We start from the raw sequence: 72,089 nt of genomic DNA on the forward strand, positions 1-72,089 counted from the left end.
CTTATGCTATGTTCTCAGTTATCCTCCAATACAGCACTTGAGGGCAATAAGTGCTACAGTATTTTATACACCCGAAACAAATCATATCCAACATGAAGTTCCATCATTAACTTGTGAGAGAGTAAATCAATATTTTCAAACACCTTAAATTTAGCATTATGACCATCACAGGTGTTAGCAAATGAGTTCAATCCATTTGTGAAAAACTATAAAAAAGGGATTGAATGTGCTATAGAGCTCATCTATATATATAAAACCCTAATATGCAAATAGACTGAATGGCCAAACAATCGAACAAACGGTTGCTATGATGTGCACTGACCACCAGGGGGTGCCCGCAGAATAGGGCAGCATAGGCAGCAGGAGGCAGAGTGCGGAACATGGTGGGCATTGGCCATGGCGGGATGGTGGAGCAAGTGAGCGGGGCCCCAAACCAAGGTGGGGCACTCGTCGCTGACATCAGGGCAAGCCTCTGGTGGTTACTGAAATTTCTTTGGTCCCGCCAACGCTCGCACCCACTGCTGGCACTAGAGCTGCCGCTTGTACCTGCTGCCGGCACCCGGCACTGGTCCCAATCGCTCGGCACTGTCAGCAGGTGCAAGTGGCAGCTGCTGGCCCTGATTGCCCCTCAGGGCTTCTCCACCTCCCCCTGCTCCTGAGGGGTGATTGGGGTCGGCAGCCTCCTCTTGCACCTGCTGCCAGTGATGGCCCCGTTCTCACCTGCTGCTGGCACCAGCCCAATCGCTCCGCGCCATCAGCAGGTGCGAGCAAGGCCGGTGCCATCAGTGCATTGGAGCAGAGGCAGTGGCAGTGGCTGCCTGCAGACAGGACCTGGGCCTGCAGCAGGAGGGGCCAGGCAGGGGCGTGGAGGATGGGCCTAGACCCTCCCCTGTGCCCACCGCAGCCTAGCGGCCCACAGTTCCTTTCAGGGTGTTTTAAATAAAAATATACCACTTTACTTGTAACAATGTTAAAAATATCAGTTTTCTTTACATCCACCAGAGTTTTAATAAGAGCATCATTCATGGCAGATATGGATACTAAAAAGAAATCCATTATTCATTTACAATATAGTTATTTATTAAATGGGAAAGGCTTATTCTTCTATTACCTCATGCCAATAGTAACCTTACTCTGTATATTCTGCTTGCCTATAGAGAAAAAGAACAAAGGAATTAATAAAGAACTCTCAGCTCATATTGCTCAAGGAAACCTTCAATCATGACAAGAGAACCTAGTGAAGTTTCAATTGATATGTAATTATATGCAATTATAAATCTATTATTTTAACCAATTACTCTTTGCTTTGCAATAAATGCACTTCCACTTATAACTATTGGATAGATGACTGAACTTTTCAAAAGCAAAAGTTATTCTTAGCATTTTAGTGCTTTGGCACAACCAAAGCTGACTTCCAAGCACTTCTTGGTTACAAAAAAAATTGTGCAATGTCTGAAAGACCTTCATGCAGAATGACTATATTTGCTTGCTCTCATGTTTACCTTAATTAGATGAGAGGTTGTACAAGGTGGGGAGGGTACTGCCAGACAAAGTATATTAGAGTCTTTTAAGAAAGAATCACTGAGACCAATTGTGAAGAACAGGAGAATCATTACATTTTGACTTAGTTTTGATTTAGAGGTAGAATAAAATTCTGATAAAATAGCCAAAGGCCAAAATAAAACTATAAGAAATCTCTGGAAGTTGAGAAGAGAGGGAGAGGGGAAGAAAATGAGAGAAAGAGGGAGACAGAGAGAGAGAGAAAGAGAAGAGAATATATGCATAAATACAATCTAGCAAAACAAAATTTTTTTAGAGGAGAGGGAGGAAATAAAAGGGAAAAAAATAAAATTACTTATATAATGTTTAACTAACTGTACATATATTTTGGTAGGCTCAATAATTTGTGCTTGTGGAACAATTTTAAATGGTATACTAGAATATTTAATGACACGCTTAAAGGATTTACAAACTCAAAATTACATTACACAAGTCAGCCATAATTCCAATCTTAATATCTCTACATCATAAAAATATCTCACAATGTCTATAAATATGTTCATATCTATCACAGGCTCACCCTTTGGTTATATGTTGTTATCTTTGAATCGTTATAGTTCTTTTAAAATGATTACAAGGTAAATGTCTCACATGTTACAGTTAAAGTCTAACATTGTTTTAGTGTAATCTTGCTTTTAGGCCATGTCCCTTCCCTTCCAGAGCAACTAGGACATCCTGCTCCACCTTGAGCTCCATAACCTGCTCTACAGAACAGTTCAATTGCAAATATTATTGCATTGTATGGCTTCTTAGTTTCAGGAGAAATAATAAATGGTGTACATTAGTCAAAATGTAGTGGCACATTTATAGTAGTTCTGGGATCTATGGAAACTCATCAAGAACTAATATTCTAGTTCATGTTAAAACAAAGATTAAATTAATCAACAACCCATTGAGGAAGTATTATTTTAAACATTTTTACAGATGAGGGAAATGAGTTTTAGAGGAGCTAAGTCAAATATCTTGGGAGGTAAGAAACAAGATGGTGGAAGGCTTAGGTTTTATTTCGTCTTTTTCTCTATCAAGAAATTAGGAAAACAAATTAGAAACACACACTACATCTAGAGATTCAAACAAACTGAAAAGTGAACATATATAAGACTCAATCTGAGGAGAGTTAAATACATAATTTTCCCTTCCAGAAACATTTCAAAGCTTTACAGGAGAGGGAAATACTTCTGTCCCTTTTCCTTACTTATAGAAATTAACAGGTTTAATTTCAACATGAAACATTTTCCCTCCAATATACCATGATGTAGTTTAATAATTTCCAAGCATGACATGGAAGCATTACTAGTAAAGTAGTTGGTCTCATATGGCTATCCCAGGGAGCGTAAAATGAAATACATATTCATATATCCTCTATTTACTAATTTATAAGACAGGCATTGAATATTTAATACCTGTATGAATTAATAGAAAAGCTATAATGCCAACAAAATGGATAGGCTATGCTCGAACTACTCTTATGTGCCTATCTGTCTCACAGTTATCTATCTGTAACAAATGTAATAGATAAGGACTGGGATTTTAAAAGGCTTCATATTTTGTTTAGCTCAGGAGCCTCTAATAAAAAGTGTCTGTCTAGTCGCCAAGATTTCCATCACATAGCATTTTCCAAAATGTTGGGTTACTTGCTAGGGAAACATTTAAAGAGATGATGCCATATTTTAAAATCATATGCCATCTAATTTCAACCTAAAAGAAATTCTAATATAAAGTTCAGGTGGTTCTCCCAAATTTAATTAGAGCACCCCTTTACAGTAAATCTCTAATTTTGCCTGCTGGACTGACAAATGATATGGGCACATTCATGAGGAGTTCAGCTTGCAAAAAGTGGGAAACAACCTTGGTTAAAGTTGTAAAGGACAACAAGTAGAAAACAGAAACCATATGCTTGATACACTTTTTTTTTTTCGTAAATAGCAAAGATTTAAACCAAAATGGGAAGACTGCAGCTGAATATTTCACTGTGTGCCTCTGAGTGTGGCATCTGTGTGCCTAAGGCTTCCACTCCAGACCACAGATTTATTTGCCATGTTTGAATCTCTAAAGATTCCTCTCTGTGATTCATTTCCCTCTCCACCACTCTGAAGAAAACTAAATTCTCTTCCATTTGCTGCAGAAAGTTTTTATCAACAATAATGCCCTGGCATAGAGATTATTGCTTTCAGCTGCAGGGGCAGATGTAGGCACACTCATGTCTAACTTGCTAATTGAATAGATCCATAAATTATCTGGGAGTCACAAATAGACATCCTGCAAAAGAAGTAAATGGTGTGCTTGAATTAGCTTTCTTATTCTCCTCAGTCTCTTACATCTTTAAACGTTTCTTCACATCCTAACAGTACATCATGTTGCTATTACTTCTGCTTTTTTTAAATTTTTCTCCCTTCAGTTATTTATTTACTACAAGTTCAATTTTAAAGTTGAAGCTACTCTATTTTTCTTTACTTTACTAGTAAAATCAGTGTCACAGAAAATATTTACTGAATATGTGCTGCATTTGAATTCTGTATTGGTCATTTGATTATTATTTGTAAGTATCCATAACATATTTGGGAAGGCAAAATACCTTGCCCTCGTGGAAACTCAATTTATATTTTTACTTTTATTTAGTCAATTCTCCTTTGATGTTTTGAGATCCTTACTTAGATAAATCCCAACATTGTTTGAAATTTGGGAAGCCTTATTTAAATTTTACCTCTGAGAAACGTAGGCACAGAGATTGATTTAGGCTTCAATCTCTTTGCATTTATATGTTTTCATAGAAATCCATGAACCTATCGCCTGTGGGGCATAGATAGAAGGTTTAAAAAAAGCTGGTGGTGTAGGAAGGGTTGATTGGTTCACTTGTCTGCTACCAAACTCCAATCTTCATTCTTTGCATTATGGAATTTTATCATTTAAGATCTAATATCCTTACATTCTCCTTCCTTGTCTTATTTAGGAAAAATAATAGTTTATGTAGAGAAGTAAGATTATTGCAGTTAGAAAATTTATATTTGAGACACACATTTATTCAATTATTGCCAAGCAAGTTTAATAAGTTACTTACCTTCCCTGAGCTTAACTTTTTGTGTCTATAAAAAAGCACTAATAATGGCCAGTGCCTAGTTCAGTTCCTAGGACTTAGAGGGCATTTTAGAAATATTTTCTCACTTTTTTTTTTTTTTTTTTTTTTCAAAGAATCATTGTAGATTAAGGTTGTGGCACTTCTAAGGTATGTGATAGGCACATTTTTTCAAAGAATCATTATGTAGATTAATGTTGTGGCACTTCTAAGGTATGTACGTGAATTCATTTTAGAAAATGTATTAACTTCTGATACCTTACCATAATATTTGGCAATTAAAATAGAATAGGATTTTTTAAAATATATATTTTTATTGATTTCAGAGAGGGAGGGAGAGATAGAAACATCAATGATGAGCAAGAATCATTGATCAGCTGTCTCCTGCACACCCCACACTGGAGATCAAGCCCACAACCCAGGCATGTGCCCTGACTGCGAATTGAACCATAACCTCCTGGTTCATAGGTCGGTGGATGCTCAACCACTGAGCCACGCCAGCCAGGTTAGAATAGAATTATTTTGATGGAGTAAGGCTTAAGAGGCACCTGGCTGTTTTTCGTACAATATCTCAATATAATCCTCCAATATCCTTTAGTGTATAAATTGTTTTCTACATTTTAGAAGTGACAAAAACAAAGCTCACTTAAGGACGGTTGCATAGTTATAGAACAATCACAAATTTAGATTTAAAATACATGTCTTTGGTAATGCATATATGCATAACCCAAGGACACAGGCAATAAGGTGCTGAAGGCCTGGGTCATGGTGGGCTGAAAGAGGTCAATGGGGGAGAAAAGGGGACATATGTAATACTTCCAACTATAAAAAATTATTTTTAAAAATTAAGTTAAAATAATTATATCTAATAACCTAAAATAGCTTTCTGAAATGAATGCATTTTAAAGTTATTTGTGTGCCTTAAAAATAAAGGCCCAGGAAAAATAAAGGCCCAGGAAAAAAAAAAGTTTGAGAACTGCTAGCAGGGTCGCCTAGGACCATCGGAAAACACAGATATTTACATTACGATTCATAACAGTAGCAAAATTACAGTTATGAAGTAGCAACGAAAATAATTTTATGGTTGGGGGTCACCACAACACGAGGAACTGTATTAAAGGGTCGCGGCATTAGAAAGGTTGAGAAGCACTGTTCTAGTGGCTTAAAAAAATCAAGGTATAGTTCTCATTTGTACTTCACGTTCATTATTGGCAACATTGAAATGGAGGACTCGTGATTCCTCCAGATGTTAAGAGATGTGATAGTGTTTGGTGGCATGAAGTCAAGAGGACTTGAATTAATGAGGACTTCAAGATGCTTCAGCCAAGGCCATAGATGTAGCAGAGAAACAGGAGGAGAGAGAGACGGAGAGACGGGGATAAATGAGTTGGAGGAAGAAGAGGAGAAAAGGAGAAAAGAGCTTGACTCTGATTAAAGAAGACCCAAATTCACAGCAGCGATTGTCCTCAGCCTCTTCATTACTTCGCCAATCCAAACAAAAGCCATTATTTGTTTCTTGTTATGATTATAACATTAACATGATTTATATAGCATGACTGTGGCTAATTATGATGCTGAAGGTTTTTAGAGTTTTTAAAAGTTTTTTTTTTCATAGGAAGTCAGTACAACCAGTTGGAGAAGTGTAAAATACACAGAAATATATACTATAGGGATCGGCTTAGGACAAATGCAGATTTTATTCAAATAGAGCTTTCAAAGTTCAAAGCCATAAAAATTATTATAAGTATTGAGGATAAAAGTGAGGTGAAGCCATAAATGGGAGATAGATAATGAGAGCAGAAATCATAGAGGTAAGTAGAGGGGTTTTGCCAAGAAGCCCAGGAATGAATAAATGAGTGTCTAAGGTATGGCTAATGTGTTCGCCTTATATAAAGTAGACAGAAATTATGAAGGACCTGATGTCAGGCACAAAAGCCCTCTGGAGCTCTGAACAAGTTTCCCAGGGATGGGCAGGAAGAGATTTGGGACATTTTACATGGGAGCCAGTGTCCAGAGTGATAGCTCATTCTAATAATAGACCAGACACTAGAGTAATCTATGTAGTCCTTGATATTCCATACACTATAACCTTAGTAAAGGACAGTGGTCAGCAAACTGCGGCTCACGAGCCACATGCGGCTCTTTGGCCCCTTCCTTGAGTGTGGCTCTTCCACAAAATACCACGGCCTGGGCGAGTCTATTTTGAAGAAGTGGTGTTAGAAGAAGTTTAAGTTTAAAAAATTTGGCTCTCAAAAGAAATTTCAATCATTGTACTGTTGATATTTGGCTCTGTTGACTAATGAGTTTGCCGACCACTGGTATAGGTCATTGACTATTGCCACCAATTGCTTTGATGATGCTATAAAAGTCCAAACCAAGCCCTAGCTGGTTTGGTTCTGCGGATAGAGCATTGGCCTGAAGATTTAAGGATTCCAGGTTCAATTCTGGCCAAGGGCACATGCCTGGGTTGTGGGCTCGATCCCCAGAAGGGGGCATGCAGGAGGCAGCCAATCAATGATTCTCTCTCATCATTGATGTTTCTATCTCTCTCCCTCTCCCTTCCTCTCTAAAATCAATAAAATATATTTTTTAAAAAGTCCAAACCAAGCTAAGTAGGCATCACATTATGTTCATGTGTGTCCTCCAGAAATCAGATGCCAGCATGGAATTAGAAATATAAGAAATATCTGAAATAATGCCTATATGAGACAGAGAATGGAAATAGGAGTAGGTAGTGTAAATATTCAGATTGCAATGCTGGTCTGACATATGAGGATGGAGAGGGGGATAGAAAGAGGATTGAGTAGGAAGATTTACTCTCTGGTGCAGCTGAGAAAGTCCCCTCCAGACCAACAGGGATCTCAGGTATGAAGATTGCCTATAGAGGAGTTGTGCTTTCAGCAGAAATGGCCAGGACCCCATACTTTACCAAATTCATTCATTAGCCAAACTGAACAAGAACCTGGGCTCTGCTCAAATTCTGCAGTGGGTCCCAAAGTTGCTTCAGTTGGAGCTGTCAATGTAATTCACTTCTCACAGATGATTGGCAGGATCTCTCCTTAAAGGAGAGCCAAGTGACAAACTTGCCTGGCATACACATATGCCCATAGTGTTCTGTAGTGCTAGGTCCAATTCTGAACACTACATTTTACATGAAGTATAAGAAATTAAAGTAGCTATATAGAACTGGAATAAAGGCAGAGAAAGGGAAAGAGAAATAAATGCTATTTAATCAAGATAAGAGAAGAATTAAGAAATGTTTGATAGTGCCCTGAAATATAAGAAGTATGATAGGCAGGAGAAAAAAATATTATCATAGACTAGAGGTCTGGTGCATGAAATTCGTGCAGTGGGGTGGGGGGGGTGTGTCCCTCAGCCCAGCCTGCACCCTCTCCAATCTGGGACCCCTCGAGGGATGTCCGACTGCCCATTTAGGCCCAATCCCAGTAGGACATCCCTCTCACAATCCAGGACTGCTGGCTCCCAACTGCTCACCTGCCTGCCTTCTTGATTGCCCCTAACCACTTCTGCCTGCCAGCCTGATCACCCTCTAACCACTCCCCTGCCATCCTGATTGATGTCTAATTGCTCCCCTGCCATCCTGTTTGCCCCTAACTGCCCTCCCCTGCTGGCCTGGTGCCTCCCAACTGCTCTCCCCTGCAGGCCCAGTTCCCCCACAACTGCCCTTCCCTGCAGGCCTGGTCCCTCCCAACTGCCCTCACCTGCTGGCCATCTTGTGGTGGCCATCTTGTGTCCACATGGGGCAGCCATCTTGTGTGTTGGAGTGATGGTCAATTTGCATATTACTCTTTTATTATGTAGGATTGAGCCATCAATGTAAGCAATATCCAGTGTCTAGCAATGACAGTCTTTACAAGTAGTGGGGTCCTCATCCCTAGAAATACTTAGAGGTTCCTTTACTACCTAAGGAGATGTTGATATGGGATAGCTGCACCAAGAGAAGCTGGCCTAGGTGCCTTCTGCTCTAAACATGCAATGTTGTTCTATGGGTTTTCTAGACTTAGCTACTGCACAGTTCAGAGAAAAGCTCATCATTTTCCCCACACTATTATTCTCTTTCGGAGAAGTAGACAACTACCCAGCAGAAAAGCTTTTTGTGAATTGTCACTGAGCACCTAAAGCTACAGCGCAATGCCACATTATACAGTCATGAATTATACCTCATGAGATTAATAGGAGAAATAATTGATGTCATTCTCTGTGCTCCAAGAGCATTTTGCATGTGATCTCACTAGTCCTCAGGGCATTCCTGTAAGGTAAGTTGGAAGGCAGCATCCTTATCCTCATTTTGAAGACAGCAAAATGAGCAGGTAGAGGATATGACTGGCTCAGAGCTCTCTGTAATTGAGGGTACAGAGAGAAATTGAAATCAGGATTTCTGTCCCAATGTATTAAGAACGGACAGTTCTAAAGCTGTTCCTCACAATCAGTAACTTAAAAACACTAATAAACACAATTGGAGAATATGAGAAAGAAGCAGTACTCACCCTGTGGGCCCTAGCCTACTCTCAGCATGAACTTTCATTAGCCTCTTTGTGAAGTGTAACTGCATGGAGACTGGTGTTGTGATGTGGCTCCAGGGTTTTAATAGAAATGCACACTGGGTCCCAGAATGTAAAGCAATAAAATTATAGTCTCTCCTTTGAGTCAGGATGTTAGAATAAATTAAATGGTGAGCCAGATAAATAACTTGCCCTATAACTTGACCTGACAAATCTCAGATGCTATTATTATCACTAATTAACATATGATCACCCACCGTGTATTAGGTGTTACTTTGTTCAACTAAATAGAAAAGAACTGAATGATAAAAGACAGCAAAAGAAAAATAATACAGGGATAAAGCACTTAATTGGAAGTGGGAAGACCTGGATTTTTGTTGTGGTTTTTCTAATTTTCCCTGAAATTTAGAGAAGTTTATTTAATATCGTTACATAAAAGTTTCCTATTTTCTAAAATAAATTGTGCATTCATAAATGATTTTGAATCCCATTCATTTCTAAGATTCTATTAATAGTATCTGTGTTTTTATATGTTTTATTTTAAAGACTCAAGTCTTGAACTACTTCACCTTGACTGACAGACTGCAGAGGATGTAATTTATAATATTACCTCGATTTAAGCTACCTCCATTGTACACAGCTCTTGTATTTTAGTTAACAAAGAGGATCCTTTAATTTCAGTACAAAACAAAGAGACTTTTAGAAGTATACTTTGGTATAGGTTGTTCTTGTTTAACAGATGTTACTAACATGATGCAACATATAAAGAGACTAATGAAAAATCAGGCATTGAGCAAACATTGAGCCAGGTAAAAACAAGTTGAGATTGAAGGATGAACTCATTTATCTTTCAAAAATAAGTTTCAGAAATGGAAAGTCAGAATCATAACCATATTCTAGTGTAGTACACAGAAATATAACTGTGATATTTATAATAGTAAATAATACATAACTCAACAGTTATGTATTATTATGGAAAACACAGTATGTCAGAAAAATGGGTTTTGGTCCTAGAACTTTAACTTACTTATGAGGCACTAAACAATTTTTTATTCATACTTTCATGCATGCTAAAAAATTATTACATACCTCAAATAAGTTTTAGAGAATGAGATATGAATAAACAACAATAAAAAAGAAAAAGAAAGTAAAGGCTTTGATTAATGTTTAGAACACAAGTGGGTCTTGGGTCTCTTTGCCTTTTAAAAGTAAAGTCCACTCTGATTTTCTCTTTGACATATAGAGAACTTGGAAGTTGTCACTTGCATCCTAACAGTAAGAATAATGCTGAATAAACTAAAAAACAACAACTTTCATTAGAGCCACCAGAGAACTGAGGTCATAGGGCAAATCACAAACAACAGCAAAAACTAGAGACAGAGATGAACACAGAGAATCAAAACTTACTTGGAGCCCAGGACCAGAAACCTGCTGCTGGAGCCAGTGCCAGCAAGAACACTTAAACCAAAAATAACAAATTACTGAGACTTCTGGTCAAGATGGCAGTAATTGCATCCTCCCACAATCACATCAAAATTACAGAACAACCATCATTCAGAACCACCTGAAACCTAGATGAATAGAAGTTCTACAACAAGGAATATAAAGAAGAAGCCACATCAAGACAGGCAGGAGGGGGCAGCTATGCAGAATGGGCTGGTCACACATGGGGGATAAAAACTGGGAGAGATATTCAGCTGTGGAGGTTTCCCATGAGGAGAGAGAAGTTCCAGCCCCACCAGCCCAGGGTTCTAGCAACAGGAAGAGATGTCCCCAAAACTTATGGCTGTAAAAACCAGTAGGGTTTGTGACTGAGATGGAAGACACTGGAGTCCCAGGCGGTTTCTCTTAAAAGGCTAGTACACAGACTTACTCAGACTCACTCCCTCTGAGCTTTAGTGCTAGGGCAGAGCTCAAAAGGGAAGAACCAAGTGGTATGGCATCAGGGCGAGAGCTGGGGGGACAGCTTTCTTCCAGACAAAAGTGCTGACAGAGGCCATTGTTCCTTTGAGCCCTCCTCAAACAAAGCAAGCAGGTGGGTGCCATATCTGACTATCAACCTGGCTCACATTGTTTGTCCCACCTTAAAAATTCCCTCTATCCAACTTGTTTCCAGTGGCTTTCCAAAGGAATGGCTTGTCTTAGCTCATACTTTAGACTTTCCTAAAATCTCTCAAATACACAGCATCTGGCATCGGTATATTCAGTGCTACGCATTAAGTGACCCCAGTTCTGGCACTAGCAGCAGCCGGCCTTGGTTTGCAGCTTGACCTCACCTGGGCACCTCCCAGCTCTGCACATGCAGCAGCCATCTAAAGATCACTTTGCAGCTCATCCAGGGTGGCTCCAGGTAGCACATAGGTGGTGGCTGACCTTGGCCTTCAGCTCCTGGGACAGTGGTCGGCAAACTGCGGCTCGTGAGCCACGGTTTGCTGCTCTGTTGACTAATGAGTTTGCCGCTCACTGTCCTGGGAGGCTCCACAGCCAGCACATCGGGTGGACAGCTTCAGACCATGTCAAAGCAATTCAAGGGGCAAACTAAGCAAACCTAAGAGATCCTATGAGGTAAATCCTTCTCTGTGGGCAGCGTCCTGCACAACTGATCATGGTGGTAAATTGTCACAGCCAGTCCTAACAGTCTATCAGCCTGGTGAACCCCTCCCATGGATGTGCAAACAGCAGTCAAGGCTCCCCTACAACAGGAGGGTGTACGCAACCCACACAGGGGGATGCACCTGTAAATGCACTACTTGGATAATTGGTGAGGCTGGGTCATTTTTCCCTACAAGCACGCCTACTACATAAGTCCACTTTACCAACCCAGGCAACATAGCAGTTCTACCTAATTCATAGAAACAAGCACAGGGAGGCTGCCAAAATGAGAAGGCAAAGAAAGAGAACCAAATAAAATGGAGACAAGCAATTACTAGATGCAGAATTTAAAACTCTGGTTATAAGGTTGTTCGATGAACTTAGTGAGAACCTAAACAGTATTTAAAAGGACATGAAAACATTAAAAGAGAACCAGCCAGAAATGAAGGCTACCCCAATTGAAATAAGGAATAATTTACAGGGAATCAATAGTAGAGTCAATAAAGCTGAGAATCAAATCAGTAATTCGAAATATACGTATATAGAAGCAAAAAACATCCACTCAGAACAGCAAAAAGAAAAAGCAATTTCGTGTAAGGAGTGTAAAAAAATAGTGTAAGGAGTCTCTGGGACAACTTCAAGCATACTAACATTCATATCGTGAGGGTGCTGGAAGGAGAAGAGAGAGAGCAAGAAATTGAAAACCTATTTGAAAATATAATGACAGTAAACTTCCCTACCTAGTGAAGGGAATAGACATAAAAGTCCAGGAAGCACAAAGAATCCCACACCAATACACATTATCATTAAAATGTAAAAGAAAAAGAGATAATTTTTAAAAATATTTTTATTGGTTTTAGAGAGGAAGGGCAAGGGAGAGAGAGAAACATCAATGATAAGAGAGAATCATTGATCAGCTGCCTGCTGCACACTGAGGATCAAGCCCACAACTCGAACATATGCCCTGACTGGGAATCGAACCATGATCTCCTGGTTCATAGGTTGATGCTCTACCACTGAACCATGCTGGCTGGACAAGACAATGAGAGAATCTTAAAAGCAACAAGAGAAAAGCAATTAGTTACCTAAGAGGGAGCTCCTATAAGACTTTCAGCTGATTTCTCAACAGAAACTTTTCAGGCCAGAAATGATTAGCAAGACATATCCAAAGTGATGAAAAGCAAGGGCCTTCAATGAAGATTATTCTATCCAGCAAAGTTATCATCTATAATCAAAGGAAATATAAAGAGCTTTCCTAAAAGAAAAAGCTAAAGGAACTCATCTCCACTACCAAAGAGTATTATATGAAATGTTAAAGGGTTTCCTTTAAGAAGAAGATTTAAAATGTTAACAATAAAATGGCAATAAATACATATCAATCAATGATTAAATCTATAATAAATGAACAAGCAGAATAGAATTAGAGTCATAGCTACATTTTGATGGCCATAAGATGGGAGGGTATGAGGGGATAAGTGAAAAAGGTGAAGGATTTAAGAAGTACAAATTTATTGTTACAGCATAGAGAATATAGTCAATAATATTGTAATAACTATGTATGATTTCAGATGGGTGTGAGATTTATTGGGATGATCACTTAGTAAGTTATATACTGTCTAATCACTGGGTTTACACCTGAAACTAATATAATATTGTATATCCGTAACTGAAAAATAAAAAATAATTTAAATAAAGAAAAATTACTGAAGGCTCAGTGTTGACTAGCTTGAGAGTTAAAAAATGTCACTGTAATGATTAATGTTTTACTGTTAAAAGAGAGTAGTGAGTGGGGATTCAAGGTGATGGTGGCATAAGTTACCCCTCAGTCTTATCTTCCCCATCTCAAAAACAAAAATTAGGCATCCATTTGCAAGCAAAATGCCTCTATTGGGATTGTGGGGTCCAGCCTCATGGACAAGGAACCTAACTCATCTACGTACCCGGTAATAGGAAGACGGACATTTGTACTATCTGTGAACTCTGTCGTAAACTCTGAATAATTATAGACCCTCTCAGCTCTGGTCCAGATGTACCTGGAGAACACTAACCTGGTCAGTCACCCATAGACAAGAAAGCCCTGTGGAAATCTGGATTTACAGAAGAGAAGTCCAATCAAAACATAAAAGTCTGAATGCTTTAGAACAGATAAGAGGAATAGTTTGACTTTGCCTTTGTCACCCATCCCCCAAGGCTGAACAGCTTAGAGCTATGGCAGACCTTGTGGACTGTAATTTCTTCCACAGGAAAGAGGAAATGAGGTGAGTACATGCCTGGCCTCCCCACTGTACCAGATGCTGCCAAAGAGATTTATTTTTCTCTCAAAGCATGTAGACTCGCAGGCGTCCTCAAACTATGGCCCGCGGGCCACATGCGGCCCGCCGAGGACATTTATCCGGCCCGCCGGGTGCCGCTGCCTATCCTGCTTAGCAACCGACTTGTCCCGGGCCCACAGTGCGCATAGGAATTTGTTCATAGTTTTTTTTTTTAAACTATAGTCCGGCCCTCCAACGGTCTGAGGGACAGTGAACTGGCCCCCTGTTTAAAAAGTCTGAGGACCCCTGATGTAGAGTATTAAATTAGGAGCTCCATGAGTGGAAGGAGTGGGGAGACTAAGAGAGCAGCAGATAAGATTTTCTCTGGGCATTTAGGGGATATGCATACTGCATTGTGGACTCCATCAGGAAGCCCACACACAAGCCTCTGGTAAAGAGTGGTAAGAGTGAGTCTCAGTACATAGCTAGGCAGCATTCACAGAATGCAGGTCAGGGTCTGTGGGTCAGGAAAAATCCATGAGCTTGAGCTGTAATACCACCTTCAGGAAAATGAAAGACAGGCAATCAGCAGTGGTCTGGTGTGATGGATTTGTGAGATTTGCTAGCTTAAGAATTCTGCCACAAGAGGGAGTAAGGAATGTGGAGCAGGTGTATCCATACAAGTTCCCAGAATGCCTCAGAATCTGACTGACAGGACTGACAGAAGATGTGTCTCTCCTAAAGGCAATTAATAAAGATTTCAGGAGGTGACTGCTACTTCAAATGTAAAGACAGCAATGCAAAACTCAAATAAAAATCCTAAACATATATATATATATAATTTAAAAAAAGAAATTCTGGAGCTAGAGAATTCAGTAAAAGAAATTTTAAAAATGCAAAAGAGAAAATCAACAACAGAATAGATCAAATAGAAGAAAGATTCTGTTAGAAGATAAGCACTTTGAAAATATCCAGTCAATGGAGAACAAAAAGAGTAAAAAACTGAAGAAACCTAGATGATCTATCGGATACCTTGCAAATTAATATGCCAATTAATAGAGTTCCAGAAGGAGAAGAAAGGGAGGCAGGGGTTGGGCAAGGAGGAAGGGGGCACAAAGCTTAAAGAAATAATGCAAAAATAAAAATTAAAAGAAAGAAAAAGAATATTGAATAAGAGTCCCTGACTAGGAGATAGTTGCTGTTTTTTTTTCCTAATGATTTTGTGCTGAAAAAAAAGGATACAAGAAGTATGAAAAATCTATTAGAAAAATTACAGAATTTCATCGATATGCATTGTAACATAAAATTATGATAATTATGGTTTAAATTATAACATCCTATCTAATATAAGAGAAACATGCAAATTGACCATACCTCCACTACGACCACAAGCCATGCTCACCAGCCAATCAGGAGTGAGTATGCAAATTAACCCAACAAATAAGGTGGTGGTCACAGAGCTGGAGAGAGCAGGAGGCTTGGGTTGCCCCTGGCGATGGAGGAAGCCAAGCTTTCTGCCTGCCCTGGCCTGCGCTCAAGGCTACAAAGTTTCAATTATAGAAGATAAATAAATCCCAGATACTAAGGCCTCTGCTTGGGTCGCCAGGGGGCGGGCCGGCCTGCAAACCACCACAGACCCCTTGCCCAGGCCGCCCCACGCCCCAAGGGAACCCCCACCCTGATCCGGGACACCCTTCAGGGCAAACCAGCCGGCCCCCATCCGTGCACCAGGCCTCTATCCTATCTGAAAAAAGAGTAATATGTAAATTGACCATCACTCCAACACACACGATGGCTGCCCCCATGTTGACACAAGATGGCCACCACAAGATGGCCAGCAGGGGAGGGCAGTTGGGAGGGACCAGGCCTGCAAGGGAGGACAGTTGTGGGCGATAAGGCCAGGAGGGGAGAGCAGTTGGGGGGCACCAGGCCTGCAGGGGAGGATAGTTAGGGGTGACCAGGCCTGCAGAGGAGGGCAGTTAGGGACAATCAGGCTGGCAGGGGAGTGGTTAGGGGGTGATTAAGCTGGCAGGCGGAAGAGGTTAGGGGCAATCAGGAAGGCAGGCAGGCAAGCAGTTGGGAGCCAGCAGTCCTGGATTGTGAGAGGGATGTCCGACTGCCCATTTAGGCCCAATCCCTCGAGGGGTCCCAGATTGGAGAGGGTGCAGGCTGGGCTGAGGGACATCCCCACTCCCCACCCCCGTGCATGAATTTCATGCACTGAGCCTTTAGTAGTATTATAATTAAAATAAAATACCTATAGAAAAGAAGTAAAAAGTATTAAAAAAAAGAAGAAATAATGGCTGAACCTGGCCAGTGTGCTCAGTGGTTAGAGTGTCAGCTCCCAGACTGAAGGGTCTTTGGCTCAATTTCTGGTCAAGGGCATGTACCTGGGTTGTGGATTCACTCCCTGCCCCATCAGGAAGCAACCAACAGATGTGGCTCTCTCACATTGATGTGTTTCTCTCTCTTTCATACTCTGCTCTTTTTGGAAAAGAAACTGACTTGAAAGTTTTCTTCTGTGTGTGTGTTGTTTTTTTCAGGTCATTTTGCCTACCACTTTGATTAATGAAAGCTATTGGCAGGAGATTGGAGGGAGAAAGAAAGCAGCCTACATTTTTCTTCCCCTCCTTCAATCACCACTTTTGATAAATAGCAGTGGTTACTTCTTTCCATGGCTGAGCTCCTGCAAGTGGGATTTTCCATGGTTCCAGTTTCTGGGGAGTGGCTTTGGTTCCTAGGTCATGATAGCAGTCTTTTTATTTGGTCACTCCTGAACCTAGCATTGAGAACAACCTCACGTATTTATTAATTTCATTTACCTCCTACCTCCTGATTGCTTTTACAGCTTTTCTAACAGTTTCATTACTGATTTACATATTAAATTATTTCTATTTAGTTTCCTGGTATGAGTTTTGTTCTTCTGGCTGGATACCGAACTGCTATACCAGTTTCTAGCAGTGACATATGTAAAATTGAAATATACGATAAATCTATGAACTAGATGATATCCCAGGCCACTATAATTTTATTAAATGTCTCATTATAAAGTTCAAGTAATAACTTCATTTCAAAGGTTGAGTAGACAAGCTAAAAGTAGTGTATTACATGTTTTCAGTTGTAGAAGAAACCAAAACTTAAGATGGCTTAAATAATATAATTCAACTACTTTTATAATTGAAAATACAAGGGCAGTGGGAGTACCAGATACAGTAGTATTAGGGACACTGTTCCACTCCTCTGTTTCTACTCCCCATTCCTCCATACAAAGTCTTCATCTGAAGTTTGGATTTAAAGTTGCAATCTGATCATCAGAGGCAGTTAGGTCTAAACTAAATGTTTCCTTGTTTATATTTCTTTTTTTGCCCATTTTTTTTACTAAGGTATTATATGTTTACATATTTTACCATTGCCCCCCCACCCTACTCCCATACCTGCCCTCACCCCCCCAGTGTTTTGTGTCCATCGGTTATGCTTATATGCATGCATATAAGTCCTTCGGTTGATCTCTTTTCTTCCCCACCTCTCCCTAAGCTTCCCGCTGTAATTTGACAGTCTGTTTGATGCTTTACTGCCTCTGTATCTATCTTTTTGTTCATCAGTTTATAATGTTCGTTATTATCCACAAATGAGTGAGATAATGTGGTATTTTTCTTTCATTGACTGGCTTATTTCACTTAGCATAATGCTCTCCAGTTCCATCCAGGTTGCTGAAAATGGTAAGAATTCCTTCTTTTTTATGGCAGTATAGTATTCCATTGTGTAGATGTACCATAGTTTTCTGATCCAGTCATCTGCTGACAGGCACCTAGGCTGTTTCAAATCTTAGCTATTGTAAATTGTACTGCTATGAACATAAGGATGCATATATCCTTTCTGATTGGTGTTTCTAGTTTCTTGGGATATATACCTAGGAGTGGGATTACTGGGTCAAATGGGAGTTCCATTTTCAGTTTTTTGAGGAAACTCCATACTGTTCTCCACAGTGGCTGCACCAGTCTGCATTCCCACCAGCAGTGCATGAGAGTTCCTTTTTCTCCGCATCCTCACCAACACTTGTCATTTGTTGATTTGTTGATGATAGCCATTCTGACAGGTGTGAGATGGTACCACATTGTCGTTTTGATTTGAATCTCTTGAATAATTAGTGACTTTGAGCATATTTTCATGTGTCTCTTGGCCTTCCTTCTGTCTTCTTTCGAAAAGATTCCATTTAGGTTCGTTGTCCATTTTTTTTATTGGATCATTTATCTTCCTTTTATTAAGTTGTATAAGTTGCCTGTAGATGTTGGAGATTAAACCTTTATCAGTGATAACATTGGCAAATATGTTCTCCCATACAGTGGGCTTTCTTGTTGTTTTGTTGATGGTTTCTTTTGCTGTGAAAAAGCTTTTTTATTTTGATGTAGTCCCATTTGTTTATTTTCTCTTTAGTTTCCATTGCCCTAGGAGCAGTATCAGTGAAGAAGTTCTTTCGGCATATGTCTGAGATTTTGCTGCCTGTGGATTCCTCTAGTATTTTTATGGTGTCTCGTCTTATGTTTAAGTCCTTTATCCATTTTGAGTTTATGTTTGTGTATGGTGTAAGTTGGTGGTCTAGTTTCATTTTCTTGCATGTATCTGTCCAATTTTCCCAACACCATTTATTGAAGAGACTGTCTTGACTCCATTGTATGTTCATTCCTCCTTTGTCAAATATTAATTGAGCATAGTGGTTTGGTTCAATATCTGGATTCTCTATTCTATTCCATTGGTCTATATGTCTATTCTTGTGCCAGTACCAGGCTGTTTTGAGAAGAGTGGCTTTGTAATACAGCTTGAAATCTGGTATTGAGATCCCACCTACTTTATTCTTCTTTCTCAGGATTACTGTGGCTATTCGGGGTCTTTTTTTATTCCAGATGAATTTTTGGAGAGTTCTTTCTAGGTCTGTGAAATATGCTGTTGGTATTTTAATGGGGAGTGCATTGAATCTATAGATTGCTTTGGGTAGTATGGACATTTTAATGATGTTGATTCTCCCAATCCATGAACATGGTATGTTCTTCCATCTGTTTACATCTTCCTCTATCTCTTTTTTCAGTGTCCTGTAGTTTTCCGCGTATAGGTCTTTTACCTCCTTAAGTTTATTCCTAGGTATCTTATTGTTTTTGGTGTGATGGTAAATGTGATTGCTTTTTTAGTCTCTCTTTCTGTAAGTTCACTTTTGGTGAACATAGATTTCTTGGCATTAATTTTGTATCCTGCTACATTGCCGAATTCATTTATTAAGTCTATTAGTTTTTTGATGGAGTCTTTCAGGTTTTTTATGTACAATACCATGTCATCTGCAAATAAGGACAGTTTTACTTCTTCTTTTCCAATTTGGATGCCTTTTATTTCTTCTTCTTGTCTAATTGCAATGGCTAATACTTCCAGTATTATGTCGAACAGAAGTGGTGAGAGTGGGCATCCCTGTCTTATTCCTGTTCTTAGGGGAAATGGTTTTAGTTTTTGCCCATTGAGTATGATGTTAGCTGTGGGTTTATCATATACAGCTTTTATTATGTTGAGGTATGATCCTTCTATTCCCACTTTGCTGAGAGTTCTTATCAAGAAAGGATGTTGGATTTTGTCAAATGCTTTTTCTGCATCAATTGATATGACTGTGATTTTTATCTCTCAATTTGTTTATGTGATATATCACATTTATTGATTTGCAGATATTGTACCATCCTTGCATTCCTGGGATAAATCCTACTTGGTCATGGTGTATGATCTTTCTTATGTAGTGCTGGATTCGATTTGCTAGAATTTTGTCGAGGATTTTGGCATCTATGTTCATGAGGGATATTGGCCTGTAATTCTCTTTCATTGTGTTGTCTTTATCTGGTTTTGGTATTAGGGTGATGCAGGCTTCATAGAAGGAGCTTGGACGTGTTCCTTCCTCTTGAATTTTCTGGAATAGTCTGAGGAGGATAGGTTTTAGTTCTTCCTTGAATGTTTGGTAAAACTCCCCTGTGAAGCCCTCTGGCCCCGGGCTTTTGTTTGCCGGAAGGTTTTTGATGACTGCTTCAATTTCTTCCATAGTTATTGGCCTATTGAGATGTTTAGATTCTTCCTGATTGAGTTTTGGAAGGTTATATTTTTCTAGGAATATGTCCATTTCCTCCAGGTTGTCCAGTTTGTTGGAATAGAGTTATTCATAGTATTTTTTTAACAGTCCTTTGTATTTCGGTGGTGTCTGTTGTTATTTCACCTCTTTCATTTCTGATTTTGTTTATTTGGGTCCTCTCTCTTTGCTTCTTGGTGAGCCTGGCTAGAGGTTCATCAATCTTGTTTATCCTTTCAAAGAACCAGCTCTTGGTTTTGTTGATCTTTTGTATTGTTTCTTCGGTCTCTATGTCATTTATCTCTGCTCTGATCTTTATTATTTCCTTCCTTCTGCTTACACTGGGCTTTTCTTGTTGCTCTCTTTCTAACTCTTTGAGTTGTAGGGTTAGGTAATTTATTACCATTGTTTCTTGTTTTTTTGCAGTAGGCTTGTAGAGCTATGAACTTCCCTCTCAAGACTGCTTTCGCTGTGTCCCATAGATTTTAGATTGTTATGTTTTCATTGTCATTTGTTACCATGATGTTTTTCATTTCTTCCTTGATCTCTCTGGTAACCCAGTCATTGTTTAATAGCATGCTGTTTAGGCTCCATGTGTTTGATTTTTTTGGATTGTTTTTATTGTAGTTGATTTCCAGTTTTATGCCACTGTGGTCTGAGAAGATGCTTGATATGATTTCTATCTTCTTGAATTTGAAGAGACTTTGCCTATGTCCCAACATATGGTCTATCTTTGAAAATGACCCATGTGCACTTGAGAAGAATGTATATTCTTTGGCTTTGGGGTGAAATGTTCTGAAGATGTCAATTAATTCCATGTGGTCTAGTGAGTCATTTAGGATTGATGTTTCTTTGCTGATTTTTTGTTTAGAGGATTTGTCCAGTGGTGATAGTGGGGTATTAAAGTCTCCTACTATGATTGTATTGCTGTCAATCTCTCCCTTGATATCCCCCAGGAGTTTATGTATTTGGATGCTCCTGTATTGGGTGCATATATTTCTTTAATACTTCATTCACCATCACTCAGATGTTTTACAAGTCCTTAGGTTTGCTCTATTTTTACTAACACTGAACAAATATTTATACTCAATGGAATTCCATGGTCTCATTAGCTCAGTTTCTCTAATGGCATTTGCTTACATTCATTATTGCTAGTCCTAGAACTGTACGCAGTGCATATACTATCCAAATCACATAGCTGTAACACTTTCAGCAAGTAACAGCTCCCTAAAGGGAAAGATGTGGTTTTTTAAAAAATATATTTCTTTATTGACTTCAGAGAGGAAGGGAGAGGGAGAGAGAGATAGAAACATCAATGATGAGAGAGAATCTTTAATTGGCTGACTCCTGCATGCCTCCTACTGGGGATCAAGCCCTCAACTTGGGCATGTGCCATTGGCTGGACTCGAACCTGGGACCCTTCAGTCTGAAGGCTGATACTCTATCCACTGAGCTAAACAGGCTAGGGCAAGGGAAAACATATTTTAGAAAGAAGTGCAAGGATGGATGCCATGTAAATATTCAACAAGTGTCCACTCAGTGAGTGTTTGGAATTTCATTTTTTGTTAAATAGAACTTTTTTTTTCTTTATGTGTTCAATAGAACTTTTTTTTTTTCTCTGACCTCTACACAGCTCTAAAATTAGGTTAGCCTGAATGGAATATATCTGGCCATCATCTGCTACCTCACAGGGGCTAATAGGGAGTTTTTATAGGGGTAATGGATAAAATGTAATGAAAAGCTGCTGGATCAATGTTACTCCTTTAAAATCCTCTTGTAAAAGTAATTACTAAAACTCACTGTGAATTCAAATATAAGTGCATTTTCTAAATTACTTCAAAATGCATATGGCCCAATTAGGAAACCTATCTATAGGTTGCTTTTCTATAGTGAGACATACAGTAGTAAGAGTGATAAATATGATTAATGACAATAAATCATTATAGCCAAGACGTGTGTATGTGTTTTCCTGAGATACTCTGTTTCAGAGCTTATGATCTATGACTGGTTGGTTGGGATCAAGCAATAATACTTTCACCAAGGTGCTATTTAATGCACATATATTAATAGGTATCATGAATGCACCTGGAGTGCTTAATCTAGCCAGAATACTGTGCTAAGAATATCCCATTTAGTTCTCACTAGTCTTATTAATACTGTTATTTCCATTTATAAATAAGGAAGCTAAGCTTAAATGAATGGAAAGAAGTAAAGGGCTCTTAAACTGCTCAAGTACAACTAATAATAGTATGCCTAGAAAGACCCTTGAATTTTTCTTGATATCAATTGATTCTTTACTGCTGTAGCCTGATCTTAGCTGAGTGAACAACTTTAAACAAAGCGGGAAGCAGCAACTATTTAGAGCAGGCATTAGTAGTACCCTCTCCAACAACAGTAACCATAATAATAGAATCCGTTTGGTTTAAACGCAGAAAAGAACCAGCCATCAAAAAAGGAGCCAATAAGGAGCCCCTAAGTTACACATACTCCAACAAAAATTGCTTCTTTTCCTTCTTCACGTTGACACTGGCAAAATTTAAGACAGAACTCAAAAGCCACCAAAGGAGGAAGAGGGTGGGGTGGAGAGGAGAGCTGGGAGCTAAGGACATGAACACCCTTTCTCTAACTTCCACGTTGGCAGTTGTGAAGATGTCTCAGGATTCTCCATTCTCTTGGCAAGGAATCTAGCCTTCTTTTCTCTCCTTACATACAGCTTCTTCCATTCTTTATGCTTTTCATCAAATACCACAAAATTTAATATTCATATAGCCATCCCTCATTTTTTTCAATACAATTTTCATGCAGATCTGTTCATTCCAAATGTTTATCCATCTCCCAAATCCCCCCAACTTTCCTCGGTACCACTGGAACTCAGGCACGAATCAGCATTATCCCCCATAGTCTTAACACCTTAGAATGTTCACTTCTCCTTGCTCTAACAGACACTGGATTTACCTCTGAAGATACAACTTCTGCAGCCTACTCTAATAGTTCATCTTTCTCTTTAATATCCCCAGAAAAGGGAGTGATTGCCCCTCTGGTTGTTGACACTTTCAATTACTATCTTTTTCCTGAAAATCTCTACCATAAATCACTTATCAATAGATTACTCTCTACAACCCTTACTTACTGACATTGTCTTAAAGACTTAGAAGATCACTCCTTTTGTTTTTGAAACATTTAATTCCTGAGTTTTTGTCATTATCTTGAACACTTCTGTCACATTTTTGGCTGATTTCACTATCCATGTTAGTTATTATAGCACTACTGTTGATTTATCAAGTCCTTGACATCTTCACCTCCTCTTATGTTGACTTTACCTACTTCAACCATTCACTTCCTAAGCATACCCTATATCCTGTCATTACCAATTGCTGCAACCCTAATTTAATCTCAGTTTTAAGCATCCTACTTTCTAATGCCTCATATAGCTAGCTCATATAATCCAGAACAATAATAGAGTCATCAACAATCCATTCACTTTGTTCAAATTTTACTCTCAATCCCATGTCTTCTTTCCCCACTACCATGAATAAGTCCCTCCATGAGTCAAAATAATCACTTCCATCTTAAACTACCTTCCACACTCTCAATCTCTTTAACCTTTTAAATTCAGCATTTTGCCTAGTCTGATTCTATATCTATATAACTGACTGAAACTAGAAACACATGCAAAATCAGACCATGCCTAGGATACAATACATTTATGACATCAAACTGCAAGTATTCTCTTAGCACTGCCCCGAAATCACATACTCTTTCCCTAGGCCACCATTCACTCTCCTGGATAACATTTTCAAGCTTTCTCATTTATCCCATATATCCTAATGACTTCTGTATCATGTTTATTCTAGCATTACTTTCCATCTTATTAAGAATGAAACAAATATTAAAAACGTTCACCTTATATTTACCTACCTACCTTCTCCCTCTTATTATTATGGGCATGTTATGTGCAAATGAATGTCAATCCTTCCAATCTGTACTAGATCTCTTTGCCATTTGCCTACCGAAATGGCAGCAGTTTCTCCCCCTCTCCTGCTTCATCCAAGCTTATCTAAATCATTACCATCAGCATATATTATTATGCTGATGCATATATGCAGCATATGCATATAATTTATGCATATTATTTCTCCCATTAAAAAATATTTCTCTAATGACTGGTATTTTTTCCTTTATATGTTATTTTCCCTTTGGAGCAAAATTCCTTGATAAATTTGTTCAAATTAGTTACCTATTATGTTCTCTGTATGTACTCACTTGAATTCATACCACAATGCCTTTGCCCTAAAATTTTACCCAATTTCTCTATGAAGTTCAATCATTATTTTTCAGTTCTATTATTTCTTCAGCTATCAATAAACATGTGGCATAGTTATGCATCTCTCCTGCTTTAAATATGTACTTCACTTGAATTTGAAGACAACACACTATCCTGTATAAATAAATTCTGCCTCTCAGGTTAATTCATCCTTGTGATAGACAGGATAATGATTTCACCAAAGATTTCCATGGCCTCCTTCCCAAAACCTGTGACTATGTTAACCTTACATGGAAAAAGAGGCTTTATAGATATGGTTAAATTAAAAATCTTGGGGTGGGCACATTATCCTGGATTATTCAGGTGGACCCAGTGTAATTACAAGGGTCCTTATAAGAGAGGGAGACAGAAGAATGAGACCAGAGAAAGAGATGTGATGGCAGAAGGTAAGGTCAGTGTGATGGAATTGCTGGCTGTCAAAAGGGAGGAGAGGCCCATGAGCCAAGGAATGCAGTGGCCTCCAGGAGCTGGAAAAGCCAAGGAGCCTGGTCCTTCCCTAGAAGCTCCGAAGGAATACAATTCCGGTTTGATTTCAGCCCAGTGGAGCCTATTTTCAGCTTCTTACTTTCATAACCATAGAAAATTAATTTGTTTTTTTAACCACTAAATTTATAGTATATTGTAATAGCAAACAATAGAAAACTAATACAGGCACATTCTCTCTCTCTCTTTTATTTATTTATTTTTTGGCCTCTCTTTTCTTAATATTGGAGCATTCCTGGAATTAGTTCTTAATTTTTCTTACCTTCTCTTTCTTACCTTCTCAGCTCCCCCTTCACTTTCTATTGCTTTCCTTCCTTTGCCCCCTCTCATTTATCTTCACTCTTTGAGTGATCTCCATGTTCATGGCTTTAACAAATATCTAAATGTTATTTTTTTATTATTTTTAGGCATAGTGTCCATTCTCTAAACTTCAGTCATTAATATTTCTACTTAGAACTAATGAACATCTTGAAAATTACAAATTAAAAAACAAAACAAAACACAAAAATCACACAAAAAGACTTCCCTGTACCCATTAATTACAATTCCATTATTTCAGTTCCTCCATCCATAAACTCTGTAGTCATCCCTATATCTTTTTGTTTTTCTTTCAAACCCTGCATCTAACTTCTCTAACTTATGGTGTACATATTGTGTACAGATGTCATCTTTTTCTACTCATCCATTAGCATTTATTGACTACTGAAAAATTGGCAATCTTGCAGTTCCATGCTCACTGGAGGACTGGTGCTGCATAAAAATATTCTGCCTAGATTGCTCTGCTGTCAAATATCTATGTGACTCACTCCCTTACCTCCGGTAGGTTTTGGACCAAATACCTTTTTTCTCAGGGGTCCTTTCCTTACCATCCCGGCTTACCAGGTAAGTCATCATGTTCCCAACCTGTCACTCCCTACCTACCTGTTACACGTTATTTCCCCAATAGCTCTTATCACCATCTCACATGCTATATACTTTATTTGTATGTTTTTATTGTCTATTGCTAGAATGTGAGCTTCATTAGGCTAAAGATGTTTTTGTTTCATTTACTGCTATATCCTCATTGTTAAAAGCAGTGACCAAAACATAGTAGAGGCTTGATAAATATGACTTATGTTTAAATGAATATACCTTTTTCAGAAGCCCTCAGAGAACAGATATAATGTGAATAAAACCAGAGATTAGGTCCCCATATAGATCAATCTCATATCTTTCAGTAATGAATGTATTCATTTTTTTTAATTTAAGAAGCATTTACTCATTGTTTACTATGATAAAAGCATAGTAAACTTATAGGTAGTAAACATGTATTTTGATAGGCATCATGGGAGGTGCAACAAAGAGCGAGACAGTTTGGATTTTGAATGATTCCTCTCAGGTAGGAATTTTTTTAAAACATAAAATAAAAATAATGCAGGGAAGACTTTGGTAAGAACCATGATAAAAGCAAAAGTGAAGAAGCTTTATATGTAAAGAATAATCTATTAATAAAATGTTTTAATCATGACATATATAGAAAAAGTCATGTTGGACATTTCTCTCTAAGCTTCTGTTCAGTCAGTCTCCAATTCCTCCCCAAAATAGTTTCTTGGATAATATATTACTTACTATTGGCTCCAAAAAATTAGGAAGCTCATGACTTAACATATCATAAGAACGCAATTAATTTAGCCATGATGCATATTAATCTTATTTCCCATAGAAAAGCAAGGAATGTCAAACATTATACAAAATAATTATATTGCTATGTGGTCTAACAGCACTTTTAAAAATATATATTTTTATTGATTTCAGAGAGGAAGGGAGAAGGAGAAAGAGATACAAACATCAGTGGTGAGAGAGAATCATTGATTGACTGCCTCCTGCACGCCCCCTACTGGAGATTGAACCCACAACTTGCACAAATGCCCTGACCAGGAACCAAACTGTGACCTCCTGGTTTATAGGTCGATGCTCAACCCCTTAGCCATGCTGGTCGGGCCAGCACTTTTTTCTCAAAATGTATTAAATGTCTTCCACATAATATTTTCTGATATTCACCTAAGATGGATAGAGACTGCTAGCGTCATAGATCTATCTTTCTTTAGACTCCCCTGGGCCAAAAATAATACTGCTAACTTAGGCTGCAACTCCTGTAAATATTCATCATCATTCCACAAGCTAGATGGAGAAACAGAGAGTAGATGGACTAGGACCAATCCATCAATTTTACTTGAAGGAGCATATATCTTGTGGACTACAAGAAACAGCATTTTATTTAGATATGGAAGTTAGCATTAGTATTATTGAAATTTTCAGTATTATTGGGAGCATAATTTAATGTGGCTTATGTAGATTTTCTTTATAGTTTTTTATGCCCCAACTTCTAAATATCACATAAAATATATAGGTAATAGGAGAGCATGCATTCCTTAAGTTAATAGTGAGAGTCTATAATTGCCAATAAAAGCAAGTAAGTTCGATTAAATGGATACATTATTGTAATATAGAAAATTAATTCCAACAGTAATAATCATTATTATCTGAAATTCATCATCAGGAGAGAGGCATATTAAAATATTGAAAAAAAAAACCCCACACACACAGCAACACATTCTGCACATGCTCAAACTCATGATATTCACTATGTTCACCTCCATTACCCTGGTCCATTCTTAATGTGTTTAATCTCCCAGAGTGAAATAAGTAATTTTTATGTTTCCCATTATTACATCAGAGCACAAAGTAAAAAAAAAAATCTCATATTAGGCTCTAAGGTAGAAACTGCATTGGGTTAAGAATCTGAATCAGGTATCTATTCCATTTCTGTCATTTATTATCTGTATGATCTCAAGACAATCATTAAATGTAATAGAGATATCATTTCCTTAACTGGTAAATGGGACTAAATAGATCTGCCCTGCTCGCCTTAAAATATAAAAATCTGGCAAAATATACATTTGAAATTTTTGTTTTGACAACCATAAAACTGTTGAGATGTAAAGCACTTTTTATTGCATCATTCTGAACTTCATTATTAATTGCCATTACTTTTCAAATTAATGCAATATAATTTAAACCATACTGTCAAACCAAACTTAGCATGTAGCTCGGATTTAGAATTATATCTGAGCACAGTCAGTATATCAAGCTCTTATAGCTGAAGAGTTACCATGGTTACATCTTCCTCATTTTGACCCTTCATTAAGAATGTGTCTTTAATTTTTACTTTTAATACTGAGTTTCTTTAATCATCTTCCTAGAGATTTCATCTCTGCCTATATTTTCCACCATCACTTCTTGTGGGCTGATTAGGTAATCTTCGTAGAGCAACATTCTCATTGCCAACATTTAACTTGTACAAAGATAAATTCATTATTTCACCTAAGCCTTACACTTCTTTCTGCTTTTTTAGGCTCAACATCATGGAGTATTTTGTTTTGTTTTGTTTGCATCTCTTTCTTTCTTACCTCTTCGACCCAATCAGTCTCTTATATTCCTTGTTCAGGTCTTGCTCCCACTGTGGCACGCATTGGTAAGCTCCTTGGGATGCTTCATTAGTAAAATATGCTACCCAACTCCATACACAGGGGCTTTACTTACTAGTACTTGTCTATTGGACTCTTCTTAACTGCAGAGACCTTTTCCCCTGAATCTAGCACAAGGCTTAGTACAAAGTATCTGATCAGTAGATGCTAATGAATTAATACATAAATAATTATTTCCTTCTAGAGTCTTGCTTTAACTCTTGCATTTCTTCTTTTTTTAAAATTTTGTTTTGTGTTAAGGTAGGTGTTTTTTTTGTTTTGTTTTGTTCTCTGTGTGTGTGTGTGCGCGCGTGCATCCCAACTTTAGTTTAAACCTGGTACAGCTGTACAAGCTCTCTCTGAACTGAATTAAATGTGCTTTGATGGTGTTGGAGGAGGGCAGAAGGAATATATGTCAAATTTTTACAGTGAGCTGTGAATCAAATTCATATTTTTGAAACACATACCAAAGTTCTATTCACATGTTCACATGTCCACAGATGAAATATTTTAAAATAACTTTTGTTAGGAAATTATTAACATAAAATAAAATGCATACATTTTATGAGCTTAGGTGAACAGTTTGAAGAGTTTTGGCAACTTTATCCATCCATACAACCAACACTGTAATGAAGATATAAAACATTTTTATCAACTCCTCTTTGCCTCCTGCCACTTTGCAGTCAGTTCTACCTTATTCTTGGCACCAGACAACCAGGCATCTGTGGCCCCTCACCTCCATCCCAGGCCCCCGTGGAACATTTCAGGAAGCAGAGGTCCTGAAATCTCTCTCCAGCACTTTCTACTGAAAGCTGAACACCGTGCTTGCTTTAAAAGTAAAATATTTAATGTTATCCCTTTTTGTTATTACAGAGCATAAATTGAAAGGTGCATTGGGAACTGAGAGATAATGAGTGGATAAATAGCATATAGGATGTGGCTGATTAAATTTATAAGAAGCTCCACACTGTTTTGAAAGTGGTTGTACCATTGTACTCTCCTATCAGCAAGATGTGAGCTATGCAGCTGAAACACACTGCCTTCAACACTTGGTACTGGCATTCTTTATGCTAGCCATTCTCACAGGTCTGTAGTTGTATCTTGTGGTTTTTTAAATACATTATTTTAGTGCAATTTTAGATTCACAGAAAAATTAAGAAGGTATAGCTATTTCCCATATATACCTATCCCCAAACATGCACAGCCTTCCACATTCACATCCCCCATGAGGAGTGGATTTGTTACAATCAAGGAACCCACATCAGCACTATATAATCACCCAGAGTTTCTAGTTTACATTAAAGTTCACTGTGGTTGCTATACATTTTATGGCTTCGACAAATGTATAACATCAGTATAACATGTATCCATCATTTTAGTATTATACTGAGTATTTCCACAGCCTTAAAAATCCCGTGCTCTGCCAATTCATACGATCCACACCTCACCACCAACTTTGACCCCTACCACTACCACTGATCCTTTTACCCTCTTCATAGTTTTGCCTTAACCAAAATGTCATGCAATGGGACTCATGGAATTAAACAATATGAAGCCTCTACAGATTGGCTTTTTTTTTTTTTTTTTTTTTCACTTAGATGCATTTACGCTCTTGCCCCCTGAGATCTTCCATGACAGTCCTGGGCTTCCCAGTTCTCAGGTCTCAGGGGGAACCATAGACTCTCTTACATCCCAGCAATGGAGGCTTCTACCCTGAACATCCTCAGGGCACCCTTATAGGTCACAGCACCTGTACCCCCCTCCCAGAGTCCCCCTCAGCACTGCTCTGGGGTTGCTGTCTAGGGCCAGTTTTTGGATTTCTCAGCACTGCAAGCAACAGAGCTGGGGAAGTTGCTGGCTGGAGTCCTCTACCCTCTACCTTCCTTCCTCTACTGTCCAGCTTTCTGCCCCACCTACCCTGGCTTGAGGCATGCCAGGATCTATCAACTCCATCAGATTTTTATTCTACTCCTCTGCAATCTGAAGGCCAAAGTGGCTTCCTCCCCTCAGGAGCCCTGCCCAGCAGATGCTTCTATCCATGGCTAGATAGCTCATTTCAATTTTTTTAAAGCTCTGAATAATATTCCATTGTCTGGATGAAACAATTTATTTATCCATTTACCTATTGAAGGGCATCTTGATTGTTTTCAAGTTTTGGCAATTGTGAATGACGTTTCTGTTACCATTTATGTGCATGTTTTTGTGTGGGTTAATAACAAGGGGCACAATTGTCCTGTTGCCAGATCGTAGCTATTGTAAATAGTGCTGCTATGAACATAGGGATGCATATATTCTTTCTGAATGGTATTTTGGGATTTGTAGGATGTATTCCTAGAAGTGGGACCACTGAACACATCTGAACACGTCATGTTTTTATTGGCCATTTGTACATCCTTTCTGTGAAGTGTCTGTTCAAATATTTTGTCCATTTAAAAAAATTGATTTTAGAGAGAGGGGAAGGGAGAGGGAGAGAGAAACACCCATGACAGGGAAACATGGATCAACTGATCAGTTGCCTCCTGCATGCCCCCTACTGGGGGATCAATCCCTCAAGCCAGGCATGTGCCCTGTCTGGGAAATTGAACTGGTGACCTCCTGGTGCATGGGGTAATGTTCAACCAACTGAGCCACACCAGCTGGGCTATTTTGTACACTCACCCATCCCCCGCAATTTTTTTTTTTTTTTTTTTTTGGTAATCTTCAGCAAAGAATATTTTTCCCATTGATTTTTAGAGAGAGTGGAAGGGAGGGAAAGAAACAGAGAAAAAGAGAAATATCTATGTTATAGAGACATATCCATTGGTTTGCCTCTCACACATGCCCTGACCGGAGTTGGGATCAAGCCTGTAACCGAGGTATGTGCCCTTGACTGGAATTGAACCCTCCACCTTTCAGTCCAAGGGCTGACACTCTAATAACTGAGCCAAAACAGTCAGGGCATATTTTGACCAATTTTCAATGGGTTACTTTTTATATTATTGAGTTTTGAGGGTTATTTAGATGGTCCAGGTATAGATTTTTGGTGGATATACTACAACTACTTCCTCCGTTTGCTTACTTTTTTTATTTTTTACATTACCTTCCATATCTGGATAGTCAATCATTCATTCTAATAATTTTTGTTGAAAATGTTATCCTTCCCTATTGAATTACCACAGCACCTTTTTAAAAATCCGTGGACTATTCATGCCAGAGTCTATTTCTGAGCTCTATTTTGTTCCATTGATTTATGCTTATACTTATGTCAATACCATACTGCTTTGATTACTTTAGCTTTATAAGAAGCATTGAAATTGCAAATTCTTTCTTCTCTTTCAAAATTGTTTTTGGGTTTTTAAGATCATTTGTATTCTCATATGAACTTTTGAATGTCACTTTCTTAAAAAGAAAAAAAAATCCCACTGACATTGAGTCTATAGATTGGTTTGAAGATAATTGCATTTTTACTGTGTATAACATGAGGTTGATGAGGGTGGTGCGGTAAAGGAAAGGCAGTGATTGTGACTTTTCAATGCTATGGAGATAATGATAATTATAAGAACTATGGATTGACTACTGCTATTGTCTTTGAAATATCTTTTAAAAAAAATGGAATAGTCATCCTAGCTGGCTGCCGGTTTAAGGCATGTCCAGAATGCTAGAGGGTTCTTTGTAGTAGCTTTTAAGAGAAATAATTTTCTGTGGATGGTATAGAAAATCAGATCAAGTATCTGATGAAACTAAAAAGAGACCTAATGCTTATATTCAAAAAGTCTCTGATATAAAAATCAAGGCCCTGGTGGGGAAAAGGTGAGATATTTGAATATCTAGATATTGAATCTAGATATTTCAATGAATATGCATTAAAAGTATTAATAATCCCAAACTCTACAGATTTATAGAAGCAGCCCTGACAATTCCAGAAGAGTCTATACTTGATAGAGACAATCCTATATAATAAAAGCATAGTATGCAAACTGTCCCCTCGACTGGGAGGTTGTCCAGGAGTTTGACCAGGGGGTGGGGCCAGCCGGGGGGAAGGGAGGAAGGCCCTGGCCAGCAGCTGGCAGTCACTAGGGATCCTGCCAGTGCACGAATTTCGTGCACTGGGCCACTAGTAATCGGTATTGAAACAGTGTCAAGTATCTCACAATAGTAGCTCGTTCTATTTAAGACCTGCTTCTGCTACTCATCATTGCTGTTAAGGCCAATTTTAGGTTCAGAGCCTAGAACAGCCCAAGCAAAGAAGTGCAGTGCTTCTCTGGGAAGAAATAATGTACCACAGCCCCTAAATGTAGAACCTGATTAATATATATGGGTAGGAATTCAGGAAGTATTTTCCAAAGTGGATCTTGATGGGCAATGGGAGTTATTGCAGAATATAAGTCTGCAGAAAGAGGACATGATGATATAGAGTGCTCATCTCTTCTTTGAGGATCAAGCATATTCACAGTGACACCTCATCCAGTCCTAAGTCGACTGGGGTGACTACTGAAAACATGAACACAAAAATTACATAAGATATCATACTACTAAAAGCATTAGAAAACCCAGAAAAGTGGGACTATTAGATGGAGTTACTATGTAAACCCTGAGACTGTACCACCTCAATATGTTTATCAGTGGGACCCTCACCTAGGCCAACAAGGAATTAACAGATGAAGAAGAATGAAATTAAATCTTTGAGAAATTCACTAGTAGTTATCTTCTGTAGGACAAGGTGGAAAATGGAAGACACTTCTGTGGACCGGGCTTCTTAATTTAATTGGTCATGATAGGATCTCATAATGTCAGAAGCTAGGTAACAAGACAAGGTATTTATGCTTAACGCAAAGAATAGCAAAGATGCCTTGCTTCACAGGCATCTATTGGAATAGTTAATAATGTTTCTCAGGTTAAGATAAGTGAATGAACAATTAAGTTGCCATTCATCTTACAAAACAATAATTTTACTTAATATCCAAGCAACTTTTAAATTCCCCCAAAATTAAAAATAGAACTACCCTATCATTCAGCAATTCCACTTCTGAGTATTTATCAAAATAAAATGAAAACACTAATTCAAAAATATATATGTACTCCTAGGCTCATTGCAGCATTATTTACAATAGCTAAAATATGGAAACAACTTAAGTATTTATTGATAAATTAATAATAAAAAAGACGTCACACACACACACACACACACACACACACACACACACACACACACACACACACACAATGGGATATTATTCAGCCATGAGAAAAGAGGATAACCTGCCATTTTCAAGAACATGGGTGACCCTTGAGCATCTTATGCTAAGATAGTCAGACAAAGAAAGATAGTGCTCTATAATACAAGTTATATGTGGAATCTAAAAAAGCCACACCTGAAAGAAAAAGAAAGAAAAAATAGAGTAAAATGGTGGTTGCTAGAGGATGGGGGATGGGAACATAGGATAGATGTTTTTTTAAGGGTACAAACTTACAACATATAGTCAATAAGCCCTAGACATCTAATGCAGTAAATATAGACCATAATATATTATAATAAACAAATGTGCCAAGAGACTGCAATTTAATTATTCCAGCCACTAAAAAAAAAAAAAAAAAAAAAAAAAAAAAAAAAAAAAAAAAGATGATAGAGGTGCTAATTATTGCTATAATGGCAATTATATTACAATAAATAAAGTATCAAATTAACATGATGTACAACTTAAATTTATATGTCATATGCCAAATACAATTTTAAAAAAGAAGTGCATGGATGGACTAATGAAATTGTACAGAAAGCACATAGTTTTGTCTAGCATCAATGACTTCAAGAAGTGTCTGCCTCAGAGGTCATTCTCTGAAACCAGATGGGTAGGATTACATGGTCTGTGGATGTCAGTCAGACTCTCTTCTTGGCTGCTTCAGTGCTGGCTCAAGGGACCAATGAATGTAGTTGCCATTGTGGCAGTGATGAAGGCTATACATTAGTTCAGCAATTTTCAACCAGTGTGCCCCAAGAATTTTTAAAACATGCAATGCCTGCCCTAACTGGTTTGGCTCAGTGGATAGAGTGTTGGCCTGCGGACTGAAGGGTCCCAGGTTCAATTCTGGTCAAGGGCACGTACCTTGGTTGCAGGTACATCCCCAGTAGGGGGTGTGCAGGAGGCAGCTGATCGATGTTTCTAACTCTCTATCCCTCTCCTTACCTCTCTGTAAAAAAAAAATCAGTAAAATATATATTTTTTAAAAAAAAACATGCAATGTCTGATTGTTTAGTAAGGTGCATTAACCGTTTTACCCTTAAATTGGCAAATAAAAAAATGACAACAGCCAACACAACATTATCCTTCTGGTGTGAATGCCCTGTCTTGAACTATAAATATATAGGTCATATAATAGCTTTGTAGCTTATTGGTCATGTTGCATAATAAGGTTGTGTCTGATTGGTTAATTCTTGGTACCAGAAATCCTTATATACTACCATAGGTACCTGATTTTTTAAAAAGTCACTTGGAGCAAAAAGGGTAGGTGATTACTATCATTATTATTATTCTTTTGTAAATCAATCAAAATTATACCAATTTTTTTCTGTTAGATGAGCAAAAAATATATTTCTGGGTGTGCTGCAGAATTTTATTAATTAGTTTATGTGTGCCATGACATGAAAAAGCTTGAAAATCACTGTATTAATTCAACAGCATAGGTTCCATGTTATCAAGGCTGATCTAGCCACTGCCACTGTCAGTAGCAAAGATAAATATTGAGCCCTTGACATGACATAATTCCTTAAGAAGACTCATTATCTACTGGAAAACATGATTAATCAGATATCTTACAACCTGGAAATTTTGTAGCAATTCACCCTTACCCATAAGTGATACCTACTGCAAAATGAATTTGCCTTCTACCAACAGTACTGTCGTATAACTTATATAATAATTCATGTGTTAATATATAATCCTATGCAGTATTGTCTCAGCTCCAAGGACCACTTTATGACAAAGGAAGATTACTTTAATAGGCACACGTGTCTTAGCAAGACATATGCAAGAAACAGAGGGACTAATTATATTGTGCAATGATCTTTAAAGGCCCAGTCAAGATGTCAACTTAGAGGCAGCAATATGGTAGATTACGATATTACCTTTCAAGGTGTGGTAAATAGGCCAAACTACCAGATAATACATGGTGCTATGTCTCAAAGAACAAGAATTCACAGGGTATAAATTAAGAGGTAAGATATGACTGGCCTTCTCAAGGTAGTTGCTGTTGGTACATGTATTAAAGAGTCAAACTCCATTTTTTAATGTCTGACTCTTGATCAACATGTGTCCAAAAATGCCTAGAAGGCTGTGCCCTATTCCTGAACTGTCAGCCAATAACTGAATGAAATGAGCTACAGAAGCCTAGCCTCATTTCCTCTCAGCCAGACAACTCTGTGGTACCATTCATTCTTCAGAATTTTGCATAGGATCAGATTGAGCTTGACTTAAGCTGACTTCATATCTTTAGGTAGCCTCTTTCTCTGCCCTATTCTGCTTCCCTTACTCCCTTATCTTATGTAATGAAAGGGTAATATGCAAATTGACCCTAACAGCAGAACGACTAGTTGCTATGACACGCACTGACCACCAGAGGGCAGATGCTCCACACAGGAGCTGTCCCTGGTGGACAGTGCACTTCCACAGGGGGAGCTCAGCCACAAGCCAGACTGACAGCTTTGAGCACGGGATGGTGGTGGGAGCCTCTCCCGCCTCCGCGGCAGTGCTAAGGATGTTCTACTGTGGCTGGTGACCCCGAGGGCTCCTGGACTGCAAGAGGATGCACACCGGGCTGAGGGACCTGCCCCGCCCTGAGTGCATGAATTTTTGTGCACCAGGCCTCTAATAGATTTCATAAGAAGAGTAGACATGTAACTAATCCATTGCACAATAGTCTAATCTCAGGCTCTTCTTTGCAACCTCGGCTAAAATAGTTCATATCACAAACGGTCCTAGGACTCCAAGAATAGGATTCTAGAGTTGGTTTATTCTTGGGCCATGCAACAATGAAGACCCCATCACTTGTGAAAGGTGAACTACTGGAAGGGAGTGGAGCTGAAGGGTTTGCACAATTTGGTGCAATAGTTCAGGCCTTTGATCAGTGGAGAATAAAAATAGTTATAAAGACCTAGGCCATTGCTTAGCATATTTTATACTTTCAATAGAGAGAATGATTAGCTCAGATGAACTAATGCCCTATAGAACATAAAGAACACAAAGTATAAGCACCAAATGTCTTCTTTGGTAGCATTTGAAGAGTCTTTTATCTCCTGGAGCCAGATGACAGATTGAGCTGGAAGACTGGGCACATAATTAATTGCAAGAACTGAAATGTCTGACTTCAGAGGAGGGTGAGTTTTCAGCCAATATGAAGCCTTCTATGCCAAAGGCAGGAGCCTGCTATTATTACTGAGTTATCTGGGTAGACTAAAGAACCCTGAAGTCTCCAATAACATTGAACTCTCTGAGATTTCAGGAGTTGCCTACTTCCTTTGTCAGATGATAGAAGCCCCTGCTTTGATTGCAGACTTGGCAGATGCCTTATAAGATAATGTTTTTTTTTCTCTCAGAATCTGCACCTATCTCTCCTACTGGCCACCAGAAAATCAATAAAATCAAATCTAAGCATGACCCCAGTGAGGAACACTAGGGCTTGTAAGGGGAGAGAATGCTTATATTCCAGAAGGTCTGGCTAACATGTATGGCAAAGAACTGGGAGCACTTGCCTGGGGATAAATCGTGAAGGTGCTGGATAAAGAAGAGCAAAATATGAAGCTGGATGAGGGAGAATCTGTCAATATGGGGAACTGTTCCTTGACACAATATTTAGTATCTTGTCAAAGGCCCCAGGATACAGCTCTAATGCCCTCTGGGATGACTGGTGGAAGTTTGGAAGACTATAAACCTTGTTAAATTAGTATGGATGCCAAAATTTCCATAATAAACCCCCCAAAATGAGAACAAGGACACAAAGAGATGATGAGCATGATAAAGTGGATTTGCCATATACATCCAAGATACGAGGGGCTGAGGGAATTCTTCAAGATGGCTAGGAGGATTTTTGTTCACCAAATGATAAGGAACATGCTGATAAGGGCAGGTAACAGCACCTTTGAGAAAAACAGTAGTGGCTGGCTGTCCTCTGTAGCCAATTAGATATAATCTCTTCCCCATTTTGAATCGCCATAGCATTTGATTATGTGTTGTTTATAGGAAACTAACTAAAATCAAGCATCATATTATTTGTGTTCTTGTTTCCTTATCCTCCCATTTGGTGTTGTTTGATTCTGAACACTTAGCACTATGCCTGTTACATAGTTAATGCTAAACACTTCATTGTTGAACTTTTAAACGTGAAGTAAATTTCTATCACCTGAAACACCAAGCAGAATGTTTTGAAACCAGTAGGCACTCAATAAATAATGGTTAAAATAAACTGAGGTCACACTACCAAATTAATCTTCCTACAATACCATTATCATAACATTAGTGCTCCACACAAATGTTTACAACATTTTCCTATTAAGTTAGAGAATAAAATTAAACTCTTTTGTGTTATAGTTAGAGCCTTCCAACAATCTGTTCCTAACTTTTGCATCTGTTCCCAAACATTATAACTAGGCTCATTGTTTACATCTATTCTAAATTAACCTTGTGCTTGAACTAAAGAAGCGTTTTTCCCCCCCTTTACTCCCAAAAACTCTCTGTACTTTCTTCCATCTTAAATTTTATGCATATTTGTATTTTACCTTCATAACCCTGGAAAAATAGCCTGGTGCTAAATAATTAAAATGATTCTTATTGTATGCCTTTCAACAGATAAATTCATCCCTATGTGAGCATGGTGCTAAGCGTGGAGGATAAGGGCATTGTATAGGTATCGTCTCTCCTTCCTTTTATCCCTACTTGTACTTTTGAACCTGAACTCCTGAGGTGCTCCCCTGGCAGTGTTCCATCATTGACTAAAGGATCCAAAGCCACTATAATAAATATTTGCACCACCTGTACTTCTGTGATACTGTACACCACCAATTTTTGTCTGAGTAAAATTCTGCAATTCTAATGTTCAAAATAGAAACAGTCAATTATAAAATTCATAATTAATCAAATAGAATTAAATAAATTATTCAAGAGAAGTATTATTCTTGGAAAAGTAATCAGATAAAAATTTCATCTAGATGTTTTTATAATGAGGATACATGTGATGTAAGAAAATTGGCTTGAATGTTATTCTTAAAGAATAACAATGAGTTTGGTAGATGTGTTAATTTCAATAAAGCTTAATAAATTAAACTAATAATATCTGTGAACAAAAATGGGGGTCTGTAATAAATCTGACAAGTCTAGTAACCAAAAGTAACCTCACAAGGTAATTTGATCATAAATTCCTAAATAGACAGGTCATGGTGCATAGTCTCACCCCAGACACATAACTTCTTTAGTAAAAGGTGTATCTTTGCCTTAAGCAAGCCCTGTCCACTGTTCTTGTGGATCTAGGTTAACATACCTTTGAAATGACAGAGTAATACATTTTTTTCAGACCCCTGGGAGGCATAACTACCCTCCAGGGAGCATATAATGCTGTGAATTAAATCTTCCTATGTCCCTCCTTAATTCCAAATGTATAAAAGAAACTGCAAAACTGTCATTCTCTTAAGCATTTTCTCAGTCTGTTGAGATCTTGCTTCTTGGCACATCTTGTGTTGAACTAAAAAATCCTCTAAGGATTTGGAAATTTCTTACGCTGACATTTACTTGATTCCAAAGAAGCCCACCCAGGACCACCCTGCAGAGCAGGACCTGGTGCTGGGTGGCAGCCAGGGCCCACTGTGTCCCTCCTGCTCCTGCCTTGCATTGTGTAGACTTAGGTGAGTTTTCTCTTGGAGTCCCAACTTCCTGCTTTTCATAGCAGGTCTGTACTTTATTTGAATCCACTTTGAAAAATCCTCTAGGTGGAAGAGGGTTGAGATAACCAGGGAAAGGAGAGAGAGAGAGAGAGGGAGAGAGGTGATCCTTTTAATTTTGGATTCTTATTGGAGTGCTTACTGAGAGTTTGAACTAAATCTTTGCTGATAAATTAGAGACTGAACTCTATTTAGCTCTGAAAGAGAAAGGACACTTGCTTCCCCAACCCAAATCTCAACTCTTCTTAGGTTACTAAGAATCTTTGGGGATTGACTGAGGAAAAATTTCCTCTAGGGCATGAAGCAGTACCATAGGGATATCCACTGTATTTGACTCATCCTGAAACGTGCACATGCAGGCTAGTTCCTCCTAGAAGCTTGTTCAGTTTTCAGAAGAAACCCTAAAATTAACATGGGAAATATGCCTCCAAGACCAACAAGCCCCACAACCATCAGCCCCCCATTAATACTCCTGCAGGATGAGAATCTTTGATACTTCTAAATATATATCATGCACAGTTAAAAAATGTTGGCTATGAAATTAGGCACAATGAATAAAAAACATATTTAATTGATCTCTTGAATCCTCAAAAAGATTTAGATAGATGGATCAACTTATTATGTTGCTTAGGTGGTAACTCAATTCTTTGAAATATTAAAAACAGCTATCCTTATTTTTCAAAAAGTGAAGTTCATTTGGAACTCGAATTATCAAGGATAAATTGAATTGTAAATGCCTCCAAAACAAATTTTGAATCCAACTGTTCTTTTACAAACTAATGAGTTATTCTCATTGCTAAAAGGTCTCTGTGCCTATATATGTACTATGTTGTAAGTGTGAGATAATTTTTTGAAGACATATAGGATAACTTTTAATACTCTTTTTAGGGAGTATGTAAATGTTCTATGAGATGCAAAACACAGAAAAATGAGACAAACAGCAAAACTTAGCTCATGATAGTTCACAGAATATTCTTAGCATCTCTGTTAACACATTTTTGAAAGCCAGAATAATCCTATTTTTAGACTCCTTGGAGGCATAACTACCCTCCAGGGAGCACATAATACTGTGAACTCTAATCTTTTATATGCCCCCTTCTTAATTCCAAATGGAGAAAGAAAGAAAGAAAGAAAGAAAGAAAGAAAGAAAGAAAGAAAGAAAGAAAGAAAGAAAGAAAGAAAGAGAAACTGCAAAACTTTCATTCTCTGGAGCATTTTCTTAGTCTGTTGAGATCTTGCTCCTAGGTGTGTCCTCTGGCTCAATAAACTTAAATAAACTTCTAAAAGTTCTCTATAGGTTTGCACATGTCTTATATTGACATAGAACACCAAATTCACACCAAAGGATAGTTCAGAACAAAAGCTCTGTGGGGAAGTCAGCGGCCAGCTCTCCGTTGATCTAATTTCATACTTTTGTCAGCCACTCCTTATTATCTTTCTCTCATGTTACAGCATCTTTCCTTATTGTCCATTCATCTGCATGTCTTTAATTTCCAAAAACATGTTTGGTAAGTGCTCTTGCAAAAAACTCTCTTTAAATACAACTCCAGTCATTCACCATGGTTCACTCTAAATCACATTCCCTCAGGCCTTTTGTTTTTCTCCCAGCTGGCTAATCCAGTTTTAAAAACCTGTGTCATTAACAAGTGGCTCTCCTTGTCCAACCTTTGTGGGACTCCTCTGAAACGTCTCTTTAACTAGGCCTTGACTTTTGACTTCCTCATTCATCTTTGCATTACCCAATTTTAACAAGAATCTTTTTAAGTAGATTTAGCCAGAATCCCCCACCTTCAATATCAGATAACTCTTGATAGCTGACCAAATTTCTCATGCAACTCCTCCCCTACCTCACCCTGAACACCCCCAAGTGATATCTGACTACCCTGTCTTTAGCAAGAAGTCTGTTAGGTTACTTGAGCTTCCACTGACCTCCCTCAACCTCATTCCTTAACCTATAAATTTACACTTTTCCTTTTATTCAGGATTGAGCCCAATTGCATACTGAGGTCTCTTTTCCTGGAAAATGTATTTTCCCTTTTCAAGTGCATTTATCTCATTTTTAAAAGTAGATCATAAAGATTCACAGAAATAAACACTAATTAGTAACTTTCTTATTGATTGGTTAGCAGAAATTCTGTATTTCTCTAAAACCAACATGGCTCTTAGGAAAACTGACTCTTAATTATTAGGCCTTTGGTTTGTAAAGGCTTTCAAGACCCTCCTTCTAATACCAATATTAATGTTATGAACAATAATAGTATTTTTAACAATGCCTGTATTAAATAATAACAAAGTAAATAGCACCAAACTAAGAACTCTACATATATTGTAGTCTTTAATACTCTGTTAATTAATCCTATTCCATTTCTATACACTGTTATAACTTCACAATCTATCTAGAAATAAATCAGCACCCATCGATTAGTCCAGTGGTTGGCAAACTCATCAGTCCACAGAGCCAAATATTAACAGTACAACGATTGAAATTTCTTTTGAGAGCCAAAATTTTTAAACTTCTTCTAATGCCACTTCTTCAAAATAGACTTGCCAAGGCCGTGGTATTTTGTGGAAGAGCCACATTCAAGGGGCCAAAGAGCCGCATGTGGCTCGCGAGCCATGGTTTGCTGACCACTGGATTAGTCCAATTGATTATATGTTCATCTCTTATTTTCTATTTGAGTAGCATAAAGCTAAAATATCCTAGAGATTTATATAATTTTATGTATATTCTTTATTTGGTCAAAAGGGGAAATAAATCATAGCTGGTAATAAAAATCATAAGACTGATTCATTTCCTTCCTCCCTTCCTCCCTTCCTCCCTTCCTTCCTTATATCCTCCCCTCCATACTTCCTTTATTCCTTCTTTCCTTTCATGCTTTTGAGGAAAAATCGTGCTATCTTATTACTCACAAAAAACAAACAAACACCAACTTATTTAAGTAAAATTTAAAGGCTATAATATTTCAGGAATATTTTGAATCACACTCAGTTGAGACACTCTTTTTCTGTTCCATTTGCATAAGATTCTGCATAGGCAATTTTAAACTAATCATGTACAAAGATCTCATAAGAATTTACATTATTTCTTATAGCTATCACATCAAAAAAAAATTCCTACTTTCTTGGCAAGTTAGTTTGAACATATCCAATTTTAGATATTGAACATCAGCCACTTTAGTATGGGAGGAGACTTACATGCAATAAAAATATTTTTGCCAGATGTGCCCTAATTGACTAAAAAAGTAACATTCCATATGAGAAAAAAATGTGATAGACTGTACTCAAAGTTTAGAAATCTTCACTCATTCTTCTTTTAGAAAAATGTGTTGTTACTCATTACTATTATTTAATATACAGGCATACCTTGTTTTATTGTGCTTAGCTTTATTGAGTTTACCAGTGTTGTATTTTTAATAAACTGACGGTAAGACCCTCCACCAACAAAAAGATTACCAACTCACTTTATTGCAATATTCACTTTCTCATGGTGGTCTGGAACCAAACCCACAATCTCTGAGCTATGCCTGAATAACTATAGAGTTATAAAATCATTGTCTACAATTTACAAGGTGACTATTTAGTTATATCACATAGGAACATAATCCACATGTTAAATTAGAGACATGTTTACCATGCATAGGAAATTATCTGATAATAAGAGAAGTCTCAGATCCATGCTTCATGATATACAAGTGCATTTAATAAGCAAATAAATGAAAATTGATATGAGAAGGCTTTCCTAATATAAAACATGATGCCACATCATTTTTTTTTCTGTTTAAACCTTTAAGATGAAAGAATGAATAATTCAGCATAATTTAAACATCAGTGATTTCATCAAGTACATAGATTTCAAACAATCTGGATCAAATGGCAAATCACACATTAGATGCAATTTTCTTACTTTAAAAAAATACTTTAAGTAAAATACTTATTGGCATTAATGTTTTAATGCCTCTGAGGTTTAACAGTCTATTCCATGCTTCTATGGAGGGTAGGGGAAAGGGAGGAAGAGATCAACCAATGAACTCATATGCATATATGCATAACCAATGGACACAGACAATAGGGTAGTAAAGGCCTGGGGTGGGGGGGTGGGAACAGGGTGGGAGAGGTCAATGGTGGGAAAAGGGGACATGTGTAATACTTTCAACAATAAAGATTTAAAAATAAAAGAAATGATAACTCAAGTTAAGCATGGGGAACTTTTAGTTGGAATAATTATGCTTATGTGAATACTTAGGGAAAAAATATAATTCTCATTGATGGAGTAAGTGTATGAAAGAAAACACCTTGGAGTAATGTCTGGTGTCTAATCAGCATTTTGACTTTCTTAGACTAATTCCTCTATATTCCTCTATAATCAGTTCAAAAACCTCCAGAATTCAATCATTCTGGACATCAAATGGGCGTTTTTCCACTATGTACACAAAGGTTCTGACACTAGGGAGGATAACAAATAAAATTTCTAATACCTTTAGGAAAAAAATGGAGTAGAACTTAATGCATTAGTAACTAACACTTATAAAAGCCTTCCTAGAAACAAAAAGGTTCTGTGTACTCTACATGCTCACTCACTCAAACCTCAAAACAAACATATGAAATAATTGCTCGCATTATTGCCTCCAATTTTTAAAAAAATATATATTTTATTGATTTCAGAGAGGAAGGGAAAGGGAGAGATCAGATAGAAACATCATTGATGAGAGAGAATCATTGATTCGCTGCCTCCTGCATGCTTGCTACTGGGGATCACAACCTGGGCATGTGCCCTGACCAGGAATGGAACTGTGACCTCCTGGTTATAGGTTGATGCTCAACCACTGAGCCATGCTGGCCAGGCTATTGCTTCCATTTTTCAAATGAGGAAACAGAGTCCTGGAGAGGGTAACTTGCCCAAAGTCAGGCCAAAATGCAAATATTTGAAAGCTAAACCCAGGAATTCAGCCTTTCATGTCTGTGCTCTTAAATTATGCAAGATGTCCCTCCATGATTTCAGTTGGTTGAAATATTTCATAAAGATAATACTCCCAGGAGAAACCAAGATGGCGGCATAGGTAAGCACCTAAAATGCTGCCTCACACAACAATTTCAAAACTACAACTAAAAGACAAAACGGACACCATCCAGAACCACAGGAAAGCTGGCTGAGTGAAAATTCTACAACTAGAAGGAAAGAGAAGAGCTCACAGAGAATTGGAGGTACGGCAAAGGGTCTTTGTGCGTGCAAAGAGTAAGGGCAGCTGAGAGCCTGGCTGACTTTCTCTGGCGGAGGGGGAAGGAAGCCCCCGACCGCACTGAACCCCAGTTCTGACTGCACTGAACCCCAGTTCCGGGCGAGCCCCTGGGGACCCAGGCTCTTGTGGGGGGAGTCTGGACTCTCGGGCGGAGACTCGGGAGCTGGGGAAGGCAGAAGTCTGAAGGCACGCGCATGTCAGTGCGCACAAAGGCTGCGGAGGTTGCCACAGGCTTTCCCTAGTGGAAGGGAGTCGGAGGCTCCTGACTGCACTGAGCCCCAGTTCTGACTGCACTGGACCCCAGTTCCAGGCGAGCCCCTGGGGACCCATGCTCTTGTGGAGGGAATCTGGACTCTCGGGCAGAGACTCGGGAGCCAGGGAAGGCAGAGGTCTGAAGGTGCGCGCGTGCGCGCAAGGGCAAGGCTGACTGGAAGCCAAGACTGTCTGCTCCGCCCTGAGACTCCACCCCATCCAAGCTGAGCACAGAGGCTATTGCAATTTGACAAGTCTAATCCTATAAGGCTGTCTCCAGCACCGAACTTCTCCCAGCGTAGACACAGCTGATCCTTACAGCCAACTGGACTGGAGGTCAATTCTTCCCAGTGATACCAACAACAATAAAGACTTAATTACAACAAGGCTGTACACACAGTCCACAAAGGGGTGCACCAAGAGTGTCCACCTCAGGTTAACTGGGGAGGCAGACCCACTGGGCCATATTGGAAACCTAGCACACAAATCTACCTTACCAACTCAGGGAAGCAGTGAAAATGCGGTGTCAAAGAATCAGATCACAAACGAAAGAAATGGAGGAAAACAAATGACTGGATATAGAATTCAAAACCACGGTTATAAGGCTTTTCAAGAATATCCTAGAAAAGGCCGATAAATATAACGAGACCCTCAAAGATATGAAAAAGGACCAACTAGAAAAAAAACATACACTGACTGAAATAAAAAATATTATACAGAGACCCAAAAACAGACTAGAGGAACACAAAAATCAAGTCAAAGAATTGAAATACAAAGAAGCAAAAAACACTCAACCGAAAAAGCAAAAAGCAAAAAAAAAAAAAATCCAAAAAGTTGAAGATAGTGTAAGAAGACTCTGGGACAACTTCAAGCGTACCAACATCAGAATTATGGGGGTGCCAGAAGAAGAGAGAGAACAAGATACTGAAAACCTATTTGAAGAAATAATGACCGAAAACTTTCCCCACCTGGTGAAAGAAATAGACTTACAAGTCTAGGAAGCGCACAGAACCCCAAACAAAAGGAATCCAAAGAAGACCACACCAAGACACATCATAATTAAAATGCCAAGAGCAAAAGACAAAGAGAGAATATTAAAAGCAGCAAGAGAAAAACAGTTAGTTACCTACAAGGGAGCACCCATACGACTGTCAGCTGATTTCTCAACAGAAACTATGCAGGCCAGATGGGAGTGGCAAGAAATTTTCAAAGTGATGAATAGCAAGAACCTACAACCAAGATTACTCTACCCAGCAAAGCTATCATTCAGAATTGAAGGGCAGATAAAGAGCTTCACAGATAAGAAAAAGCTGAAGGAGTTCATCACCACCAAACCAGTATTATATGAAATGCTGAAAGGTATTCTTAAAGAAGAGGAAGAAGAAAAAACTAAAGAGAAAAATTATGAACAACAAATACATATCTATCAACAAGTGAACCTAAAAATCAAGTGAATTAAAAACCTGAGGAACAGAATAATCTGGTGAATATAATAGAATCAGGGGCATAGAAAGGGAGTGGACTGATAATTCTCAGGGGGAAAGGGGTATGGGGGGTTCAGGAAGGGACTGGACAAAAATCATACACCTATGGATGAGGACAGTGGGGGGGAGGTAAGGGCAGAAGGTGGGGTGGGAACTGGGTGGAGGGGAGCTATGGGGGGAAAAAGGAGAAACAATTGTAATAATCTGAATAAAGATTTATTAAAATAAAAAAATAAAAAAAGATAATACTCCCAGCAAACATCATCTATACTAATAAAAGCCTACGTGGTCGTCACGCCATGACGCCCTCACGTCACAATGAGTGATCACCAGGGGGCTATGTGCGCAGCAGGCACACGCCGGTGGGTGGGGCTACATGAGCTGCAAGGCACATGCAGGTGGGTGGGCACTTGACCAGGAGGTGCATCAGGGGAGCAGATGGTGGCTTCCGCTGCCCATGCCAGCCTGAGGCTCAGGCAAGCCGCAGTGGCTGCGAGGGCTGAGGCTCAGGCAGCCTCATGGCCAGCAGTGGCAGCAGCAGAGGTATGATGGGGGTGTTGCCTTCCCCTGATCACTGGGTTGCCTCCTGCAGAGGGAGGCTAGAGGCAGCAGCAGTGAGGGGGTAATGGGGGCAGTGCCTTCCCATGATCAGCTGGTTGCCTCCCGCAGAGGGAGACCAGACTGCGGCTTAGACCCGCTCCCCACAGGAGAGCTGTCAGTAGGACATCCCCCGAGGGCTCCCAGACTGTGAGAGGGGGCAGGCTGGGCTGAGGGAACCCCCCCCCTCCAGTGCACGAATTTTCATGCACTGGGCCTCTAGTTAGAACATATAGATCCAGAGGTCATGGCAAACATCAGTAATCTGTCTGTCAGAGTCCAGTTATCTACCATGTTACAAGGAGATCAGGAAAAGTCATCTCACTAACTGTACTTGCTGCCTAGTAATGGGGTTACATTCACATTTATTTCTAATATCTTAAATGGAGTCAAGTTATGACCTATGCATAGTATAATTACACACACACACACACACACACACACACACGTGTGCAATGTTCAATTCAGTGCTAGCAAACTTGTGTTTTGGCCACTGATGTCACTTGCCTTTGGTACTGTAAATTTAAACCTGGCCTAAGAATTGATCATTACACAAACACTTCCAGAAAGTAACAAACACAACAATCTCCAACACATTTTCTGAAGTGACTGTGTCTTATAAACCAAAAGTAGATAGGTGCAGTACAAGAAAGGAATACTCTAGGTCAGTGGTCGGCAAACTCATTAGTCAACAGAGCCAAATATCAACAGTATAACGATTGAAATTTCTTTTGAGAGCCAAATTTTTTAAACTTAAACTTCTTCTAACGCCACTTCTTCAAAATAGACTCCCCAGGCCATGGTATTTTGTGGAAAAGCCACATTCAAGGGGCCAAAGAGCCTCATGTGGCTCGCGAGCGACCACTGCTCTAGGTCAATTGCACTCATAAAATAGATACAAAATAGGAGCAAACAACATCAAGTAATGTATTAAAAAGATATGCATCATGCTCAAGTTGAGTTTACCTTAGGAAAAACAAATGTAATTTATCTTAGAAGAATACTTGTGCTTGTGTCTGTAATTTTTATTAATAGTTAAAAAGAGGAAAAAATTAATGCCGATAAGTATTTTACTTAATTTATCAAACACTTATTACAAAAACTCTTAGCACACTAAGAATAAGCCCCACATTCTTAACCTCATACTGGGCATCTAATTAAAATTTGCAGCAAACATTTTTCTAAGTATGAGTAAGAAATAAGAATTAAGAAATTAAGTTTCCTGTGGCTGTGGTAAGAGTTACCATAAATTGGGTTGTTTAAAACAACAGTTATTTGTTCTTTTGCTTCTGGAGGCCAGAAGTCTGAAGTTCTTAGCAGCAGGCTGAAGTCACAGTGTCAGCAGGACTTTATTCCCTCCAGAGTTGTTAGGGAAGAAGCTGTTCCTTTCCTCTCCCAGCTACTCATGGCTACCGGCATTCTGGATTTGTGGCTGTTGTGACTCTTATTTCTGCTGTTAGTCACATTACCGTCCCTTAGTTTATATCTGTCTGTCTTTTATAAGAACATTTGTAATTGCATTTAGGGTCCACATTGATAATACCAGATTCCTTCCCCATATTGCTTAGCTGCTAATCTCAGTGTACAAAATAAAATTTGATCACTAATTTACATCATGCACATCAATGCATATTAATTACTTAGATGTGAAAGAAAAACTTCAATATGGGAAATTCAAACAAGGTCTCAATGAAATGCTACTTTATACCCATTCCACGAGAAAAATAAAAACAAAATGTTTGATAATACTAAATGTCAAGAATTTGGCAGAAAGAGAGCTTTTAAAATTGCTGTTTAAAATTGATATTGATGTAACCATTTGGGGTAGAAAACAATGCTATCCTAGAAAAGCTGAATAAGCCCATACCCAACGAGTTACTCCAGAAAAAAGAATATTTGGACTTACGAACATTAGGAGGCTTAAACTCAATATTCACAGATATTATTTCATAATGATCATGTCAGAATTTCAGACTCATCCTAGGCATCTTTTTCTCCTCCTTCCTCTAAAGACACAACTCATTGAGTACCATCAACCCTCCTTTTATTCTACTAGAGGCCCGGTGCACAGATTTGTGCACCAGTGGGGTTCCTCAGCCTGCCCTGCAGGGATCAGGCCAAAACTAGCTCTCCAACATCCCCTGAGGGGTCCTAGATTGCAAGAGGGCGGTTCTTGGGTGATGCACCCTGGAATCGGGCTCCCTCCTCTCTGGTTCTGGATGTGTTACCCAAGAAATACAGCTGCCAAGTCACCGCAGCTTGGCAGCTCCTGCATTGAATGTCTGCCCCCTGGTGGTCAGTGTGTGTCATAGCTACCAGTTGGATGGTTGAACAGGCTTTTATATATATAGACTAGAGGCCCGGTGCACGAAATTCATTCATGGGGGAGGGAGAGGGTGTCCCTCAGCCCAGCCTGCACCCTCTCCAATCTGGTACCCCTCGAGGGATGTCCGACTGCCCGTTTAGGCCGATCCCAACAGGCAGTCGGAAATCCCTCTCACAATCCAGTACTGCTGGCTCCCAACTGCTCACCTGCCTGCCTTCCTGATTGCCCCTAACCGCTTCTGCCTGAAAGCCGGGTCACCCCCTAACCACTCGCCTGCCAGCCTGTTTGCCCCTAACTGCCCTCCCCTGCAGGCCTGGTCACCACTAACTTCCCTCCCTTGCAGGACTGGTCACCCCTAACTGCTCTCCCCTGCAGGCTTGATCGCCTCCAACTGCCCTCCCTTGTAGGCCTGGTCCCTCCCAACTGCCCTCCCCTGCTGGCCTGATTGCCCACAACTGCCCTCCCTTGCAGGCCTGGTCCCTCCCAACTGCCCTCCCCTGCTGGCCATCTTGTGGCGGCCATCTTGTGTGTTGGAGTGACAGTCAATTTACATATTACTCTTTTATTAGATAGGATAGAGGCCTGGTGCATGGGTGGGGGCCAGCTGGTTTGCCCTGAAGGGTGTCCCATATCAGGGTAGGGGTTCTTCGGGGCATGGGGCGGCCTGGGCAAGGGGCCTGTGGTGGTTTGCATGCCAGCCATGCCCCCCGGTGACCCAAGCAGAGGCCCTGGGATCTGAGATTTATTTATCTTTTGTAATTGAAACTTTGTAGCCTTGAGCTGAGCCAAGCCTCCTGCTTGCTCTGTGGCCGCAGCCATTTTTGTTGAGATTTATTTATCTTCTATAATTGAAACTTTGTAGCCTTGAGTGGAGGTATGGGTCGGCCAGGGTGTGCGGAAAGCTTGGCTTTCTGCATTGCAGGGGAAACCCAAGCCTCCTGCTTGATCCGTGGCCGCAGCCATCTTGGTTGGGTTAATTTGCATACTCACTCCTGATTGTCTGGTGGGCATGTTTTGTGGGTGTAGCGGAGTAATGGTTAATTTGCATATTACTCTTTTATTAGATAGGATTATCAGGATGCTGGTAGAAACATTTTTATTGCCAACAAAATATGGAAATAACCTGTATTGTGTATACCATCATTCTTTCTAATCTATTCTCCATCTAGCACTCATTTTTTGTTTTGTTTCTAAAATGAAAATTTAATCCGTTCATTATTTCCCTAAAACTTCTTAATAGTTCTTGGGGTAAAGTAAAAATGACATAAAGTTCTGTTTTGTTTGCTAACCACACACATATACTTCTAATCTCATCTGGTACTAACCTTGCTCTTCACACTTTTACCACATATTTCTTTTTTATCTTAAAAAAATTTATTGAATCTCTTGTGGTGATATTGGTTAATGAAAGTACATATGAGATTCAAGTGTACAATTTTATAATACATCATCTGTATATTGCTTAGTGTGTTCATCATCCATCACCACTTATCCCCCAGTTACCCTCTTCTACCTTCCTCCACACCCTTTTCCCACTTTTAATCACCATAATGTCTGTGTCGATTGTTTTGCTTAATCTCCTCACCTTTTTTACCCAAGCCCCACCCTCTTCCCCTCTAACAATAATCAGTCTGTTTTCTGTATCAATGAATATGTTTCTATATGGTTTATGTATTTCATTAGATTCCACACAGAAGTGAAATCATAAAGTATTTTTCTTTCTCTAAATGGCTTATTTCACTTAACATAATTATTCCCTGTCCACCCATGTTGTCACGAAAGGTAAGATTTCCTTCTTTTTTACAGCCAAGTAGTATTCCATTGTATAAATGTGCCACCACTTTTTAAAATTTTGTATTTTATTATTTTTTAATCTTTTTTTTTTTTTTTTTTTTTTTTTTTAGGGGGAGAGAGAAAGAAATATTGATTGGTTGCCTTCTGCCTGCGCCTGAACTGATGGAGGCCAGGATAGAACCTGCAACCTAGATACGTGCCCCTGACCAGAATGGAACTGGGCGTACTGTGGTCCTCAGACCAGTGCTCTAACCACTGAAATACATAAGCTGGAGCAACCACTGCTTTTTTAAAAATATATTTTTATTGATTTTACAGAGAGGAAGGGAGAAGGATAGCGAGTTAGAAACATCGATGAGAGAGAAATGAAAATCAGCTACCTCCTGCACGCCCCCTACTGGCGATCAAGCCCACAACCAATATGCCCTTAACCGCAATCGAACCAGGGACCCTTCAGTCTGAGGGCAGACACTCTACCCATTGAGCCAAACTGGTTTGGGAGACCACTGCTTTTTTATCAACTCATCTGCTGATGGTTACTTGAGCTGCTGTCAAATCTTGGCTATTGTAAGTAATGCTGCAGTGAACATAGTGTCATATAGTTTTTCAAATCAGTGTTTCTACGTTCTTCAGATATATCCCCAGAAATGGAATTGCTGGGTCATAAGGAAGTTCCATTTTAAATTTTTTGAGGTAAATCCGTACTTCTTTCCACAGTGGCTACACCAATCTGCATTCTCACCATAAGTACATGAGGGCTCCCTTTTCTCCACATCCCCACTTACACTTGTTTGGTGATTTATTGATGATAGCCGTTTTGACAGGTGTGAGGTGAAATCTCATTGTGGTTTCAATTTGCATTTATCTGATGACTAGTGATGTAAAGTACCTTTTCATATGTCTATAGGCCATCTGTATATTTGCTTTGAAGAAGTGTTTATTCATATCCTTTGCCTATTTTTACTTGGATTTTTTTGGTGTGGAATTGTATAAGTTCTTTATAAATTTTGGATATTAACCCCATTATCAGATGTATCAAAGCAAATATGTCCTCTCATTCAATGGCCTTTTCATTTTGTTGATTAGTCTGTTTTCACTGCTCTTATTCAGCATAGTTCTGGAAGTTCTAGCCACAGCAAACAGGCAAGAAGAAGAAATAAAAAGCATCCAAATTTGAAAGCAAGAGGTAAAACTGTAACTATCTGCAGATGGCATGATACCCTAAAGAGTCCATCAAGAAACTACTAGAACTGATAAATGAAATCAGTAAAGTAGCAGGATACAAAATAAATATCCAGAAATAGGTTGCATTTTTATACAACAATAGTGAACTATTAGAAAGGGAAACTAAGAAACCACCCCCTTTATAATTATAATAAAAACAAAAAATGAAATACCTAGGAATAAATTTAACCGAGAATATAAAAGTCCTTTACTCAGAAAATTATAAGGCACTGAAGAAATAAATTGAAAAATATATAAATAAATGAAAGAAAATACTGTGTTTATGGATAGGAAGCATTAACATCATTAAAATGTCTATACTTCCCAAAGCAATCTATAGATTCACTGCAATCCCTATCAAGATACCAATGGCATATTTCATAGATCTAGAACAAATATTCCAGACATTTATATGGAACCACAAAGACCCTGAATAGCCACATAAATGTTGAGAAAGAAGAATAAAGTTAAAGGAATCACATTACCTGCTATCAAACTATACTACAATGCCATAGTAAACAAAACAGCATGGCACTGGCATAAAAACAGACATATAGATCAATGGAATAGAATAGAGAGCTCAGAAACAAACCCATGCCTTTATGGTCAATTAATTTTTGACAAAGGAGGCAAGAATATACAATGGGGTAAAGACAGTCTATTAAATAAATGGTGTTGGGAAAATTAGACAGGGATGGGAAAAAAAAGAAACTAGAGCACCTTCTTATGCCAGGCATAAGAATAAACTCAAAATGGATTAAAGACTAAAATGTTAGACTTTAAACCATACAAATCCTGCAGAGAAAGAGAGGCAGGCCTTGGCCAGTGTGGCTCAGTTGGTTGAGCACTGTCTCATGCACCAAGAGGTCAAGGGTCCAATTCTCGGTTAGGACAAATGACCAGTTGTGGACTGGATCCCCATGCAGGAAGCGGCCAATTGGTGTGTCTCCCTCTCCCTTCCCCTCCCTCTCTGTCTCTCTGAAATCAATAAAAACATATTTTTAAAAAAGAGAAAAGAGAACATAGGCAGTAAAATCTCAGATATTTCTCATAGTAATATTTTTTTCTGATACATCTCCTTAAGCAAGGGAAACAAAAGAAAAACAAATGGGACTACATCAACTAAAATGTTTTTGCTCAGCAAAGGAAATCACATATATATTCTTTCATTTTATTCAATGTGCCAAACTCTTTCCTACCCTAGGATCATTGTAAAATGCACTTCCCCATTACTCCTGGAGAACACTTTCCTTATAATTTAACTTGTTTCCAACTTATTTTCAGGTTACAAATTCAATGCCCTTTCTCGAGAATGTTTTTCCTTTCCATCTTCTGGCATCTTCCTGTCCTTCACACTCAATGAACTACCTTTATCTTTTTTATCATAGCGTTTATGTGTGCTGCAGTTAATTATTAGGTGATTCTCTGTTGAATTTTGCTTATCCCAAAACTCTAAGCTCACTTATATATATCATGCCTTAATTTCACTACATATACCTTTTTTCTAGCACAATGCTCTGCATTGAATGGACATCAGTAAATGCCAGTTGAATTAAAAATATTACTAAGGCTTTAATAAAATAAGACTCTACTACTAGCACAGAATTTTGTACCTACTATACAATAAAAACCTATTTATTTAACTGAATTTTAAAAACTATTCATTGTTACCATTCATAATTTAAATATTCCAATGAACAAATGATAAGCAAAGAAGTTTTTTTTTAATTTAATTTGCTCAGCCTATATTGACTGAGCATCTACTATTCCCAAAGCATACTGTTGCTCTCTAGGGATTCAATGGTAAAATCAACACAAACTCCCTGCCTTCACAATGCCAGGTTGTGTTTTAAAGACTGACAGATCATTCCCTCTATAAGGTCATTAGCCTTCCAAAGCAAAAGTGCTCCCTACAAGCTACTTCAGAGCTGTGTGCCTGAAATATTTGCAAGGAGACTTCACACAAGAGCTCTCTACGCTCCTGTGACAGCTTATTTCATCCTGAGCACATCTCAGTTAGGATGCTCCCAGGATGCCAAGTCCAACTTTTCTACAGTATCTCTTCAGAAGAGATTGCTGTTTAAAGTAGTTGCAATGAAATGCAGGTATAGTACATTAGTATAATAAGCTATCAGTACTTGAATACCAATATTATATGTTAAACTATCTTAAGAAATGTTAATATTATAAGACAGAACGGTTGAAATGCAAGCCCTATGCAGTCAGAGATTTTACCTGTTTTGTTCAACGTTATGTCTCAGTGCCTAAAACTGAGTACCTAACTTGTTATTTATTGAAGGAATGAGATAAATGAACACAATTATTTTCTATATGATTGCAGTTTGAACTATAAAAAACAAAGTAAATATATATATATTTCATACACACATATGTAAGGCCACATAAATATTAGCACAAATGGCTGGAAGTGAGAGAAAAAGATTTATGGGAGAGATTGGAATTAAGCTGACTCTATAAGGGCATATAAGATTAAAACTGTTACATAGTGGGAAGGCATTCCAATAGAAGAGCAATGATGACAAGGAAAGAAAGCAAAGGCTTACTCGGGAATGACTAATTAGTCTGGCAGAGGCAGAAATTTCATCAAAATAATCATGAGAAAGTAACATTGATAAGCAAGATAAGAATTTTAACCATAAGCAAGAAGTAAATATGATAGGATTTTGAAGACCCATTGCGTAATTTAAAATTTATATTAAAAACCCCTAGAATCACTACCCCGAATTACTATTGCCATTTAATGAATATGTCATTTATCTCCCAAATTTAATTGTAAGGTTTTTTGTTTATTTTGTTTTGTTTTAGAGCAAATTTATATATTCCGTGCACGTTAGAGGTGATGGTTTGCATGATATCCTTCCTTCTTGGGTCCAGAGTTAATGAAACCAGCATTTATGTACTTACTCACTTCCCTTATATTGATTGAGAGACGACACTGAGCCTGGCACCACTCGAAAACTCATCTAATGTTTAATAGACAGAGATCGTAAGTGAGGAAATATCAGTGGTCTTAGACAATGGGAACATTTTTATAACTTACACAGGCTAGACAATGGAGCAAATCAATCTTTTAGCCATGACAACACCTTAATACCATCACAACCCTACAATTGACCCAAACTATGCAATATTTGTAACTTACTATTTTTTATTAAATGTCTCTTTATCGTATTCTGTTCGAGTCAATGATCCAGTGTAGCTCTGTGTGGCCTATCATGTTAGGTTTAAATTCTAATTCTCATTCAAGCCTTTCAGTCTTTTGTCACAATGTGAATTCTCTCTCCAACAAGACTGGTTTTTTTTTGTTATTGCCATTGAAGCCAAGAAACACAAACCAGGTCATAAACCTGTTAAGTCTTAAAAGCAGAGTCTGCCCTAGAAAATCTAGGGCATTTGAGTTCTTAGTTTATAAGACCATGCAAACCAGGCAGTCATTTTTCAGCTCAGCACCCCTTAGATAGGAAGCAGTTGGCTCCATTTAAATAAGTTAAAAATAGACTAACCAGCAGTTAAAAATTTTCAACACAGCAAAAAGCAGTGAGGACAAGGTTTATTCTTTGATCGCCAAAAGTATGCTTCATTGAGTCTGATAATGGTGCATGACGTGAAGAATGCTAGCTATATGTACTCCAGTCTCACATTACCTGGGTTTTACTTAGTCATCATTGTAATTTATCTAAGGGCAAGTTGCCAATAAAAAAGAGCTCAGCTTGAAGCCTTCTAGCTTACGCAGCAGGAGTCTTCTAGAAATTTTACTGCTGGTAAGGAAATTCTTATTTATAGAATCAGGGATCCTTGTTAACATTTTTACTGTATTGACTTGCAGGCAGAAAACTTGATTTTTTTTTTCTGTTGCCAGATTGGCTCTATTTTCAGGAGGCTGCAATATATGCAGAATTAAGCATTGGCTCTAAATACAGAAAACAAAGTAACCCAGAATGACAATGAAGATATTTTTAAATATCTTTCTCATTGATTTAAAAGCAGTAAGTGCTTTTGGAGGGGGGGAGAAATTACAGGTAATAGTTATAACTAAATTCTATTGATGTGGTGTTCTCTGAGGAGTTATAGTTATGAGGGTCTCCATGCTGGAATAGAGAAAGCTTGGCAATAATCAAGCAGTTTTGCACTGAATAGATAAAAATTCTAAGTTGAAAAATAATGTGTAAAAGCATATTACCAATAAGAACACATTTTTAATTACATATAAATGAGACAAAAAGGACATTCCAATATCAAATAATAGCATCTCTGAATATTCCACAGCAAACACTAAGTGTGTTATTCTCACACATTTGCTAAGAGCTCCAGGTTTTCCTTTGGGCCTGCCTAAGAAATTGATTGAGCTACCCCTACTGCATGGCAGATGCACAAAGGATAGTTGCCTTGCTATCATCTCCTTTTTTTCTTTCCTTCCTTCCTTCTCTCCTTTCTTCCTTCATCTTGCCTTTTATCTATCCATCAATTAGGTTTTAGTTATTAAATACAAGTTGTGAGCCAAGCATGCCCTCTAACAAAGGAGCTCACAATTTAGTGAGAACTCTGGAAAGTGCTATTACAGTTTGTAACTGAAAACAGAACAGAAATGTTTAGAATTAGAGAGAGCCTTTACGTGGATGGGATATTTGAGCTATGTCTTAGAGAATGAGTAAGAGTTTGCCAGGAGAAAAAAGGAGAAGATATCCTAGGTAATCATAGCAGCATATAAAAGGGCACAAAGAGGCAGATTAAACCGACAAGAACAACACTGGTGTACCCATGCAGAGATGAAAAGTTAAAGATGAAGTTAGATGCACAGGGGGCTTTGATGAGAAATAATTTATGGCTGGATTTTATGTGGCAGAAAAAGACTTTTATTTTTAATTTTTAAAAATATAGGTAACATGCAATTAAAGATATTTTAAAATGAGAGATGACATTTCTCATATATCTATTTAAAGATACTGACTTGAGAAAAAACTGACAATGTCTGAAATGAAGATTTACAGTAACCGTGAAGGCAACAGAGAGATTGGAGTGGATAGAGAGTGGAGTGGCCCATCTTGAAAGATATACATGAATAGCACATTACAGGATTTGAAATACGATACATTTGATTTTGTTAACTATTAATTTGATTACCATAATGAAACTTGAAATGTATATTTTATTTTTATCACTCAACAACAGATTATACTTTGTTTTTATAAGGGAACTTTCTGTGTGTTTTATTGTCACTAACCTATTGCATTTTTTTTTTAGTTTATCATCCTATATAAAATTGTTGCCTTCTCTATGTTTTTCAAAACTCTAAAACACATCAACTATACTTACGTTCATATTATTTGTGAGAGAGGCACTTTAGACCTTGACTATTATGCTGATACTAATTTTATAATCCTTTAGCATTTTCAAACATGTATTTCTCCTGACAAATCAGGAAAGCATTTATGAAAAAATATGGCAATAAAAAATATTAGAGACTTCAGTATTTTAGCCAGTGTCACACAAGAAAGTAAATATCCCAACATTGACATTTTGACTCCAAATGTAGAATCTGTTTTTCTACATCCTACTATCTATTTTATAGATTTCTTAATGTTTTATATACTTTCAAACCATATTTGATTTATTTCCTTTTTATAATTCTGGATCTCTATGCCTTTACTAAAGACTGGTAATTATAGTGTAACCACAGAAAGATTGAAGTTACTAAAATTCTCACATATATAAAAGACACTGGTTGGAAAAGTAGAGTAATGAGGGACCTGATCTTAAAATATTTATTTGAATCTAATAAGAAAAAATACTTTGAAGTGTTCTTTCTTAGGTACTTAGCAAATTTGGGTGTTCAGAGAGGTAAAATCTATAATAATAAAAAGGTAATATGCTAATTAGACCAGATGTCCTTCCAGACATCATTCCGGATGTCCTTTCAGACAAAGCCGGGGCTGGAGCGAAGCCACCTGGGTCCCAAGTGCCTGCTGGTGGCCGGAGGGAAGCTGCCCGGGTCCTGTGTGCCAGAGGGAAGCCAGTGCCAGCAGCCGGGGGAAGGAAGGCCTACTCTTGCACGAATTTTCATGCATCAGGCCTCTAGTATAATAATAATTACTAAAAAGGCATCAGTGCTGGAAGAAGTGTATGTACTAGAAACAATGGCATGAGCCATCACTCAAAACAAACAAATTAGCATTGAGATTATAAGCTTCATGAAGTTTTATTCTTGGCTCTTTATGAAAGAATGTAGATGAATAGTCCCCATCAATAAACCTGAATTTGTATTAAATTCACTTCATTGAAAGGTCCAACATTTGTTATGGTTGAGGACACAAAATTCCTGTATGGTACAGCATTCAGCAAACAGTGATCAGCTTAACTTAAAATCCAAATTTATCACAACAAAATTATCTTGAATCAATTAATGTTCTATAGTGATGAATGTTTGCCAATAAATCAGTTCTCTCATTCAAATAAATCTTAGAACCTCTAAAAATTTACCATTGAAGGCATATGACCAGGTTGACAAGATTGTCATTCCCATGGCCTCCATCTGTCTTCCATTTGATTTAGATAGTTTTCTAGAGTTTGATTTTTTTTTACTTTTATTATTACAGATAATATGAACCATACTGAGGAAAAGACAATTCTTCATCAAAACTTTGGCCCATTTATGAACCAAAAAGTCCCATTTCCTTAGATCTCTATATTTAATATAGCTGATATATGCTAAAATTCCAAAACCAAATAAAAAGAGAAAATAAAAACTTCTATAATGTAGAAAATGTTTTTTCAGTGCCAAAATGTTAAGTATATTTAAAATTATTGTCTCTATTTACTTCCCAAAAGTGTACAATCTAGTGTTATTAAGTCAATCATTTCACTAAATGACCTTTTCATTAAAAAATGCAATAGTCACTTCTCAGCTCTCTCAAATAAAAGTTTGGCATCATTAAATACTAAGGAACATCTCTATATTTCCATCTTTTTTTATCTTTATTATGTTCAGCAGGGGTTGACAAACTGTAATGTTTCATAACCTATACTGTAACTTTTAAAAAGTTCAGCTCCCTAAAGTGTCAATTTATTTACTCATTTGTTCAATCCTACAACACAAATCAGTTTAAGAAGAGCAAATTCTGAAAAAGAGTTCCAATTTTATACTCTGTATTTTTTTTTTAATATGTTTATCTTCTTTTTTTGATTCTGGTAAAGTTGATATATTTTGTATTAGTGGTTACCTTTGCATTCACATCAACTGTTTTTTTTTTCTTCCTTTCTTTTTATATTTGTTAATTCTCACTTTTTTCCCCACTTTTAGAGAGAGAGGAAGGGAGGGAGAGAGACAGAGAGAAACATCAATATGAGAGAGACACATCGATTGATTGCTTCCCGCATGCATCCCGACCAGGGTCAGGGATCAAGCCTGTACCCAAGGTACATGTCCTTGACCGGAATCGAACCCACAACCCTTCAGTCTATGGGCCGACACTCCAACCACTGAGCAAACCTGGCCTGGTCCACATCAACTTTTAATTTTTTATTCTTTTGTCTATCCCTATTAAATGGTATTTTTTATTCCCACACATTAGCTATCTAGCAATCAGTCATTTAAATCAGTTTTCCTTCCTTCCTTCCTTCTTCTCTGCTTTTTAGTAGCATTTTTTTCTATTTGTCAAACAATATAATGTTTATATATATTTAATCTGTTATTACCCTTATTGAGTCTTGATTCTACAATTTAAAAATAATAATCAGTCTTTTGTTTAAAGTTTCCCCAGGCATCTGTGGTTAGACATTAGATGACAATCAGCCTCGAATGAGGTTCTCAGGAACAGCACACGCACAGTTTACTCCAGAATTCTTGAATGTTGCAAACTGGTTTTCTACATCCCTAATATTTGAAGAATGGCTCCGTCTATGTAAAAATCCCTGGCTTGTCTTTATTTAAATTTCTTGAAAATGTTGCTTCCCTGCTACCTTACTTTGTACATTTTTTTTAAAAAAATGTATTTCATTTCTTTTGAGTTATTGATTCTTATTGTCTGGAAGCCCCAAGGATTTTTAAAAACATTTTTAATTTTAATACTTGCATTAGAATATGTCTCAGAATTGATTGTACCTCTGAGCCCTATCAATGCATAGTTCCAGATCTTGTTTTATTTCTAGAGTTTCCTTGAATTATACCTTAAATATTTTTTCATTATTCTGTTCAGTTTTTTCATCAAGATAATTTTATTTTTTTTAATTACAGTTGACATTCAATATTGTATTAGTTTTAGATGTAAAATACAGTAGTTAGACATTTATATAACTTACAAAATGATTCTCCCAATACATCTGGTACCCACCTGGCATCATACATAGGTATAACAATATTATTGACTGTATTTCCTAAGCTGTAATTTACATCCTCATGGCTATTTTATAACAGCCAATTTGTACCTTTTTATCCCTTCATCAGTATAGTTTATTTTTTATTTAGGCACTCCAATATTTACATGTTGAATTTTCTTTATATTTCTCCCATTTACTCCTTTACTTCTTTCTTGAAATATTTTTAATTCTTGTGGTTACTTTCCTACTTTTATTTAATATTCTTATTAAATTTTAATACAAATATATTCCTTCATAAACATCATGCAATTTATTCTTTCTGTTATGATTTTATCACTAGTCTTATACTTCTTTCCTTAGTATTATCAATCATAATTAAATTTCTTTATATTTTTATTACTGTTTTATTTTTGAATTATTGATTAAAAATATATTTTTATATCCAAAGAGGCTTCAATGAGAAGATAAAATTCCATTTGAAGTGTTATATTACTATTTTCTTCTGATAGTTATTTTTAAGAAAAATTATATTTCCATTCACATTTTCTGTTTTTGGAAACTAACAAGCTGATCCTAAATCCATATTGAATTTCAAAGAAATCAGAATTGCCAAAATAATCTTGAAAAAAGAACAAGGCTATAGGATTCACACTTCCTTATTTCAAAACTTCCACAAAGGTAACTGTAGCGAATATGTATCAAGACATGAGCTACTGCCAAAACCGGTTTGGCTCAGTGGATAGAGCGTCGGCCTGCGGACTGAAAGGTCGCAGGTTCGATTCCGGGCAAGGGCATGTACCTTGGTTGTGGGCACATCCCCAGTGGGGGTGTGCAGGAGGCAGCTGATTGATGTTTCTCTCTCATCGATGTTTCTAACTCTCTATCCCTCTCCCTTCCTCTCTGTAAAAAATCAATAAAATATATTAAAAAAAAAAAAAAAAAAAGACATGAGCTACTGCCAAGTTGGAGTGGCTCAGTTGGTTGGAGCATCATCCTGTGCACTGAAAGGTTGCTGGCTCAATTCTGGTCAGGGCATATACCTGGGTTGTGAGTTCAATACCTGATCGGGGCACATATGGAAGGCAACCGATTAATATTTTTTTTTCTCTCTCTCTCTCTCACTCACTCTGTCTCTCTCTTACCCTTCCTCTCTTCAAGCATGTCCTTGGATGAGGATTAAAAGAAAAAACAAAAAACATGAGATACTGGCAAAATGATAGATATGTCAGATTAGAGAGTCCTAAAATGAACCCTCACATTTTCAGTCAATTGAATTTTTGACAAGGGTGCCAAACAATGCAAACGATAAGCCTAATCTTTTCAACAAATAGTGCTGGTCTAATTGGATATCTACATCCAAATGAATGAAGTTGGGCCTGTATTTCTCACCATATACAAAGATTAATTCAACAGACCAAAATCCTAATCCTATAAGATCTAAAACTGTAAAATTCTTAGAAAAAACACAAATTTTCATGACGTTGGACTATACATTATTTTTGTTTTGTTTTTTAGTTATGACACCAAAAGCACAGGCACAAATATGAAAAACATAAATTGGACTTTATAAACATTAAAAACATGTGTGCTTATCGAAGCATGTTATCAAGGAAGTAAAAATACTAAGCACAGAATGGGAGAAAGTATTTATAAATTTATATCCATAAGAGACTTGTATCTGGAATACATAAGAACACTTAGAACTCAGTAATAAACTCACAATTAACCATTTAGAAAATGATAAGTGGAATAAACAGATATTTCTACAAATGACCAATAAACATACAAAAGTTATTCAAAACCATTAGCCATTAAGACAATGCAAATAAAAGCCACATTAAGGTACTACTTCATACACACTAAGTAAACCATGAACAACAATAACAACAAAACAAACAAAAAAAAGAAAAAATAACAAATATGGCAAGGAAGTGGAGAAACTGGAAACCTAATATGCTGCTAATGGGTATATAAATGGTGCAGACATTTTGGTAAACAGTTTGAGTTCCTCAAAAGTTTAAACAAAAAGTTATTACCTCACTCCCCAAAGAAATGGAAGTATATGTTCACACAAACAATAGTATATGAATGTTTAGAGCACAATTAGTCATAAACATAAAAAAGTAGAAACAACTCAAATGTCTGTTAATTGAAGAATGGATAAACAAAATGTAGTCTATACATACAACAGAAATTATCTACACTAGTAAAAGAGAAACATGCAAATTGACCATCACTCCGCTACACCCACCAATCAGGAGCGAGTATGCAAATTAACCCAACAAAGATGGCAGTGGTCACAGAGCTGGAGCGAGCAGGCAGCTTGGGTTCACCCGGAGATAGAGGAAGCCAAGCTTCCCTGCCCACCCTGGCCGGCCATGGCCTCCGCTCAAGGCTACAAAGTTTCAATTATAGAAGATAAATAAATCCCAGATACCTGCTTCCAGCCGGCCTTGGCCTCCACCCAAGGAGGCACTGAAAACCAAAAAAAAAAAAAAAAAAAAAGGAGGGGCTGGGAGCTTGGGTCGCCGGGGATGTGGCCAGCCTGCAAACAGCCATCAGCTGCTCACCCAGGCTGGCCAGGCACCCCAGTGGGGACCCCCACCCTGAAGGGGGTGTGGCCAGCCTGAAAACAGCCCTCAGCCCCTCATCCAGGCTGGCCACACACCCATGGCCCGATACCTGTAAATGGGCAGTCAAACATCCCTTGAGGGGTCCCAGATTGGAGAGGGTGCAGGCTGGGGTGAGGGACACATCCCCCCCCCCCCCCCCAGTACATGAATTTCGTGCACCGGGCCTCTAGTTTTTTTTCAATAAAAGGAATGAAATATTGATACAAACCACACATGGATGACCCTTGAAAACATTATAAGTGAAAGAAGTTAGTAAAAAATTACCATATATCATATGATTCAAATTCTATAAAATGTCCAGGATATGCAAATTAGTGGTTGGACTATAGTTGAAGAAAATGGAGAGAAATAAATAATAGCTGATGGCAAAAGGTAATAGTATTTCTTTAGGGGTGATGCAAATGTTCTACAATTAATTGTGGTAATGGTTGCACAACTCTGAGTATGCTAAAAGTTATTGAATTGTACACTTTAAATAGCCAAATTTTGTGGTATATGAGTTATATCTCAATAAAGCTGTTACTCAAAAAAAAATCAGTTATTTCCTTCAGACACCATATTTTTATGTTCTTTTGAAACCAGAGAATAGAATCCCTTGGTGTGCTCCAAATTGTGAAAGTTCAATATAAATATAAACAGGAATTTTACCATTTTTCTGTCCTCACAAGGAATTGGAGAAACCAACCAAGCAGGTCGCATAGGGAGCCAAGAAACAGTAGCTAAATGGAGCTTCCCAGAGACTGGAAAGCTATTCAGAGATTTAGAAATGTATGAGCTTTTCAAAGATTGTTCAGAATATCGTGTCTTGGGAATCCAGGTTATCTTGTCATAGTTCTGTATTATGTGGTAAGAGATGGCCTCACAGAAAATTAGCACAAATATTTATATCATAATGATATCAATAGTCTATATGCATTGAACCAAACCTGTCTTAAGAAACAGATGTTAAGAAAAACTCACTCGCCCTAACCGGTTTGGCTCAGTGGATAGAGCGTTGGCCTGCGGACTGAAAGGTCCCAGGTTCGATTCCGATCAAGGGCATGTACCTTTGTTGCGGGCACATCCCCAGTAAGAGGTGTGCAGGAGGCAGCTGATCGATGTGTCTCTCTCATCGATGTTTCTAACTCTCTATCCTTCTCCCTTTCTCTCTGTAAAAAATCAATAAAATATATAAAAAAAAGAAAAACTCACTCAATAATAATTCAAACTAAACCAGTTGGGTTTATATTGTTTTGTTTGTTTGTTTGTTTTTTTGTTTTATCAGAGAAAACTGTATTAACTAGTATTTTAGCATTTAAAGGAACATGTCTATTCAGTTAAACAGATACTAAGTGCATAGTGTCAGGAACTAGCTGGATTCTGGAGGTAACATGAATAGGATTCAGTCTCCTTCTCAGAGTCTAAGACTAGAGGAAGAAGCATCCAGACAAATGTGCGAGGCATTCTTCCAGCGGATATGTGGTGTGCAACCCTTCCCCAGTCCTTGATCTGTCACGAGCCTTTTTAAACAGTCATTCAAGGTAAGGTCAATATCATCATTTCTACTGATAAAACAGTATTTTGCTAGCGTAGCAAATATTTTCTAATGCTATTATTCTAGAAGTATAACTAGAGAGCATTCAAAGTCATTAATATGGTCATTTGTGTTCCTGGCCCTTATTTTCAGTGTACTGAAATCCAATTTCTGTTTTGAATACAAGCCTAAAATATCCACATTGTGTCATTGAAACAGCAGATGTCAATTTGATAAAATCACTTTTGAATCCATCAAAGGGCTGAGCCGAGGGTAGCCATAAAGTCAGACATGACTGCCTTGATTGCTTGGAGATGAGGCTTTCCAGGCCCTTTCAAATATGAGGCCATGCAATATACTATCTTTAAAATGGCCTTCCGCCTTCTAGTTTTCTAATTTCTAAGTGAAATTGCTTAGCACCTTGAGGGGGTGGGGAATACCCATTAAAATAGACATTTGAAATGTAATTTATTTTGAAGGAGGGACTGAGATGACAGTGGAAAGAAATGAAAAGATCAATGTTAATTACCAACTGAAATGGCTTCCAACATATACTCCTTATGAGCCAGAAGTTCTTCAGAGTCACAGCTCCTCCTGTGGAGATGAAGGGATAGCTTCACACCCTCCGGTGAATGCTGTCAGCCTCCTCAACAGGCAGCCCTTTGCAAGACAGCACTCTAGCTACTCACAGGAAAGGGAGTCTAATCTCAGTGATTACTTAGATTGTCACACTGACCAAAACTAACTGGATTTTTATTACCAGGACTTTCACTTTCAGTGCCTGAATTACTTTGAAAATAGATCAAATAAAGTAATATTAAGTAGCTGCCTTAATTAAAAAAGAGAGAAATGAATGGATTATGATCAGTAAAAATATTTCAGTATTTCTTTACAAGAGCACCATCTAGGACAGTGGTCAGCAAACTCATTAGTCAACAGAGCCAAATATCAACAGTACAACGATTGAAATTCCTTTTGAGAGCCAAATTTTTTAAACTTAAACTATATAGGTAGGTACATTGTTATTAACTTAATTAGGGTACTCCTAAGCTGGCCTTTGCTAAAAACTCAAGGGGCCAAAGAGCTGCATGTGGCTGGGGAGCCGCAGTTTGCCGACCACTGATCTAGGAGAAGACAAAAACGTATTTCAATTCAACTGAATAGTTAATTTTTTAAAGCGGTAGCTAAAAATACTGACAGAAGTGAGAAATGAAACTGGAAACATACCAGTGGGGAAAAAACCCAGAAACTTATCAAAACAAACAAAAGAAATCAATAGCAGAGTTCTCCGGGATCATTAAGAGTATTAGCACGTAGCCAAGAACCAAAAAGCATCAATTATAGCACATTATGTCAACTCGTGTGTTAAAATAATTATGTGTCATTGAAATATTTTCAAAGCTCAATTTAGTGTTTTAGAAGATAAAGAATCGTTATGTAGTTTGGGTAGAGCTTTTAAGAGCATTTAAATTATTTCTGATAAAGATAATTTTTAATTTTCTTGAAATTCACATATAAAGAATGATCCTTTCTCTAATGCTTCAGAGCTAATGAGATATTACTGTGTGTGCCTCTGAATGTGCAGGCACACATTACTTAGGCAGTTCAATTCTGCTGAGACACAGCCAAAAAATTATGCTCTATTCTTACACATGTTTATTCAGTAAGGTCTAATGTGGAGAGGGGTGGCTTGTATGGAGCCTTGAAATAAATGATCATCAGAATACTTCTCACCTCTTTAGCTTTACTATAGCCTTCATGGAAGTAAATCAAAAATTCTGCTTTAAAAAGTATATCATCATTTTTACCTAAGAATGCTGACCCTTTTTTCCAAGGCTGTGTATAACTAGGATCAGCTTCACAATATGCAGCCAATATAAAGCAGCACTTGAGGGTAGAGGGAGAGTTTGTAAGGCCACAAAATATCTCCCCTATTGCCAGTGACAAAGTGAGTTCCTTTTAAAATTAATTCTTTGGGTTTTAAAATGGTTTGGTCTAATAAGACACTTTTTATTAGAATGAAAATACCCACGGGACCGGAACATTTCTTAAGCTGTTATTAGTGTCCTCATTAGTGGTATTTAATTGACAGCCAGCAGACATGCCTGAGGGAAGACAGGGCCTGGAATGATGAGCAACCTTGGAGTCACAGTTTGGGCCCAGTATGGCCTTAATAATTCTATACTTAAAATAATACTAAGCTTCCTCCTCTTTATTTCACTTGACTGTTTTAGGTTAATAGGCCTCCTTTGTTGGCCATTGACTTCTAGGTTTCTTAGAGATCAACCCTGATATATTGGAATATACCAATTTAAAGAGAAACCTGAAGCAACTGGCTTTGTTTCCACTATCTTATGGTATATTTAGCTCCCTCTAAGCTCAGTTTATATAGCAACTTGGAGCTGGAAGAAAATTTTAAAATTAAACTGTTGTCATATATCATTTATTTTTATTTTTGAAAGAAATCTCTCTCTAGAATTTTAAAAGTAATATAGTATTACAAAGCATTTGGTGAAAAACAGTGACCCTCGACTCTACAGTTCTTCCCTAGTCCTACTGTAAGAATATATCAGCTCAATATTTTAACTTTTAAATTGTTTCTTCTTGTATTTGCCTCCATGTTTCAGAACAGTAAGTACCACTCTTAGACCAGGCAAGCATGGATCTAGTTTCAGGAAAGCAGCCTGCCCTCAGATCACTCCTGCTAGATAATGCAAACATTTCTTTCTTGGGATCTTGTAAGATTTAGCTGCCATGATGATACTGACTTGCTGATTTGGGGTGAGTCTTTCATTTCTGTCAGACACAGAACAAGTTCAGACCTTGGACTACCATCTCTTTCCTGTTGACACTTGGCCTAGAGCCCCATTTATGGGCCTGTGCAATGAACTGCAATGAATCTGACCCATCCATGTTCCAGTCATCCCACCACGTCAGGTCTACAGCCACCACATGTGTGTGTTCCTTGTCACTGATACTGTCCAGTGTCAGGCAATCCTGCAGAAGTGGCTGTGCCATCTCCCCCAAGTTTCTTACAACTGTTACTCCATAATACCAATAGGCCCTTCTCATCAATTTCCTTGAATTGCTTCCAATGGATGAGGAGACATATGCTCCAGAGACAGCCTTTGCCTGTACTAGAGAAGAGATAAACAGTCCTATGAATGATATTCTCTTCTTCCTCTACCCAACTGCCCTCATTTACTTTCTGCTGGTGATGGTGGATAGAAGGCAGAGGTGTGGCCAACGTCAAAGGAGATCACATCCTAGGAAGATGGGAATTATAGTCCAAAGCAGTCCAGAAAAGACATAGTTGAAGGATGTTGTTACACATTTACACTATACAATTCTGAATTGTAAATTTAACAAAACCAGAAAACCAATTCATTCACATACTCTCGTGTACTTTAGATAAGACCTTTATCTGTGATCGTTATCAATGTAACACACTAGCAGCTTTTCAGAGTCATTGAAAACCAGTATTCATAGAAAGTAACGGTGTAACCAGTATTAAAAAAGTGGAATTAGGGAACTGTAGAGCAAGACTTATATTGCTTCAGTAAAAATAGTTTTGGAAGAAACATTGCATAACGAATAATAACAGTATTGCTTTCTTTCCTTTTCATGAGGGTAGAAGGACTCAAATTAGTCAGAAATAGCAATAAAGAACACAGTGCTATGGTTTTTGGACCTGAACAGGAAGAGATGAAAGCTGGGCACTATCACAGTTATAAACATGTAATTACCTCTTCTCAATATCTGAATCAAATCCTAAGGTCTTGCATGGGTCCATGAACTTTGTCACACATTTTAAATCAAATTGTTTATGTAAAAAAGGCCACCACATATTATCTTGTGTCCTGTATCCCCTAGGGGAAGCCCTGTTTGTAATGTAAAGTGCTACTATGCCCTGATTTCCCAGATTTAGATATTATCTATTGAGTTTCTTTTGTAGATCAGAAATAATCATTCTTATATTTGTTAAATGTCATGCCCCTGTCTTCACATAGAAATACTTCCTCTACCTTCATCTTAGCAATTGCATAATTTTTTGTTAAATATTCATGCTTGCATTTTATAATTAAATATTATTTATAGCTAAATCCCATATTTTAGCATGATTGTATTTTATCTTGTAGCATTTGCTTTCTATATAATTTGCTCATTTCTAAAATAAGGCTAATAAAATTGCCAAATTAATAAGATTACTATGATGTTCAATAAATTAATGTATACAAAGCACAATAGTTACCTGGTACAAGTTAAGACTCAATAAGTGTTTTCTACCACAGTCTGAATACTCAGCGTTGTTCTTTCTCCACATTATCTAAATTTCTCTTAATATGGTCAAGTGATCCAGCAGTTATAGATTTATTTTTCCCTTTGACTGAATCCCTCTTAAAGCTTTCCATCTTCCTGAATTGGTCTTCCCTGGGGAATTTCTAGCTGCTGCCCAATAATCATCCTCATATTTCCCTTTGAGCCTCTTGAATATTAGCATCTTTTTTGTTGAATTATGTAACTTTCTCTTTCTCAATTTACACTTTTGATTGGAACTTACCATATCAATAAACTCTAAAAATGTACATGGAAGGTAAAATGTACATGTTTTGTATATCTGAAAATATCTTCATTTTATACTGCACTGGAAGAGTTTGTCTCAGTATGAAATATTAAGTTGGGAAATAGTGCTGTGTCATTCTGATTTCCAGTCATTTTATGTGATTTTGATGCTAGATAGATAGGTGATAGATGTAGATGTCCCCCTCAAAATGTATCTTTGAGAATTCAAAAGTTGCACAAGGATGAATTACTTTGGGCCCTTAGTGGGTGGCCCCTTCAACCTGAAACCTCATGTAACTTCTACTGAGGGAAAGTTTACTGTAATTTTTTTATATCTTTGATAACACACATTTTTATATTTTGATAAATATAAATCTCCAATTTTCTTGGCTATACTCACTAGTTGTTTTTGTTTTTCTGTGTTCTACTTCTGAGTCATATGCTCAACTTTCTCAAATAAGCTTTCAAATGAAATTTTATTTCTGTTAAAATTTACTATTTAAAAATGTCAATATCTATGTTTTAATTCTCTGAATGTTCTATTTCTAAAAAAATACAGCATTATATTCTTATATACCATGACACTATATCTTCTCTTGATATTATAGCTACCGCTAATGTTGTATTTGTTGTTTTTAAAGTTTTCTTCTCTCGAAATGGTCCATATTTCCTTAGAGGTTTTTTTGTTTATACACATATTTATCATAGTGTCTGTCTTTAAGTTGAAATAATTTCCCTAAATGTATTCGCTGTCTGTTCCTATTTAAGACTTAGGAACTAACAATTGATTATAATATATGTGGTGTGAAAAGGATTAAATTATTAATGGGCTTTATTTATTTGGTGGACACTAAGTTGTTTCTCTTGATGATCCAAAAATAACAGCATTTATTAACTTTTTAAAAAATTTTGGGTCAGACAGTTCTTAATTATTAGGATAAGCCTGGCCTTCAGGATTTTAGAAAGCTGAAAGAGAGAAGTAGGATGAGGTCTTGGAGTTTGATAAAAATACATTCATTTAATAGGCCATTTTAATATCCTCACCCTCGATCCTTTTAACTTTGCTCAAAATTTTCAAGTCTAGAGCTAATCAGTTTTAATTTTGCATCAAATAGACTTTATTTTCCTACCTTTCTAGAGGAGAGACAGCCATCTTGTTGTATGCATTAAAAAAGGGAATCTTGACAGAAAATTTTAAATAGTTCAAAACATGTTTGCGTTTTCACTCCCACCCCTTAGCCCTGCCTACATTTAATTGCTGTCTCTACTTCCTGAGACTCTCCATGGTATTTCAGCATAAATAGGTCACTTATTGTTGGCTTCTAACATGGCCAGCTGATTGTTGGCTTCTAACATGGCCAGCTGATAGATTTCAGCTTTCTCTCATGTGCTAAGGAAGCTACTACACATAATTTTCCAAAATTGGAATGCTATCTCTCAACTGATATTTTCTCCTCAACTTTCCCCCTAGGTATCTCTAAATTAAAAAATAAAAGTTCCTTTATACTTCACAGCAGTTTTGGATGGAGTATACAAAAAATTAAGGTATTCTTTCTTCCATATTTCCTAAGAAATACAGTTTCTTTATTTTATACTTGAATAACTGTTTAGATAGTTTATATGCTTCACAGAATTTGAGGCCCATAGTACAACTCCCTTACATCTGTTATAATTATTATTGATGATGGTATTAATGCACCTGTTATTACTATAAATTTGTTGTTGTTCTTATAATTGTTCACCCAGGCAGATAATATCTGAGCTGGACCTCAAACCCTAGCCCTCTAAATTCCCTCCTTAATTCTCTTCAGAAATAGGACATAATCAAAACTTCTAATTGTTCTCTTTGACTGAAAATTGTCTCCTATTGTAATATCAAATACAGGGCATGATGTATGGAGACATCAGGATGTGAGCCATTTTAATCTGGAATCAAAGTTTACTCTGACATTTGAGTGTGGTGCTATCTTTTTTCTTGAAATGGAATTATGTGGATTCCTGATCCCAGTTTGAAATGATTACTCCTTATTCAAGCCATTTGGAACACCCAACAAGGAGGTATCCTATTTTTTTTAGATGCCAAGACTACAGATATTATTTTTAGTTTTACCCTAAAGAAGTTCACTTTGTAGAGTTTAAACAGATTAATCATAACATAGTCAGATGCCTGAGCTAATGGAGCCATGAAAAAATAATTAAGAGATCAGAAAAGAGAACAGCCTGGGGGATTATGTCTTCCCAAAAAAGTATGGCTTGAGTTTATATGGAGGGTGAAGAGTAGGCCTTAGACTCATATTCTAAGCAAAGGAAATTGGGGGAGACAAGACACAATGTTGTGCTGCACCCAGAGTATGAGCAGGGGTTTATAACTTTTGCAGTCAAATCCTCACATATTCCAGTGAACTTGGATGTGTCTTTGGCTCTTGGACTAAAATGTTGCATGCTGCAAACCAAGCACACATTTCATAAGCAATTCAGCTCAACATGTTGCTTGAAAAAAATTACATATTTGGCAAAATAGTGAAACATGCAAGATATATCAGAGTAGTAATGGGAAAATACGGATATATGGAAAGGAATATCGGTAAATAAGATGATGGAGCTGGGTGGATCTTCAATTTGATTCCATTGGTAATAAGAAGTCCTGAAAAGGGAATATTTAAAGCTGATGATTTTAAGAACATTCAAGTCATAATTAGATTAGCTTTATAAGAATGTTATGTCCACTGGAAAGACTTGGGAAATTAAAATCAATTTACTTGACCTATGAGTATATTTTATCCTATCTGTACTAATTAACTTCCTGTTGTTTATATGTCAAGTCTACC

This window comes from Plecotus auritus, assembly GCF_963455305.1.
Source record: "Plecotus auritus genome assembly, chromosome: 9".
Classification (NCBI taxonomy): Eukaryota; Metazoa; Chordata; class Mammalia; order Chiroptera; family Vespertilionidae; genus Plecotus; species Plecotus auritus.